The sequence below is a fragment of the Cupressus sempervirens genome, chromosome 3, assembly GCF_028749045.1.
Source record: "Cupressus sempervirens isolate cs-2001-9-10 chromosome 3, ASM2874904v1, whole genome shotgun sequence".
NCBI classification, from domain to species: Eukaryota; Viridiplantae; Streptophyta; class Pinopsida; order Cupressales; family Cupressaceae; genus Cupressus; species Cupressus sempervirens.
The window spans coordinates 1,041,476,839-1,041,548,927 of NC_143120.1; the positions used below are offsets into that span (position 1 = coordinate 1,041,476,839).

Below are 72,089 nucleotides of genomic sequence, written 5' to 3' on the forward strand. Positions count from 1 at the left end.
CTCGATGAGTCCTCAAGATCCAACCATATTTACACACCATGAAGATAACCAAGTGCACCATGCAAATGTCAAAGATGCTTATGCAACAATAGGATCTAAGACAAACCTCCAACATCTGCAAACTCTCAATAAATATATCAATGCCAAAAAAATCTCACTCAACTGTGGTACTGAGTCACCCATGGCATCATAACATCCATCTCCTACATGAAGATCCTCCAGGTCTATACACACAACCAAAGTGTCAGTACTAAATGAAACAAAGATCTCCAAACCAAGAAGATACAAACCAAACTAGGAACTAATCCTGCATTGTCACCTCATCATTGTCACAAAATCCCACTAAACTGTGTATCCAAGCTATCCATGACATCATGATGAAAAAACCATCCTCTAATCTTGAGAATCAACCAAGACATCAAACCATCAAAGAACTCAAAGTGCACATCATGAGCTCCTCAAAAGAAACCAAATAACCATGATCCTCAACCAAGAAGACATACCACCATAACCAAATTAGGAATCCAAGCCAATGAACATGAAGGATGTACTTGTATATTCAACCATGTAGTGCCAAAATCCATGGCACCATGATCACATCCATGAACTGAGCATCTGACTCTCAATATGTACAACCTATTAGGACAAAATAGTCAACCACAATCCTTCAGTATGACTATACCTAGTAACAACATCTCATCCCTTTTACACGAAGAAAAAATCAGCAAATCATGTGACTTAGTGCATAGACAACCCAAATCTAAGTCACCAATCTGAATATGGATCAATAATGAAAAATCAATGGGCAAAGACAACCCATAACCAAGCCATAAATGCAAACTATAAGTATAGACCAACAACACTACTTGTAGACCCAACAAGTCATCATACATATCCAAGCCAAACACTGATAACCATATCATCATGAGACCAATCTGAAATATGAACTGAGTATACAATGACATCAAATCTTAAATCTTCAAACATACAATGTCATAAACTCACAATGCTACCATGGTCAATATATACCATAAATTGTTCAGATTAATATATCACTAAATAAGCCATGCCAAACCTACTCTAAATATGAACCAATGTGTAGAGCTCTCCAAGAGCTTTTCGTTGACTACTCAAAGTCCAAAATCTAACTTGATATGCCTAAGTTATGCTCTAATCTGTGTTCAAAATAAACAACATCTAACTTTCAAGCTCTTAAAACCTGACAAAATGTCAAAATCATAGAACCAAACCTACACCAAGTTGTAGTGCTCTGAATTAGCTTTTCAACACCTATAAGAAGTCTGAAATCCGATATCTCGAGAGAAAGTTATGGTTGTTTTACTAAGACAATTTTTTTACCATTTTCATTGCCATTTCTTTTTTTTGACAGGATTAAATTTGACAACCATCATGGGTTGGAACTTAAAAACTCTTTTATTTCCTCTAAACATGGCCAAACTAGAGCATACTATATATCAAAATTTATGAAAATATTGACCCGGATCCAGTGGTGAGGTCTATTTTTACCCAAGAGGTCATTACTGCAAGCCACCCCCTAAAAACCCTCATTTAAATGAAACATCTAAAAAACTCTTTTGTCCAACAATTTCACATGCCCAAAATCTATCAATATCCCATCATAATAACAAACCCAAAACCTTTAGATCTACAATAAAAACTCATATATCTTACCCTTTTCTTTTATCGTCTCATGCATTCCCATGGATTCAATCTAGGGTTACAATAATAAAACCATGACTTTGATACCACTTGTAAGAAAACTTGCAACAAAGAATATAACTATTTCCACATAACCCATAATCGATTTGAAATAAATATGTAATTAAAATCCGCATGCAAGAGAATAGACAACATACCCACAAAAATGTGACACAAGATATACCCTGGGAAACCCTCATTAAGGGAAAAACCCATCCTCCAAAAGCATCCATTACCATTTATTATTTAGCAAAAAAATACCATTACAGTACAACCATGGAAGCCTTCAAATCCATAGCCACAACCAAGCAATCCATGTGAAAAAGCATGAATCCACACATCCCACGCCATGCTTCCAACCTTCACAAACACTCCCTTGGCTAACCTGTCAAGCCTTGTCCCGCTTGACTCTTGCCTTTTTGCCTTTTTTCTTCTCCACACAACAACTACCCTTGTGACTACTTATATTGTAGCAAGTCCCACAAAGCCACTAAGTGGCATTACATAAGCCATGTGCTACCTGACCCATTGAGCTTACATTTAATATTGGAAATTTAATTCATTTTCCCTAATATTAAATAATTACATGAAATATTATCACAATGTTACAATACAACTCATCAAGTATATCCCATGGGAATCTTTACATGTTGTACATCCATCTATGTGCATGCAACATTACATAATAGAATAAAATAATACAATATAACAATACTATGCAATGTGTGCAACACCCATTATCTTAACAACATTTACACTGAGTGTACCAATGCCTTTATTTTCAACATCTCTAACTTAGAGATTGGCATTTTTGCCTCTCAGGTATAAGACACTATTGTTAGAGGAGTTTTTATGGATTGACATCTATGTATTGATCAACATTCATGTTCTTCAACATCTTTTCCTGCTTTGGCATTTGCACCTTGTCTAGGTTTCTACTCGGGTTTATAAACTAAGTATTTTGTGCATCTTTTCTTCACGATTATTAGATGGTTTTATAGTTTGATAAATGGACATTGTATTGTTAATCATTGTAGGAACACTTTCCTTTAGTATTGAAATGAATATTTGTTACATGGTTTCAAAGGATTGGTTTAGTATCCTATATGTATAGTTCATTAGACATTGTTAGACCTCTGGTCAAGCAATAATTAGAAAGTGTGTATTCCATTCTAAGCATATTGTTGGGTTGTTATGGAACCCTTCAGAGTGCTTGTAAGACTTCCATTGTGTACAATTGTTTGATAATGATTGTAAAATTCCCTTTTTTCTTATACAATGTATATATTGCACTTATATTCTTGATGTTTCATGCATATTTTGTCTATGTAGCATTGTATTTAATGTTGTGTAATTAAAAATACAAAAAAAATTAATGCATATTTCTCCCTATGTTCCAAGGGTTTCTTGGGCATTTCAACGCCTTTCAAGAAACTTGCGATGTATCCTTTTCTCGTGTTGCATTTGCCTCTATTGATGTCCACTACTATATTATGAGATCAATTTCTTTTTTTTGTTAACATATCCAAACTTGCTAGATATCTATGATCCGTATTCAAATCAACCTATATTTTGACAACTTCCAATTTTATAAAGAAGAATTCTTCTTTGAAATCAATGAGGGTTCCCAGGGTTTCTCTAAATTTTCACAAATTTCTTCATTTTAATACTTAATGGGTAGATTAGCTAGTTTGATCCAATGTAGAACTCTTTTGGGCTTATGTAGGTGAGGATTAAAATTTGGTTTTCGATTTTGGTTTTGTAAAAGCAAAATCCTTTAAAAAGTTCAAGGTTCCCCTCATATAATTCTCTTCACAATGCTATGATCTATATATTCTAAGAGAAAAATACTTTATAGAACTTTATCACTTGTTCAACTTCTATATGAATTTGTGAGCCAATCTATGATCTTTCGTTTAGGCACCTCTTTACCCATCCCATCCATTTGATAAACATACAATAATCTCAATGAAATGTTCCCATCTTGGTTGCATGTAAATAGATGAGACCGTCACCACCATGCTTCTTCTATTATGGGGTGAAATAGGCTTTACTACTTGAAAACTTGATTTATGTGTCCATATCTTATTAGTTTGGAATTTACTACCATTTCTTTTACTCCCACAAAATTCATCCCTATTCCCTTCCTTCCATAGATCTTTCTCAGTTTGAAAATGGGTAGTAGCTTAATCCCATGTCCATCCATTCCCCTGTTTCTTCTGAAGCAATTATTTTGATGTAATCCATGGTCTACTTCCGATTGGAACTAACTTTCCCCTATGATAGGACAATGTTTTTGCTTATCTATGTTTGCTTGGTGTTTATTGAAAGAGTTATTATTCCTTCTTTAGGTTTTCTTTGTGTGTATCAAAAGAGCGATTATTCGTGTTTAGCTTTTGGCACGACATTGCACATTTGTCTCCTTTGCCTTTATATAAAATTAATACAATGTTAAATTATTGATGAATAAGTATTTTTTATTATTAATATAATTATATCAAATTTAAATTTAAATAATTTTATATATATTTTTAAAATGTGTAGTTCCACTATAATATTTATATATTCTGTTATAATTATTAGTAATATTTTGTTGAAATCATCAATGTTACATAATATAATTAAAAATAATAATATTAAAAAAATAATAATTTAAAATTAAACTAAATTGACAACTGTAACAAATACTTTCATTCTTTTCAAATGTATATATTTTAAGTACTTTATTGTAAATATATATTAATATCTTAACTATACAATAACACCATGATTATGATTCATGTCATTCACCAAAAAGATAAGTCTATTGTTTTCTTCCTTGTCAAATGACAAGTGACAACTTCCATTTTGTTATTATACGAATTTCATTTGTAAGATATTGGTATGCAAATTGTACATAAAATATTTAGTGCACATCAAATTATTAATTTTCTATTCCACCTTTTATTTTGTACTATCTAAAGCATATTCTTCAACATTAAATTATCTAATTGACGTTTAGTAGATTTATAAGTAGACTCTTAGACTTCCATTATGGTTTATACTGTACACATTTAATCTATAATTTAGTGTTAACAACAAAATTAATTGTAGTGGTGTGTGATATCAAAGCTAAATTATAGCTTAGATATCAAAATTAATTCTAGTGGCATGTGATTTCTAAGTTATAACATTGATATCAAAATTAACTCTAGCGGTGTGTGACATCTAAGTTACGTTCTAATATCAAGTATATGTTTGGTTGTCTCAGTGTATGAGATAAGAAAGTGAATTTCCAAGTAGTGATTCGTGGACTTCCATTATAACTTACTATGTGTACATCTAAGATACATTTAATGCTAATAGTAAAATTAAATTTTCTGGTGTGTGGTATAGAAGTTACTTTTGAATACGACTACTTATCAACATTAACTTAGTTGCGTGGGATATCAAAGTTATGTTCTAATGTTTAAGTAAATGTTTGGTTGCCTTGGTATAATTGTTACCTCTTAGGATGCAGTTGGTTGTGTAAGTGCAATGATGATCTTAGTTCATGGTTGGTTGTGCAAGTATAGTCATGATCTTAAAATGTGGTATTCATCTTGAAGTATATGGTTGGCTGCTCAAATATTGGAATCACTTCAAATCGTATGGTTGGTAGCTCGAGTGTGATAGCCACCTCAAATTGTATGCTTATCAAAATATCTAACTAGTTATCTAGGTGTGGTTACCATCTTATAGTGTAATTGACCACTTAAAACGAAATCACAATCAATTATCATATACTTAACTACCCATTTAAAATAGATTCCCCTTTTAACTTAACTTACAAATTCATTTTCTATGAATATAATTGTTACACTTTTAAAAATAAAATACAATACCTACTCCATTCAACATAACAACAATTTAGTAGAAATCACTTATATATCTAGGTAAGTAACATAAATATCAAAATTTGGAGATGGGGCAAGTAACATAAATATCAAAATTTGGAGATGGGCTCCGCAATCCTATCCATGAAAGAATTGCAACTACCTACAAAGTACACAAGCTTACAAAGGTCAAAAGCTAGAAAATATATTAAAAGGAGTCTTTAACAACTGCAAAAAGCTAAGCTCTATGGCAGAAATAGTGAGGTAGAAAAATGACACTTAAGCTGTGAAACAAGGAACCTCGGCCAGTGTAATACACAAAACTACAAAATCCGGTGATATCACCCATCACAATGATGATAATGATAACGATGATCATCGATTGATGCCGCTATAATTAATTATTATGCTAAAAACTTGGGTGATTTTAAAAAATGGGCAAATAAAGAAAAAAAAGTCGAGTGCGCATCTACAAAACCAAAAACATGCAAACAAATATCGCCATTCAACACTCCATTTTCGTTTCCAATTTGGTTTGTGTTGCAGAGCGCTCAAATGCTGTGAGGCATAATAATAAGGGTCCTCTATGACCCATAGCACAGAGCTTTCTGTAAAATTAATCCATACTTGAAGATATACTATTTAACCATTTTTTTTTGTTTTGATTTGGGTCTTCCCTCATCTTTTCGAAATGGCTTTGGTGGAAAGCAATAGTGGCGGAGCAAATTATATGCAGCACGGGAATGGAACCTCTGACGTATCGAGTGGGGAGAAAGAAGGCGGATTTAACAGTGAGATGAGGGAGCTGGTTGATTTGCTGTCAAAGTTGAACCCTGCAGCTGAGGAATTCATCCCCACGTCTTACAGATCCTCGCCCCTTAGCGACGGTGGCAATAATAACGGCAGTAATGGCAACAGGCGGGTATGATTTTTGTAATTGATGTCGTTGCTTTTTAATTTTGTAAGATCTGTTCGGTTTGTACTCTTGATCCGTACCGTTTTGGATTTTCTTGAACAATTTTCTTTTGTTTGTTCCTCTTCCTCATTTTCAGCAACATATCCTTGCATTGGAGTTAGCGTTTTGAGCTGGATTTCTTTTTCATTGGCTGAAAGATTTTATCCACATTTTCTGCCAAGGATCACAGTTTTCTGCTAAAGTTGCTGGCTTTTTAATTTCTGTTTTCTATATTGAGATATTTATGAAATTTTATGTTTATATTTTTACCATTTTAATAAATCCCTCTTGAGGAGTTGAGCTATATTTTATTCAAATTCACGAGGGTTTGTGCCAGGCCTTGAACCTGGCCTGGTGTCTAATGTGGTAATCTATCCAATTAACATTTGACTTACACCTGGTTAGCCGTACTTGCACCTGGTCACGTTCCTGGTGAGATAGCTGACCCGATAAATCATTTGGGTTTTGGTCATCAAACGCCCCTGGGATTTGTATCTGGCCTTGTATGCGGTGCGTCAGTTTATCATATTAAACACTCAACATTCTGTGAACATATAAACCATCTCTCCTGGGGATATGTACATAGGTTATTTTATTACGGTAACCCCGATTACTTATTGCTTCAGCTCATCTCTTTCAAAAAAGAAATCAAATGATTCTGCCTATGCATTTTCTTCCTCCACCCGAAAGGAAATATCAAATATATGATCTTTGGTGCAATCAAATTTTGCCTTTTTGCCCTTTGTTTCTTTTTGTTATTTATATGTTTTTAAAACTGAATCCTTTTTGCTTTCTTTTGCTTTTCGCCGATTCTATACATGTGTAGGTTTTTAATAGCTTTTGTTCATTTTCATGTGACATAATTTTATTTTCTTTGAACTTCTCTAACTTTTCCTTAAAAATTGCATTTTTTACACTTGCATTTGTTTTCTTACCTTCTGCAAAATACTTCTACTTATGCATTTATATGTAGTTCTTTTTGCTTTTAAAAAATTTCTCCAAGTTTCTTGCTTGTTTTATTTCTTCTAATTTTTTTTCAAATAAAATTATAACATAATATAAATGACTTATAGTAGTATGTTCACTTGCTTATCGACTGTATTATTGACATATTGACATTTTCTGTCACCACATGACATGTTAGAAGAAAAACAAATATAACCAGGGCAAACGAAGAGTTAATGGGAGGACTTTAAGAGCTCAGCGTGAAGACAGTGTCAAGAGAACTGTTTACGTATCTGACATAGATCAACAGGTGCATTGCCACTTTTTAAAGAAAAATTATTAGAAATTGGCAAAGAAGCAATTCCCAATCCTAGCTTGAAGAGAAATTTCAGTGCTAGCATGGTTATCATCAAGATGCTTAGTACAATGCTTGTTTTGGTAAGATTGATTTTTACAAAAGTGTGGCAGTTACCCTGAAGTAAATGTTACTGATAAAAAATTGGGTGACTATAGTCCCAATGACTATAGAGGATTTATTTGGCCCATATTTAAGATGTAGATGCGGGCATATATTGCTCTGTTTGATAATTGCAAGAATTCGGAAAGCTATTGTTATGTTCACCATTGCAAATTTAGGAAGTTTTCTATCATTTGCTTTAGCTTGATTGGAGGTTGATGTTAACGATCATTTATTGCCACGTCAAAACAGGTGACAGAAGAGCAGCTTGCAGGTCTTTTCTTAAATTGCGGGCAGGTACTTTTATTCATCTTCACTCCTTGTGTTTGTTGTTGTTAAGTTGTACAGTGGAGTAATAACAAGTAGTATAGATTAGTGACAATGGCAAGTGGTAAAGAGGAGTGATAATCATTTTTAATTTTTATTTGCAGAGATATAATGTGCTAGAAATAAAAAAAAATTATTGACTATCTAGCTATGCAGAATGTACTTTTTATTTTCATAAGATCATTGTGCTATTTTTTGGATTTAGATTTGTGACGGGTCTTTATATCTCCCTAAAAGCAAGAAGCAGCATGAGTCTATCAAGCAAAGGCATGAATACATCTTGGTCAAATGGTGAATTGTGCTTAAAAGTTGTATGAGCCATGTTAATCTTAAATGTAGGTCAATGAGTATGTGACATTGTTTGTTGTTTCCGAGTTTAATGGATTTTGCACATTTTAGGTTAGATGAAGAATATAATGGACTCCAAATTTGTTGTGGTACTGACAATATTTAAAATTTTAAAGTAGAATTTCAATTATATAGTTATGAAGTTCAGGATGCATAATACAGCTCCCAGGTAACATCCGGTCAATGAGCATGTGATATAGTTTGTTGCTTTTGAATTTTGTATATTTTTCACATTTTGAGGTTAGATGATGGTTAAAATGGTTTCAAGGTTTGTTGGTACCAACAATGCTTAAACACTATAATAAGCACGGGTTTAAATAGTATAGTTGTAATTTGTACTGTAGAAAAGTGAAATTTAAATCATACACTTATGAATGTCAGGATGCATAATACAAATTATGGCTGACATCTGTCCTATATGATTAGGTAATCTATTTAAATCTAATTTACCGAATTGGCCTGAAACCTCAACAATACCAGTTATGAAGTACGACTTTACTGGAATTGGAACTGGGAATGATTTGTCTACAGATTGGTCAAGGCATGATATTTTTAAAACATAATGTTTTGGTATCGTGCCCAGGCAATTCTGGGACATTTCCAGGCCATGGATATTGCTTTGAATCTGAATTTACCAATTTTCTTTGACTTTTAGCCTTCATAAGGTTTCCCTAAACCCTATATTGATGTTCATAACTTACACAAACATCTAATATCAGTGATGATCATGATGTTGGTCTTTTTGAAGATCCATTTGGCGTTAATTAATTCCTGTATTATGTCAATATTGAAGATTGAACATCTATCATGGCATTTGAGTTTGACAAACTGATATTGAACTTGTATACTCTTATTGTAAAATTAATGGTGGTTTTGTTTAGCATGTGCTTGATATGTGGTATACTGAACTTAATTCCTGTTTTTAGGATATATATATATATATATAATATGTTTTGTGTGCAGATGTACACAGAATATGCATGGCCCAATTTTTGCTTTACTACTGTACTGTACCTTAATTTGGTTCTTCAACCTAGATTTAAATAGTTTTTATGATCTGACATTATAAAGGTGATGCAATGGATGAGGGCCAAATTAATTATTAATTTTTTTGATTGGGAAGTGCCCTTGTATATTAAAATACAAATAGAGGGCAACAGTATTCATACGCAGAACAAGTGGACACAAAAAACAAGTGGACAAAATTATAGTCCCGTGACATCAAGTTACATTGGGAATGATTGACCATTATACAGTAAGTGATTAAATGAACTTAAAAATTCATTATCATACGTGGTAGCAATTAAAGCAAAGTCTCAACAATGATACAATCAATATACACTATGACAATTAGTCCTAAAAGCCCAGAGAGCAAGTGAACCTAAGCAAAGATATCAATAAGCACCACAAGCCCACAACTTGGTGGAGAATGATTTTGTGGTTTATCGTCAACCACATATGATTGGTTGTTACTGTTAATGGTTACCAACACATTTGAATTTCATATTCTTGTCTTTCTTCCTCCTTTTGGCTGGCTGGTGAAATGGCCTGGGCCAGCCTAGGAAACTTATCTCGTCGTCAAGCATCTCAACTATTAGGTTTACTGCTATTTATACCATTGACACCATGCTGGGTTAAGGCATTCTGGAATGTGTTGAAAAATCATAATGGGTGCAGGAATGGCTTCTCTGCCACCAATTATTATTAGCTTCTCTGCCTTCACTTGCCATGGCTTGACACGTGGATGAAAACACCAATGAGAGAAATGTGGAGGCACATGTGAACTGCATGTGACATTCTCTTGGTTTCCAGTAAGAGGTTAGAGGTGTTCAACCTCCACGCATACTGTTTTGGCCTGTACTTGTATATGTAGCATGGCTTTGGAAACACCTTTGTTTTGCCAGCTACAGAAAAATGACAATCAATTGCATTACTACTGAGTATGGTATTACTGTCTTTCCATAGCTGAAAAATAATTTCTATGTGAAAATATTCCAAATTTATTTGTACTTTGTAGCTAACATGGTTGAATCCCCTGTTAAGATAATTTTCAAAGTGAAAAAAATCAGTGTGAAATTTTCTAATGAATCCAGTTTCAAGTGCTCTAGGCTCAAGCTCAAAACCATAAAAGGTTCTTAATACTCTTAGACTTGTGGCATGCCAGGGACTGAGGATGGGCAATTTCCATGTAAAGAAGCCAAGTACCAACTAGTGAACCTAGGTATAAAAGACTTCCAAGTTGTCCTAAGTATTGGCTCAAAACGTAGGCAAGTGAACTCATATTTCAGCAGTTTTTGAGAGCCTAAAGCGTGACTTTGGAGAAATAAGATGGTAACCAAGCCAATGTGTGTACCAGCAAAGAGACATGTTTGTATGCCATTTCATGCTTTCTATTTGAGGGCACTTGAATGCTGATTTCCTGATTGGATTCATCAGGAATGGTCATATGAATCTCATTAGTGGACACAGAATGTGGACTTCTGTTTTCGATTTTGACCGTGAGAGCCTTTTCCTTGTCTTCTTGTCAAAGATGTTGGAGATAACTCTTTTGCCTATTCTGAATTTTTTAAAGCTTTTAGTCCAATGCAACTTAGCAAGGGGAAAGCCAATGAAATTTTTGAATGTGAGTCCACCAGAAAGAATGCATATTGATTGTAGAGCTATATGGTAGACTGAAATCTATCTAATTCCAAGTTAACCCAAGTGATTCCAAATGCTTTTAGCAACAAAAGTTTCTATAATCTTAATAGGCACCAGAGCATTTAAGAGGGAACGAAACTCAAGATGATACTAGGCTCTCTCGCCATTGGGAGTTTCTTGGGATATGCAATGTCTAAGAAGCTCTTTCTAGTTGAATTTTTGACTAATTATGTAGAGAAATACTCCTTCTTAGAGAAGTACTTGCAATCTTAAAAGACCCAACCTCTACCTTTTGAAGTACTCCCATCCTTAATAATGTCGTTGATTTCATTGAAGAATATGTTAACATGGTCTCTTTGAGCATTCATGTTTAAGCATCACATCTTGAACCCAATGCTGTCTATCTTTCTCACCTATGTTCAAGATATTTCTCTTGCTAGATGCACTTTCTTTACAATATAATGAATCCCTTGGAGACGAATACCATTCAGTCCCATGAAACTTTATGAAACCCTTTGATGTCTTTTGAATTAGCACAAAGAAAGTCCAACAGTTTATTTTGCTTAAAATAGATAGCTTTTGAACACATCCAACAAGATAGTAGTAAAATTGGGTGGTAGCAAGAATTTAAGAGCACGACTAGAACTTCCCTATCAGCTATCAAGTAAAAAGGCTTTTTTAACGTGATCATAGTGTTAGTTGGATAAACTCTAAGTAGAAATGTGAATGATATATAATAAAGAATAATCCTGATGCAGTGCAAGGTAGGAGAATCCCAAAAGGAGATGTCCTAGCCCCCAACAAATAACCACACAGTGGAGACACAACATAAGAAATAAGATTTGATATCAAACACAACTCTTTATTCATAAAATAATTGATTACATGCAATGTGCCGGGTTGAAAGGCCTTTCCAGCTATGGCCAAATACAAAGAAAGTAATAGTTTTGCAAGATCCCTCAAGATCCAATCCAAACCCTAGCTAGTCCAATCAACACTCTAGTAGAAACCTCCAAGGAAGATCTAAACTTGTGCTCGCAAGCCACCAAGCAATCTCTATGTTTCCCAAGCCACAACTATTAGCTCTTCTCAAACTTCGCTCCTCTGCTTCGTCCTTCTCTCCAAGCTTCTATACAAGAAGAGATCACACCTTGAGAGCTTGATTACAAATGCTCATATGCCTTGCTTAAATAGGCACTTACCACCCAAGATGTTACAAACACAACCAATGTGGGATAAAAGGTAAATACAAATACCTCACAACAAATATTTAATTCCCACTTAAATACAACTAAGCACCACCATGTGGCCAATTAGAAAATTACATTGCCTTTGTAGATTACAACAAATATTAAATGCATGATTTAAGGAACTTTCCACAAAATTCTAAGATGTCACCTAGACACCTCGATAAATGAAATAACAACTATTTTTATTTATTTTCTCTTTATGCCACCTATGCACCTTGGTAGACAAAGAAGCCTTTTTGCTCCATTTTTCTATTTTAAAAATTTTAAAAATTATTTTTCCTTCTATTTTCGTCACTTTCTCTCTCCTCCAGTTTTTGTTTATATTTTTTTAATCACACCCCCTTTTATTTCGTGATGCAAGATGCTCCTGCATCAAATCCTTTGTTATGTATATATGTGTGTGTGTATATATATATATCATTGCATATAAATGGTGTTCAAATTCACCTTTAATTACAACTGATTGTATAATAATAAACCTCTTGATTGCTTTGTTAGTTGTTACTGCTGACCATTCAAATTGAGTTTGGTTAAATCAGAGTGACTATAAACTAAATCACTGACAGTTGTTTTTATCATCCTCGATCACTTCTTGACTGGGTGTGACATGGAAGTCACATACCCAATGGTCGTGACTCCACGCGGGAGTCACTCCTGTTGGGGATGTGACTCCTGTCACCATAATTATAGGTGGTGACTGCAGAACAAAATGATCATGGAACATTTTAATTGCTTCAGTCTTCCTTCAATCATTACAGAGTACGGTGAGACCAGTACATACCTTGCAGACGTAGTGTATACATAGACCAGTACAAGTGTATAGATAGACCAGTACAAGTGTATAGAATGGGATTTTTGAATTATTTGAAACAGCAAATCATATATATATATATATATTAGAAGATATGCATACCAAATATATATATAAGTTGAACTGACTTTTAATTTTAAAGGCTTTTTGATTGAATAGAGAAATTCAGAGCTAATTAAATGACAGTGGACACCCTGAATGTTTTCATTTATATTCATATCTCTGAATACGTAGTGTTGCACAATGCATTCTGCATAGCGCATAAATGATAACTACATACTAGCAGTGTCATTTTTCAATCAAAGTGAAAGGCTCTAATTGAAACTGTAACCACCAAATTTTTTTTCTTCCTAGGATTACCGTTGAGTATTTTTTGATAAAAAAGGCAAACTATATAACCCATACGCTGAATGCTGGAAAGAAAGTGGTGTTTAGGGTTGGGGGATAGGGTCTTTCATGCAAAAGAAAAGGCAATATGTTTAAAACTTTGTTTCAATAAATAATAAGGAAGAGTTTCATAAGATTTCTGAACCTGAAAGAACATGAAATATTGAAATTTTTTTCTGAAAATTATCAAATGTTGATTCAAAATCAAGTTGAAACACTACAGTTTGCATCCTACAGCCCCCAGAAGCCCCAAACCCAGGCTGAAAATTTTCTGGTCTCTCCAAAAATCCCATGTAAATGTAAAAAGAGATTGCTGAGTATTGTAAATCTTCAAATCTAGCTAGGAAATGCGCTGATTCCTTAAAAAAACTGTGTGCAGAAAAGAAAAGATTTTTATGTCCAAAAAAGTGCCCTGACTTGTCAAAAATATGTTTAACTTGCAATATTTGACATTGTTTAGATCATGATGTTCTCCCAAAATATCAGCAAGATTGCCAGTTTGTGATTACCTGTGGCTTCTGCCCATTTTTTTGCATTTTTTACTTCTATAAGGTAGACATTTGAGGTATGGGAGTTATAGCTTATCTGCAACATTGCGTTTTCTCCACCAAATATTAGATTTAGAAGTTAGCTCTTAAATATCCAAGCTATAGTGTTTGGACTTGGCAGGCCGAAAATTTCTGCTTCAGCATTAACTTGACAACTTAAAAAGTATTGAATTTATTAAAAAATACTTGTTATTTGCAAATTATTGATACAAAATGAATCAAATGAAAACCACAGGGAAGTATTTTGTATTAGATTTAAATACAAATAGGGTACAAAATCACATCTCATGTGGACACAAGAGCTAATTGAGAACTATTATGAATTCTTGATGATTGTCTTTGAAAATTATAGTTGTAAATTGTATATCTAGCCGGGTAATTTTTTTTTTCTTTTTTAAGCTTTTTACATTTTCCTTTTCCTTGCTCTAGTGAAAAATTAGGGGTTAGGGGGTCTATTCCTTGACCTATTGTAAGCATTTATTCAACAACTATGAGACATTAGGCTAGAATGTTTTGCTAGGCTAGGTTTGGAGATTACCATGTGAATAAAACTTTGTGAAGAGAATCAAATGCATGTAAAATGGTAGGAGGGTATATGAGGAAATAATTTACTTCCCTTCAAGATCAAGTATGGTTAAATGATGTTTATGAAATCTCACCCCCAATTTTCTTTAATGCATAGGGGTTTTGAGTTGAGCCGCCCTTATTGTGTAGGTTTTTGCCAATCTAAGCTTATGGTGTAGTGAGAGGGATTGGAGTTGCATATTCTCATCAAATGAGAATTGTTTAAGCCACTATAAAACACTTGACAAATCTTTAGTGTTGGTTGCTGTCATGTCCCCTTTTCAAATAATTAAAAAATAATAATCTTTGCTAAGGCAGGCAGGCCCAAGAAAGTGAAGTTTCGGAAAAAGGGGGTTAATCTTTGGAAACCGTTGGACTAATAAATGAAAATTATTATTAAAATATGTTTCATTAACCTCTCTTGGACGTGAGTTACAGTTATGCCCTCTTTTAAGGGGTTTGGAGGCATTTTGGGCAGAGGCCAGAACTTGATTTTTGCTCATTCTTTGTTATTCTTCAGAGGCTGCCAAACCTGTGGAGAAGGAGACCCAAGAACGGGAGTTTGCAGGTTTCCAGGGAGACCCAAGAACGGGAGTTTGCAGGTTTCCAGGAAGGCTAAGGACGGGAGTTTGAAGCCATTCCATGTGCATGCTCATACAGAGTTTGCCTTTGTGCTGAACAGTGCAGATTTGTGGGTTTTCGGGTGTGTTTTTTGTATGAGTTTGGTGTTTTCAGTTGAGTATTTCATATCAGTTTGGGTTGCTGCTGTATTTTAGAATTTAAGGTTTTAAAATAGAGCTGAATATATGTATTGGGACGTGATTAAACTTCTGAGATAGATTATTAGTGTTTTTGTGGTGTTTTCGGGCATTTTTGTGTTAATTTCGGGAGCCTGATGAGCATAGTTTTTGTCCTACATTTGAGAACTGTTGTGTAAAGGCTATACGGATCTGGAAATATCATTTTGTAGGCTGTTATGCTGCTGAAATTTCTGTAAAAATGTCCACTTCCAGATTTATTAATAATAGGTGAAGCTGTGAAGCTTTTGGCACAATTTTTGGCATACCCAATTTGGGGTTTCTTGAGAAATTTGGTGGATCTTTGTGATATTAGTTGTTTGATCTTGAAAATCTGATTAGAGGTTGGAAATATCATACAAAAATCAGAAAAGGGACATTTCAGTTGCATGATTGTATTTTTGAAAGATTGTGATTGGCTTGCGATGAAATGAAGGAAGGTTATAGCCTTGGGATCTAGTCAATCCTTCCTATCTTTTTCTATTCAAGTAATTAAGTTCCAAATGCTCTTAATCTAAGCAGTAGTCCTTTCATGGCAAAGGTGAGCAATATTCCGCAAAAATTCGGTCTTCTTGATTCCATCTATAGTTTGGTCCAATAGGTGGAAAACATAACTGGGAAGCATTTTGAGAGAATAAGTGTAGACACTACATTGTCTAGCCAGACAAAGCAAGCTAAGATTCTTCCAAAATGGCTTGCTCATTATCTTGAGAGGTATTGGACCAACTAGGCAATGGGCAAGGATGGTTGATGGTCATGATTGTGGTTGACTAGTCCAAGCTTATTAATAATATAGAACCAAGCCTCTAAATGGTTGATACACTAACACATAAGAAGCTGTACACGTGAAAATCTAATTTGTTGGGAGGACGTGTAAACAAGAAAACGTTAGTAGGATATGCATATATCAAGAGTCAAATGAAAGCAGAGAACTACTAACTATTTTGAGTTTCACCATACTAATGCAACCAAGAGAAATAATCCCCATGCAACCTCGGAGCAACTCAACAAGAGCACCCCAAATGGACCTTGTTGGTGTGCATAAGATGGAGGGATGTGGATGTGCTCTCCCCAAACACAACTATGAATCCCAAGATTGAATAAAGATGAATATGAACATGAAACTAACTAAATGAGCAAGAATGCTTCAAGGGATGGCTATGGAAGCAACCATTCTTGAGAGTGTTCTAGAATGTGAAGATGGATGCAAGAAAATAAACTAAGTTACCAATGCAATGAAATGAATCTAAATCAACTACCAAAGGTTAGCACAATGCATGAAAATCTCTAAAAGCTCTAGCACTAAACTAGCACGTTAACAATGCAAATGAGGAGATGAGAAATGCTTGAGACAAGGGCTCTATTTATAGGCTTGAGAGAGACCTTGAGTAGGTGGCATCTAGGTGGCCATCCACATAGGTGCCACAAGGGAGACACATGGGCTAAAGGACAAGCCATGCAAAAGTCAAAACAAGCCTTTAAGGTTTGAGTGGCTCAAGGTGTGCTCACACGTGTGAGCAACCTTGAGGAAAGGAGTGGGGGACAAAGGTGTAAGGGTACCTTTTGGAGGAGTTAATGAAAGGGGCTCCCAGGGATTGAGTTGCTCGCACTTAGGGGATAAAAAGGGATTAAAAGGGGTACTTAGGCTAAGCAAGTGGGATTAACTAGTGGGTAGGCTTAGAAGGATCAGAGCGATGGGCGTAGACTAGGCTTTAGGTAGGATTTAGGATTAAATTAAATGGCGGGTTTAGAAATTTTAATCATGTGGAGTGATTTAAATAAATAGAATTTATTTAAAAAGGGGATTTATGGAGCTCTTTGTATTAAATAATTTAATACATTAGAGGGATGTATTTGAATAAAATTCGAATACTTTTAGAAAAATGGATCTATTTAATTAAATAGGTAGAAGAATATGACAATAATAATTAATTAATAAATAATCAATTATAGTGTTACAAGAAATATTAAATAAATTAGAATAGTGCTTGGGACGATTTTAAGCACCTACAGAAGCAAACCTTCCTTTCTCCCATGGTTCAACCATGTTGAAATTCAAAGAGTTTACATTGCTGCCCTCTAAATGCTATTTGCTCAACAATCTTTAGAAATATTGATGATTCCGAGAGAAGTTAGAAACACTATTAATATCGAAGTTCTTGAATGTTTTGGTTGGTGGCATTAGAATTCCAACTAATAACATGAGAGGTTAAGTTTGAATAAAATATCGTGACCATTCTCCCTTTTTTGGTTCATGGTTGGACATTTGGTATAAAACATTTTACTGGATGGTACCAAAGTGGTATTTGAAGTTTATAATCAATCTTAATGTTTTTTCATAGAATTGTTTTTTTTGAAGTTTGATAATTGGCCATATCTAGACATTTGTGGCTAAGATTTGTTAGGACATGAACATTCCATCCGTAAAGAATCTTGCGATGATGTCAAAGTGCATGTTAACTTTCCATAACTTGTCAAGGTAAGCACAATAGCTTCCTTGAATAAACTCTCATTCCTTTGGTTGTGGCAAAAGGCAGTGGGAACAATGAGGAAGTGTTATAGGACCCTACCCTAGTTGCGTTAAACAAAATTTGTAATATCTGAAGAGTTGTTGATTATATTAGTTGAGGAATGCTAGATGAGAAAAGTTGTGTTAAAAAGTTTGAATTACAAGGGTTAGATGATGCCTTCGTTGTGATGTTTATTCTTGTGGGCTTGACTACCAAATAGATGGCATAATGGACCTCAGTTTTGCCTAGTTGACCTTATTATTGGCAAGTACATTCCAATAGTGTTGGGCAAGAGAAACAGTCACATTTTTTATGCTTAAAAAATTGACAACAAAGCAAGTGTTGGGAATTTGTATATACAATACATTGCTTGAGACACTAATCCCATAGTTGTATGTTAATGATTTCCTTAAGGCTTTGAGAAAGATCCACTTGAACCTATATGTGCTTTTGTGGGTGGGTGAAACGAAACCTATGATTGACATATTACCAAGTAATGCTAGACAGCAAGGGTTGAGCTGAAAATTGTTAATTATAAGAGTGAAACAATGCTTCCACTGTGGGTGTCATTCTTGAGGGCATTCGGGTCCCCATGCTTTGTTAGTTGACCTTATTGGCAATTATGGTCTAACAACAGTGTTAGTTTTGCTAGCTTTTTTCATAGGCTTGGTCTAACAAGCAGTGTTGGTGAGGAGAACCAATCACAAATCTCATGCTTAACAAATTGACAGAAAAGCAAGTGTTGGACATTGATGTATAAACCATGTTGCCTTGAACACTTATCACGTACTTGCATATCAATGCTTTCTTGAAGGTCTGGGTAAAGGTCCACTTCAACGCAAAGATATTTTTGTGGGCAGGCAGAACATAATGTATCATGTTTGTAATGTCCCCTACCAAAATTAATCCCAGATCAAAGACCTCCAAATCAATTTGTTAATTCCATTCAATTTGAAGATCAATATTCGATAATATTTTAATATTAATGGGGTAAAATGCACATTGAAATCAACAATTAAAAATCATGAACATGGTTAACTCCACTACTGACAGATACTTAAATAGATGCATGTGATGTGGAAATGGCCATTCTAAGGATGGGATTGTTGAAAGGAAAAGTAAAACAATTCCTAGTTAATACAAATAGGAGAGCAGTGCAAGTAGACCAGATCTAATAAAATATCTGTAGAGTAATGGCACTAGATACATAACAAGAAAGCAAGAAGAGAAGAAGAGGAACAAGATAGATAATACATAGGAAACCATGCAAAGGAAAAAAACTATCTAGCTTCCAAATCACACATCTAATGTATTGGTCAGTAACAAGTGTTACAATACAATAGCAGAGTCTTTGTGCTTCAATAAGCTCAACTTGCTAACCTAAAGGAATTCTTGTAGACCTTGGTAAAATTGAACATGCAACACCCATCCAAAACCTCAATATGTAGTCAAGGATGCCTAAGAAACCATGAATTGTTTTCAAAACCATGGGCTCAAAACCATGAGCCTAAACCAAGTCAAGGTGGCCCACAGTCAACCCATGTGGCCCCTTCCAAGTGTCCTGCGAACATAGTAAGTAATGTCTATGTTGATTGGCTGGCCTCTATGACCAAGTGGATGCAATAAATAATGTCTTCGCACACCTCTTACTCATGGGCTATTAATAGCTGTTCAAAGATATGCTAGTCATATTCCACTTGATAACCCCCTATTCAGTAACATATTACATTCATTATAAGACCTATTGGCAATAGCACATGGCAGAGATTGACAAGAACAGAATCTCAAGATTCTATCTAAGTGAGTGCTCTTTCCCTATAGGCACATTATTTTACAACATTACAATATGATACAATTCAACTAAATATAGGATTTGAAGGTTTACAGTTCCTCGTCCCCAAATCCTAACAAACCCACTTTCATTGCAAAAGCGCTCTTGTTGCAAGGGATGCAATCAATCTTGTGTAAATTGACAAGACACAAGCAGAAATGTCCTAAAGCATTAAACCCTAGCAGAGCTCAAACACATATTTTCAAGTCTCACACTGATCAAATTGCTGGTTAGGTATATACAAGAAAAACTGGAATATAATGTATGTGTATTCAAATTGCCTGCCAACTCAGGGTTAAGCTTATCAGCTTGATTGCCATTTACTTCTGCTGTAAGAAGTATTTTGGTCACAAGTCATTTACATGCAGTGCACACTATTTTATGTGAAATGGGGATGTTCAGGCTGCATTAAAACATAATTGTCTTTAATAAATAAATGAATAAATATATTATCTTGGAAGCATTTCTTGGCTTTCCCAAAATACTTGTTGCCCGTTTTGTGTTGTTTCTGGTGTTCCTTGTTGGTTCAATTTTGTTTTGTGCATTGTCTTGGTATGTATGGTCTGTTCATGCAAAGGTGTTTCACACCATAATTCACAGCTCAAGGGACTATTTGCTCATGCACAGAAACATAAAAGGTTAATGTGAGTTAAACAGTGCCACACGCCAGTGAAAGGTTGATGTATATTTAGTTCAACCGTTTCTTTGCGCCTAACATATATATATATATATATTTAACCTCTTTCTATTCCTTTTCAACTCACCTTTTAGTATGTACCTGTGGTCTTTGGTTATAAATATCATTGCCTGTCAAGGATGTAGCCTCTGTCGGATTGATCAGTAAATCATAATTCTGTTAATATGTATATGTACTTGTGTGAATCTCACACACACACATATACTCAAATTGATGAGATGAACAATCATCATGAATTCTGATTTCTGTGTTATCAATTCCTTCATCACCGTGAGTCCCTGTAATATACTCAGCGGTGGTTTCATGGCTGTGTGTTAATATGTTATGGTTCCTCCATCGTATGTGTTCTGCGTTTGTCTGCTGTCATGACAATGCTTCCCATATTGTGTTGAATTAAACTTTGCCATCAGCTTACTATCATGCATTTGTTCTGCACTGGGCACGTACTATCGTACTTATGTTCTAAGATTGGCATAAGCCATGTAGAGTCATACCCCTACGTGGGTGTAGGGGTATGACTCTTCATATCAATATACAAAATGAGTTTGTATCACTGCTTGGAAAACCATCAAACACACATGTTATTACCTGCAGTGGTACAAAAGAGAAGTTCAAGCAAATCAAAAGATAAATTGCTCTCTATCTCAGTTTCATAGTCCTTTGCATGGTATCCGGGCCTAACTGATAGAGATCAAATAAAGACGGTGAAATTACAATTAAAATTTTCAGACTTACATCCACTCAAAAGTGCAATCATGGTGAACACTGCGAGACTCGAGGACAGACTTGAAGGCGCTTCAAATTTCGTATCATGGAGAATTTGGATAATGATAATTCTTTGAGAACTTGAACTAGAAGGATATGTAGAATTAAACAAATTAATGCCTGATAATGAACCAGATAAATCAATATGGAAAAGACATAATAATAAGGCCATGAAAGTTATTATTGATGCTGTCAAGGACCATATCATTCCAACTATATCGAAATTAACAACTGCTTATGATATGTTCATGACTATTCAAAATACATATGAGATCAATAATATGAGCATATTGCTTACCTTGAAACAACAACTTCTGCACATCAAGATGAATAAAGGAGAAACAACTACATCCTATTTTATGAGAATTTCATAATTGAAAGATCAACTTTCTACTATTGGAAATAATGTAGATGATCTAGAATTATCCCTCATAGTTAAAGGGTTACCAACTACTTGGAATCCTTTATTCAAGGTGTTAGTGTACGTCCTACTCTACCAAAATTTGATCAACATAAGAATGACTGCACACAGGAAGAATCAAAACTAATTACAAGAGGGATCAGTCCAAATAAAGAGGGAGAAATACAAGCCCTTCATGCTAACACAAACAATAAAGGGAAGAAAATAAATTTCAAACAAAAGAGGGAAGAATAATCAAACTTACAAAAATAGAAACTTGTCTAAAACACAATGTTACAAATGTGATAAGTTTGGACACACTCACAGGTCTTGCCTTGAAAGGAGGAAAGCTCAAGCCTCTATAGCTGAAGTCAAGGAAGCAAAAAATTCTCTATTCTTCTTAGCCTTATCAAGTGAACTAAACTCAAACAAGAATACTTGGATAATTGATGGCAGAGCGTCTTGACACATAATTGGATTTAGAGACCAGTTTGAAACTTTTGAAGGACATTCAACTGAAGAGGTCACAACAGGGGGGATAATTCCACCTATCCAGTGAAAGGAATTGGACCTTCTCAATTCAATTGAAAATCTGAGTTACCCAACAATTGAAAAATGTTCTATTTGTACCAGTTATCAAAAGAAATCTGGTCTCCATTTCTAGCCTAGCAGATCAAGGATATCGTGTCACCTTTTAGGAAGATAAAGTTCTATCCTGGCCTAAAAATTTTATCATAAAAAATGCAATCTCCATAGGATTTAGAGATGGAAGTTTATATAAACTCTGTAATGCTCAAAATCATGCACTAAATCATCAAGGTTCCAAAACTAATGAAATTTGGCATAGAAGGTTAGGACACCTCCATTTTTTGTGCCTTACCCTTTATAGAAAAAGTTGTGACATGATTACCACATCTAAACTCTAAACATATTGGAACTTGCAAAGGATGTGCATTAGGAAAGAACTCCAATGGATCTTTTTCACACAGTGAATATAAATCAAAAGTTGTACTAGAACTTATACACATTGATTTGTGTGTTCCAATGTCAATACCCTCATTAGGGGGATTTTTGTTAATGACTATTCTAGGAAAACTTGGATTTACTTCCTAAAACTTAAAGAATCAAATGAAGTATCATTGAAATTCAAAGAATTTAAGGCTTTAGTGGAAAATCAAACTGGAAAGAAAAATAAGACTCTAAGTTTAGACAATGAGGGTGAATACATTTCTAAGAACTTTAAAGAATTTTGCACTTTTGTTGGGATTAAGAGGGAGTATATAGTACTTTATAATCCACAACAGAATGGAGTGGTAGAAAGGAAAAACAAAATCATCATTGAAGTTGCTAAAGCCATGATGCGTGATCAAAATCTTCACATGTCATTCTAGGCTGAAGCCTCAAATATGATAGGTTACATCCAAAACAGATGACCTTATTCAATCTTAGAAAATATAACACCTGAAGAACTCTTTATAGGGAACAAACCAGATTTAAGTTGCTTGAGAATTTTTGGCTATCCTGTGTATATTCATGTTCCTAAAGAAAAGAGGACCAAACTAAAACTCTCTAGGAAGAAAGGCATATTTGTTGGTTATAGTGAATCCTTGAAAGGCTACATAGTTTATGTTCGAGGACAAGGAACTATTGAAATCAACATAAATGCTAAATTTGAAGAAGATTATGTTCTAGGACAAGGAACTATTGAAATCAACATAAATGTTAAATTTGAAGAAGATGGTGCATATAAACTCTCTAAAAATATTGAAGAATCAAATGATGAACCAACTACAGATTTAGATGAATACCCAATAGTTGAGACTCAGAGGGAGAATTGATTAGAAGATCATGAACCATTATCATCTAATAGACTAATACTGAAAATGCTAAAATCCCTAACAACCAGAACAAGCCACTATGGGCAAGGAAGATGATTGAAGAAAATAATGTGGCACCTGATGAAATCTTTAGAGAAAGTAAAAAAAACTAGAAGTCACTCATGTTATGTTGCTCTTATAATTGAGCTCATCAAATTTGAACCTTTGAGTGTTGAAGAGGCCTTAACATGTCAAGCTTGGAAAGATGCTATGATGAGGAATACTAATCTATATTGAAAAATGATTTTTGGGATATTGTACCTAGACTTAAGGACAAATCAGTTGTCTCCTCAGAATGGTTGTTCAAAGTCAAACTTGCACCAGATGGTAGTATTGAGAAACACAAAGCCAAATTTGTTGCTAGGGGCTTTTCTCAAAAGGTTCAAATTGACTATGAAGAAACATTTGCTCTTGTTGCTCGATATACCTCTGTAAGAAGCATTCTTGCCATTGCAGAATCCAAAGGATGAAAGATACCTCAAATAGACATAAAGACTACCTTTCTAAATGGTGTTGTTGATGAAGAAGTATATCTAGAACAACCAAAAAGCTTTGTCACTCATGAAAAAAACTCTTATGTGTAAACTGAAGAAAGCTATGGACACCTTAAACAAGCCCCTAGGGCATGGTATGAAAGGATAGATAGTTACCTTATCAAATTAGGATACTCTAAAAATGAAGCGAATCCTAACATATACTTCAAAGTATCAAATGGTGACATGCTAATACTTGTTCTCTATGTTGATGACTTACTGATAACAGTGGAAGATCATCTCATTATAAAATGCAAACAGGATGTTGCGTCTGAATTTGATATGAATGATCAAGGTCTTCTACACTATTTTTTGGGCCTGGTATGGCAAAAGGACAACTACATTTTCCTAACTCAATTGAAATATACTATTGACATCTTGACCAAATTTGGGATGATGGACTGTAAACCATTATCCACACTGGTGGAGACAAACCTTCATAAGCTTAAAGTGATGGATTTGAATTTGAACCTACAGATCCCACATACTACAGACAGATAATTGGATCACTTATGTATTTGATGAAGCTCACCTTGATATTTGTTATGCAATAAATGCATTGAGTCAATTCATGTGTGAACCTAAGAAAATTCATCTTATGACAGCCAAACACATTCTGAGATACTTACATGGAACCATTGGGCTTGCTTTAAAATATGACAATGTTGAAATTCAACTTCAAGGGTATTCAAATTCAGAGTGGGCATGCACTTCCATCAACCGTAAAAGTACTACATGATGTTGTTTCAGCCTTGGATCTGCTATGATATCTTGGTTTAGTAGGAAACAATCAATAATTGCTCAGAGTTCCACCGAAGCTGAGTACTAAGCTGCCTCTATAGGAGCTCGAGAAGTAGTATGGTTAAGGATGTTACTAGTTGGTCTATTGGAAAGTCCTTGAACCCCACAGTTATACATTATGATAACCAAAGCTGCATTAAACTAGTAGTAAATCTAGTTTTCCATAATAGACCCAAGCACGTAGAAATTCCTTACCACTACATCAGAGATATGGTAGATAGAAATGTCATCAAGTTGGTAAATATCAGCATTGAAGAACAAATTGCCGACATATTTACTAAACCTCTTTCAAAGTTGAAAGTGGAGTACTTTAGACGTAAACTTGGTATGATTAAAATGTAATTGTAATTTCTGAGATTGAGTCTCGGTCATTTATATTTTAAATGTTAAAAGTGTTGCAATGTTGCATATGTGGGTTATCTCATGAAAGATGACGATCTTTCATTTGATGTATTTATAAGGTCTCTATTGTAAGGTGACAATTTTAACAATAGTTTGACCTGTTATCATGATAGACTACATTATGTTGTCTTGAAATGTGCCAGAGATCATGATAACAAACCTATCTACATTAAGTTCTTGCCCCAGAATGTGCCCGAGACCATGATACTATATTTGTTGTTCTTGGGTTTTTGATCTATTTTGATGATAGACTACATTAAGTTGTCTTAGAATGTGCTGGAGATCATGATAACAAACGTATCATGGTAGACTACATTAAGTTGCTGTCTCGGAATACACCGGGGACCATGACACTATATTGTTGTTCTTGGGTTCTTGATCTGTTATCATGGTAGACTACATAAAATTGTTGTCCCAGAGCTAGAGATCAAATAACTCATATCTTTCTAGGATATAACATATTCTATTGGTAGGCATCCAAGAATTGATGCTAGTGCACATACCAAGAGAATATCACTGTGATGAGAAAACTGCGATGATCAATCCTCCCTCGCTAAGAGGGAGTGTTAAGGATGTAACTTCTGTTGGATTGATCAGTAAATCACATTTCACACACACACATATGTACTTGTGTCCATCTCATGCGCGCACACACACACACACATACACACACGCACACACGCATACACACACACACACACACACACGTGTGTGTGTGTGTGTGTGTCTATATATATACATACTCAAATTGATGAGATGAACTATTATCACGTGTGTGTGTGTGTGTGTGTGTCTATATATATACATACTCAAATTGATGAGATGAACTATTATCACGAATTCTGATTTCTATGTTATCAATTTCTTCATCACCGTGAGTCCCTGTAATATACTCAGCCGTGGTTTCAGGGCTGTGTGTGTTATTATGTTATGGTTCCTCCATCGTACGTGTTCTGTGTTTGTCTGCTGTCATGACAACGCTTCCCATATTGTGCGGTTGAATTAAACTTTACCTCCACCTTACTATCATGCATTTGTTCTGCACAGGGCACATACTATCACACTTATGTTCGAAGCTGGGCAAATATTATTGTGCGTTCATTTTGAGTTTATAGGTTTGGTTATGAAAGGTCACAACCACGTAGGGTTATGACCCTATGTGGCATAAGCCATGTCGAGTCATTCCCCTACGTGGGTGTGAGTTCATATCAATATGCATAAGAGTTTGTATCACTGCGTGGAAAACCATCAAACACACGTTATTACCTGCAGTGATACAAAAGAGAAGTTAAATCAGAAAATTTTATACAGATAAAATATATATTTAAATCGGAGCATAGTATACAATTGCAGAACTGTATAGACGTAAATTTACATATACATATATATATATATATATATATACAGATAAAATATATATTTAAATCAGAGCATAGTATACAGTTGCAGACAGATTCAAGCAAATCAAAAGGTAAATTGCTCTGTCCCAGATTCATATTCCTTTACATCATTGCCATGTTTTAAACTTAGCTACCGATTTGTGAAACGAATCCGATTCGGGTACGTGAATCGGATCCATGGATTCAATTTTTTTTCCCAATTACGATTCGTGTATATTTATATATATATTTATGCATTATATATACTAAAAAATGAGAGAAATATACATAATTCTAAAACTATATCATTTTAAAGTATGAAACTATGATTCTAAATCATTTCATAGTATGAATCTATAGATCAAATCCATTATAATTATAAGAAAATAATCGGAATTTTTTTTTTAAAATTCAAAAAAAAAAAAAAAAGATTTGGAAGAATCCAGAAGAAACAAGCCACGGATCCGGATCTGGATCAGATCCGAATCTGGATCTGGGCCACTAGGGCACGAATCTGGTAACTAAGGTTTTAAATGATATATTATTTATTACTGTGATCTACAACTATATCACTTCACCATGTTGATTAATAATGCCAAATTTAACAAATAGTACACATGTGCATGGTAACACAGACCTTAAATCACGATTTACAATTTATTATATAAAAAAATGTTTTAGGTAGGATGCTGTAAAGAGAACAGCAATCTTGTTTTGGTGTGTTAGGACAAACATAGATAACCAAATAAAATGTTCAATAAAAGATATAATTTAGTATGAGAGAAAAATACAAAAGTCGTAGCTCTAGCCTCAAGCTCCAGAGAGGTAAGGACCTTATCCATGAGCTTCAACTGCTTTGGAGAAAAAGTTAGGCATGTACTCCTGGTTTTCAATATGTTGCAAAGAACACATACCAATGTGTTGCAAAGAACACATACTTAAAATGGTAGAATTTCAAAAGAAATGTAAAGATTGACATCTTTGGCTGATAGGTTGATTATGGACAACATTACTGTCCACTACATAAAAGGTTTGAAATTGGTATTAAAATACCTATATGGCTTCCTCCAATTTCTTGAGACTGGCAATCTATGGTGAAGGGTTTGACAATAGTATTAAAATTGTGATTTCCTCCAGGTCCTGAAGAATGACAATCTATGATCACTACTTTCAAGGAATCCTTGTCAAGGGATGACAATTGTCATTCAATGTCTACACTGTTGGGGAGTAGGGCATATGTGCCATACTCATGTAACATTCACTTTACAAGGGACAACTTATTTGACATTGAATTATAAACATGTCAAAATATCAGTCTTGTGGTATTACAAGCTATGATCACTACTTTTAGGGCCCGTTAGGTTGCTGGAATTTGCTATTCCTGATTTTTTATTCTGGATTTGATATTCCGGATTTGTTATTCTGGACCTGTTTGGTTCACTCGGAGGACTTTTTCTAAAAGTCTAAAAATTTCAATGGAGATTCTCTTTCAAGATTGGCGTCCACAGATTTGCTCTGTTCTTGCTCTGAAGAACGAACTGCTGTATATGAACATGCTCTGACTGTGCTTGTGGTGAAGAAAATTCTCAGAGTTTTAGACTTGGCAACAGAGTTTGCAATTTCTATTCTTTGGAAGATTTTGGTGGTCATTCACAGTGTTCATCACTGATGACATGGAAAGAGCAATTGACTGCTGCCAATCTGCCATTCTCTATCTTGTTTTCTCTGCCATGCTTTGTTGAAAGTAAGTTTAGATTCAGTCTGTATTGGATTTTTTCTAATCCAGTGTTCTAGTAGTGCGAATAGGAAACCCAGCACCTCAGCAAGACTCATTTTGTGAAGCTGCAGTTCTAAATGAAGATCATGGGCAAGATCTGGAAACCCAGCCTCAAGTGAATGATGAAGCCCCTCAGTAGGTTGAAATAATAGAGTTTAATTACTGTTATCTGTATATTGATTATGCCGCAAATTGATATTGTCCTTGAGCGCATCCAGTAGAGAATTAGATCTATCGTATCCATACTTTGTAAAGTGATCGTTTTGTTCTTTGCATTGAATTGACTTATTTGAATTGAACAGATGAAGTAGTTGCTGAATTGAGTTTCTTAGTTACCCCGTTGTTGTTTCTTATGCAAACTACCACTGTAAACCTTAATTATAATCCCAACGACTTGTACCAAGTAAAGTGTTTTAAGTCCAACTTGAAATACAGGTAACAAAAATTTTAAAGAAAATTTCTTCAGAAAAGAAACGATATGATAAATCTGAGATTATGTTGAAATAGACACACGGGAGGCTGTATGGACGGGTAACATATGGATTTTATGCTGTAAAGATAACTTGGGGAGAAAATGTTCATAAAATTCAAGATAATGATGCCAATTACAGCCAGGTAGATTTGATTTAGTTACAAGGCATCATGAAATGGTTTCTTTTCATTGGCATAATTAATAATAATAATTTAATTTAATTGCAAAACATCATAGATTCGAATCTCCAAAGATTTGGCAAAAATGAAAATAAAAAAGATGAAATAGTAAGGCGGACTTCAAAAATACTTACATTTCATTTTATTGTCCAATGCTCATTTTTTTTGAAATTGGAATTAGAATGGGAATTTGTTCAATAACACCTATTTAGATGGACGATTGAATTCCAATATTTGGGGTAAATAGGGATACCAAGTTCAAATTTGATCCAAATTCCAATTCCGGTTTGGTGCATCCAAACTGCTGATTATAAATTTATCAGAATTAGTGATGCCAATTCCTGTCCAATTCCGGCAACCAAACGGGCCCTTAGGGAATCCTTGTCAAGGAATAACAACTTTCATTTCAATGTCTATACTTATGGGCAGTAGGGTATATGTGCCATAGTGATATACACTTTATGCAGATCAACTTATTTGATGTTGAATTATAAACATGTCAAAATATCAGTCTTGTGGTATTGGATCTATTGATAGCTAGACATTATAACTAAAACATATGTTATATTCAGTCAAAGTATGTAGGAATGTGCTTGATGAAGCTAGAGTATTTTAGAGAACAAATATTACGATAAACACTACGTGGTTAGGGTCAAGTCGTCAAATGTAGGCTTTGTGTTATGGTACATATTGACTTACTGGTTAGTAATCTTGCAACACGGATCTTGGATGAAACATGTTTTTCTAAAAAGGGTACTTTCTTTTTGATGTAAAGGTTATTGATTGCCGCATATGTGGTGACCCCAATTCAGTTCTTCGGTTTGCTTTTGTAGAGTTTCATAATGAAGGTGAGTCCCACATTTGTTTTTTAGTGCAATTCAATTTAATTGGTTGTGTGCATGGACAAGTTTACATTCATTGGGACTGTAATTTGAATGCAATATTGCTCTGCTTGTTTGTGTTTGTAGAGGGTGCAAGAAGAGCTTTGAGCCTTGCAGGAACCATGCTGGGATATTATCCTGTCAGGATCCTTCCTTCAAAGACTGCAATTCTTCCAGTTAACCCAACATATCTTCCAAAAGTGAGCGATGTGATCAATCCTTTTTATTTTTATTTATAGAGAGCATGGGATTATGTGGCAGGAGTCAGGGTGGAAATAATTTTAATTTTCTGGTTGGTACATATATCTATAATATTTTTGTGATGCAAATGAATCTAAATGACTGCGAGGGTGCATTGTAGCTGTAGTTTGGTGGATTTCATTTGTTTTAATTTCTATCTGCAGTCTGAAGATGAGCGGGAGATGTGTGCTCGCACAATATACTGTACAAACATTGACAAAAAGGTGAAGTTTAGTGATTCAGTTGCATTTAGTGTGTGATGTCTAAGTCAAAGTTGCATTGAGTTGTGACATTTTGGCTACTGGTATAATAGTTGTGTGGATCACTAGTTAATGGTAGGTTCTCAATTGCTTTCTTTGCAGGTTTCTCAAGCAGATGTACGGATGTTTTTTGAATCACTTTGTGGTGAGGTGGGTGCCAGGACAACATCCTTCTCTTGTTTATTTGACACTTTTGAGAAAACTTTCAACTTGGCTGATGATTGTTTTTTAAGCCTGCATTCAGGTTTCTCGTTTAAGACTGCTTGGGGATTCTGTTCATTCAACCCGTATTGCATTTGTTGAATTTGTAATGGTAAGTAATCCCCGAGTATTTTAAATTTCTGTATGCTCTGCACTAGGAAAAAATATGTGTGATTGTTACCTGCTTCCAATGTTAAGGTTAAATTATTGAAATTTATAGGCATTTGGATTATAAGTTCATCAATGCATGGGTTGCTTTCCAAGTGTCACCTATTTGATAATATTTAATTATTGTTTAGTTTAAATATGTACATGCCAATTACATAACAGTGATAACACATTAATGTTGGAATCACCCTTTTCAAATTTGGGACAAATTCAATATAAACTAGCTTATATATCTTTTAAAAATCTCTATCAAATGTCTACATATGTAAGAAATTGATAAAATAAGTATACATATGTAATATCAATTATTAATCATAATACCAACTAGTAACCTTAATTAAAAAATAATATTTACAATTAAAAATATTATTTGAACTAAAAATAATTAAATTGATATAAATAATTCTTTTATAAAATTTGTGGCTTTGGCTCTAATCAAATTTTATTTTCAAGGTAGTAAATAGCTCCCTTCAATCTGCCTTTGGTCACTTAGGCCTGTCAGGTGGTGGGCACATATGCATGCCTTCCTTGAACCAAGCAGCGCAGGAAAAAGTGACGGGGTTGCTTTGTTTATGGATGGATGCTTATTGCTACCTCTTGCATGAACCCCAAGCTATTTTGGGGAGGAAATGACAACTGTTGAGCTCTGGGTTTTAACAGATTTAAGGCATAATATTGCAGAAACTGTTAAATGTTATTATTTGTATGCTGTTATTATCTAGAACATTACCTTATGTGCTACTGTAGCATGATATAGAGGGTGAACAAAATCTGTAGACTCTATAACATCACAAGGAGAACCATAGTGAGAAAGGACACGATGCTATATTATCAGAAAGCCTTGCATACAGTATCCCCAAATATGCGTGGACTAGTGCTGTTATAAAATGTTTGGTAAGAGTAATGCTTGAATACTATCTTAGAGACAAGCTATTGAGATTATACAGCGCACAGCTCCTGTTTGAGTTAAAATGAACCACTTGACAAAATTAGACGTCATTTATAGAGTTAAATAAACACGAGTTGTAACAGTGAGATAAACACTAGCTAGATTAGTGTTTGTGTAACCAATACAATTTTTATAATGAAATTGAAAGGTGAACTTCTATAATAGTCTTGGAGATGACGGAATTTCTGCAAAAAGGATGCTGTGATAGAGGAGTAACACCAAATTCTGCAAACGTTTAGGTACAACAATGATTGTGATAATGTAGTTTTTTGAGTCAATTTCATTGATCCATGTTTCATGAGTAGTTTTTTTGACAAATATCCTTCTTAATCTTCTTCGAATTCTCCATCAACTGCTCTCTCAAGATTTCACAAACATCTATTTGCGCATTCTCCTTCAACATCCTAAGGCACTGTATAATGGTAGTAGAAATAGAATTTATCCTGCTGCTCTTGTAAACTTTGTAGCCAAGTACCATGGATGCAAATTTTACATCTTCCTGCTTAATATCTTCTACTGTTATAGTTGTTCAATCCCATTTCAATTTTGTCAACTGTGTAACCAAATCTTTCTTAGTAATCCTTAGAGCAGATACATCACCTCATGCATTGAAGCTTGTGACTGCTTCTAAAACCTTCTTAGTAATCTTGCCTGGTTTGTCTCTAAGCCAGAAAAATTGATCATGAATTCTGCTCAATACGATTCATATCCATTCAGGTTTATTGAAAATGTGAAAATCAACATACTATGCTAGTTTTATCTCTCCTACTTTCCTGTACTCATCTTTCAAAGTTCCTTTTACACATGATGACTCATATTGCCTGTGAATATCTGCATCTCCTGATTTCTAGTTTATAGTGATTGTATGCCCTTCTATCCTCAACATGTAAAACTTTACGTGTAACAATACAAAATGCTCGATTAGGATCATCTTTGGTGGATTTGTATGGATGTTTCTTAAATTCACATCGATTTCTCCCTTAATATCAATTACCATTGATGTAGCCATCTCTATCAGTCAATTCACGAAGATATGAAGTGATAAATACCTTTTTCAACAGTAACTAGGTTTTCTGGATAATCTCCTTTTCATACTTCGATTCTTGCTCAAATGGCTTCCAAGCTTATTTTTCAGGTAACAAGGTGCCAAAAGATAGTCAAATATGCCCTTTTATCCTTCCAATTGACTCAAAAGCAAGTTTGCAATAAATGCTGTTCGTACCCTAATTTGTAAAGTTGCGTTCACCAGTAATATGAAATTTGCCTGCGATCCTCAAGACTACCATCCTATCCAATGATATTGATAACATAGATTCCCGTATTAATTCTTCTCCTTTGTAAGGATTGCTCATATTGATTATGCAAGTACAAGGGTGCATTTAGAATTTTCTGTAAAAATTTCCCTAGGCTTTAGACTTAATCAATTAGATGGTGCAATCTGACCTGTAGCATTAATTTGTTCTTTTCTTCCGATGCCTTATTCCATTTCCTTCCTAACTCTATCAGTATCAATTGTTTTTTCTTTTCAACCAATCCATTCCTTCTTATTACAGCATTGTTATATCCACAATTTCTAGATTCATGTCCAGAATTATTGCATTTTTAACATATTTTAATTCCCATACCTCTGATTAGCTAGATGTTCTTCAATCTGCATTCCTTCGCTTTGTGACCAAAATTGTTGCATTTGAAACAAGTGGTATTTTCATGACTAATAGGTTTGTTCTTCATTCTGCATTCTTTTGCTTTATGACCATAATTCCAATTCATAAAGAAATAACTAGAAAAAGGTGGTGCTGTGGTGGTATTGTTTCTGCATTGATTTGCCCTGTGACCAACTTTGTTGCAAGTAAAACATCTTCCTGTGAATCACTGTCCAGTACACTGCATTCTAATTGTCTCTTTATGTTGCTCATTCTGATTAACATTCTCCTCTGCAGATTTGGAACATCCTCCCTTTTCATAACCTAATCTATGTGTATCTCCAACTGGTCTTTGTCTTTCCATTTGCTCATGAAGCTTTATTGAATTGGTTTTGAATCTTTCTTTGAATTCATTAGCTGCAATGAGATCACTTCTTAAAATCTCAATTCACTCTTTCTACTTCTTGCTCACTATGCTTGGTTTAATCCAAATCAAGTCACATTTGACTGATCTGAAATTTTATGACATTCATCAGATTTCTCCAGTAATGATCTTTCAGCATTTTCTTCATTGTTTTTCCTGTCTTCAATTTCCTTGGATAGCCTTAGAACCATGATCTCCATCTCATGCTTCAAACTGTCTCTTTCCTTCACAAGTTGCCCATACTGATCATATTTTTTATTCGATGAATCATTGGTGCTTCCTTTCACTTGTATTTGATCAATTAAGTCCCTTTCTCTTGGATCTGGATTTGTTCAGCTGATCTTTGAGAGTCTGAATAAAGCATTAACTTCCTTAAGCTTTTCTTTCGACTCCATGTTCTCTGCATTTGACTTATCAGCATCCTCAAGAGCACTCAGGAGTTGTTTTTGAACACTACTGCCTAGTTCACCCATTAGAACCTTCTTCAAATGGTCATGCTTTCTCCGAGGCTCAAGGCTCTGATACTAATTGTTATGTTCTGCACTTTTTATGTACTTTAAACTGATTGCATAACCATAAAACAATAGCAATAAGAAATGAACTGCCAAACCACAAAGTAAACATCTAAGAATTCATGACACCATGATTTTGGCTTGGAAACTCAGTTAAGGGAACAACAAGGGTGGGGACGGAATCCACAAATATTACTCTGCAAAAGTAATTAACCCTGTTGAAGGTTTTAGGACAAAAGGTGTGAATGCATAAGCATTGAGGCTTACAGCCTAGAGCACACTGCTCAAATACAAAATGAGTGGGCTACAACTCAATTGATTAAAAAAATAGGGCTATAACCCTAGATGGACAATCCAAAATCTGAAATAGAAGCACTTTATGCTTGAACAATTCCCTGTAATTGCAATCTGATCAACCGGACCATAGAAATCTGCCTTTTGCATAAGCAACATATTACAAACACATCAGCAAGTTCGCTCATCACATTGCTTATTATTAAAAAACTTGATCTTATATACTTGATCATAAGCCCAAAATATCACCCAGCTGGCTCCAACAGGTAGAGAGTAAAATTTAAATCACATAATGGCTAATTCTCCAGGCTAACCTTTCCTAGAGATGTATATGATCATATACCGTGGGCTTTACCAAACACAACCATCAAACCAACCGGATCATTGATCTGATAGGATTGCTGATCAATCCAATAAAATTATAAACCTACATAGAGTATCAAAATCCCATTATACTGTATCACAAAAACCTATGGTCATTGGGTAACAGTCTCCATAGCCTGTAGAATCATATCATATAGGCAATACTTAATTCTTAAACATGTGCCCATACTGATCCAAAAACTGTACATGTAACTCTCTTGTTCTTCCATACTTAGCTGTTTTCTCAAGTGTACAATTGGTAACTCAAAATCTTGTTAGGTAGCCAAGAGAATGATGTGTAGTTGCCATCAATGATGACATACAATGTGTCTCAACAGTGTCTCTTGCTAACAATATCTACATGTCTGTATGATGTGACAGAATTAATGAAGATTTTTTAATGACGTCCATGAGATCATCAGTCTAAGGGACAATGAATCACAGCACCATCAGTCTAAGGGACAACATCACAGCCTTATACAAACTCCAAACTTATACAGTGATTGGCCATTAAGCCAATTTTTAACTGTACTTGTTTTAAGTAGGTTCTAGGGTATCAAGTGATGAATGTTAAGCATTATAATATGAAATATCTTTTGAGGGGTATTTCTTACTCATCAGATTTGCTGGAATGACTATAACAAGGTTTGATTAGTGTATAGAGGGCATTCTAAAGCATTGCAAGCACTCTTGTAATGATCTATTTTGTTGAATGTGGGGTATTGTTTATCTCTACATGTTTGTAAGGTGTGAAAGTGGTTGGTCATTGAGCCAATCTCGGACTGTAATTATTTCAAGCAGGTTCCAGGGAATCAAGTGATGAATGCCTGGCTCTGTAATGTGAGATAGCTCACGAGGGATATTTTTGTCACTTGTCAATTTTGCTTGCATGACTATAACAAGGTTTGATTAGTATATAATGGGCATTTTAAAGTATTGCAAACTCTTTTCTAATTGTCTTCTTTTGTTGCATGTGGGGATTGCTAATCTCTAGGAATAAGTATGCATGTTTATTTGCATATTTGTTTATCTTTTGTGGTCGGGTATATACAACCTTGATCTCTTTCTGATTTGCAAACACGTTACCATCCCTTTTACAAATTCTGTATGGTCTTATTTTGGGATTGTGTATATACAATCGTTTGCATTGGTCTTATCTCGTTGCAGGCAAAAGTGTGATATTTTGATAGAACATAATTTAATCAGTAAAATTCTTTAAGTTGATGGTTCAGAGTCTACAGTAATAGTTTAACATAGGATATTGGCCTGAAATGCATTTGAGCTCATTCATTAAAACAAGTTCCCATGTTTTGGCTTTGCCCTAATGAATATTCATTACATAAGTTTTGGGATTTAATTTTTAAAGCTAAATTTGAAGTATGTCCAAGCTTTAATAGGCACCACAGATCACTGTGACTTTTTTCTGATACTTAGTTTTTTTTGTTTGGTGACCTACCCATCTGTGTGCTCAATGACCCTACCAATCTGTGTGCTCAACTAGTTTATTGCCTATCAAGTTTTATTTTTCATTCTCCTTTCAGCTGGATGAACCATGTTTCAACCTTTAATGTCAAACCATCTCTAGAATTACTGCTGTGTGATTGACATCCTCAGGTTGACATCCTCAAGCTTCATTTGTGAAATTGGTTGGTAAAGGCTGCTTTGTGTTTTGTTTCAACTAAGTGCTTTGATGGCCATGTAGATTTAGTGAAGAGGTTAAGTCAAGGTTGTTTTTACAACAGACATTCTTTTTAACTGTAGAAATTTTTTATTGGGTGGTAATATATCCTAGTAATTGACATGGAACTTGGGCTAGAGATGGACTGATTTACTAAGAAGATTTGAATGTGTTAAAAAAGGGTCAGCTTCCTAAAAAGACTCAGCTTCTTACTGGGAAAAGACTCAGCTTCTTAAAAAGAGTCCTATTCAAGCCATTTTTTGGTTGACTCCCTTGTTCGAGTTTACCTGGAGTTGGAGAGTTTAGCCGAAGTTGGAGGTATGCCATCAGAACCTGGAAAGGCAGTCCATTCCAAGTCATTTTGTTTCACTTTCCACTTAGTCTTTATGGTTTGCTTAGAGAGAGTCTAATTACTATAGTTCTACTATAGTTGTCCTCATTAAAAGACAATGTTTATCAATGCCAATCTATGCTAATTTTTCTCTTTGATTTCAAGATTTTCATACTTAGAATGAAGTATTTTCTCTAGTGGACAGTGGACTAGCCACAATGTGGAGCCACATGACCCCCATGCCATGGCCTTTTCAACCAAATTAGACTTCTGTCATCAAGAAAAATTAACTATTTCAAAAGAAACATTATAGGTAAATGTTAGTCCAATTTGAAAAGCATTTAGTTTGCTGCTATTAATGATTAAATGAGGCATGCTTGTCGTATGAGGTAAATTTTCTGTTCTGAAACATGCACATCCATCAATAGGATGTTTATCATGCCCGTGCTCAAAATCAGAGATGTTAAGAAATAGATTGGAGGTTGTTTCTAATATCCAACAAATAGCTTGAATACATGTCAAGATATTGCTTTAGGAAGATATTAAATGTGTGATTTGATTCAACTCTTGGCTACCTAAGTCATGGATGTTGTGTTTTCCTATAGAATGCCTTTGTATATTAGTTGGCATGTTTGTCATAAACCAAGTTAAATGTTTTTATTATCTGCGGGGAAGACATCACTTAAATCCATTAAATCATACTCTCTGCTGATGCAGGCAGAGAGTGCCATACTTGCATTGAATTGTAGCGGTGCAATTTTGGGATCTCTGCCAATAAGGTACAGTTTTTGATTGAGTATAGAAAATTAATGTTACAGTTAAGCGATGATATTATGTACATTTACATATTGTTTATTCTGATGAAATAATATTTTCCTTCGGATGTAGGGTGAGTCCATCGAAGACACCAGTGAGACCTCGCATGCCTCGTTCTAGTATGCACTGAAGTGGCTATTTGAAACTGGGCTGTAATGCTTGCTTGCTGAATTCATTCACTCATCGATCTAAATTCGGGTTCACCAAAGGATGGTTTCCTTAGCTATATTGCATTTTGATAGACATCTATCTATTAGAGTAAAACTTGGTTGTATGAGGAACAATTAAGGTCTATTAAGATAGAAATTTGCAATGAGGTTCAAGCATTGGCTGCTTCTGAATTACTAGACTGGGTGAGGATCATATTTATAAGCCTCTGGAGTTCTACTGGACATTACTATTTTCTGCTGCTTACAAGCATTCCAACACTTTTCAAGATGATACCTTTGAGGTGTTTCAAGAGCGTGTATTTATTTAGTCAGGAATGTGCAATTGATGTTCCTTATTATATCCTGTTTGAGGGCAAAATTAGCAGCATTTTTTGTAGCTGGGCATAATATGGAGATTGGCCACTGCAACCAATAATGAGATCAGCATCATAGTTTCCAGAAAGCGAAGAAATAGCTTTGCAAAGCAATAAGGGAATTTTGTCCTAGAAGCTTCAAGGCTGTTCTGTTTATCCAATCATTATTGAAAAATCACTTCATGAAATGTAGGATTGCTTGACATTTTTTCATGTTTTTAGTGTCCACTCACTGCTTCCATCATTTTTAAAGCTTTATCAGTGTGGACATGTCAGATAAATATTTGACTGGTGCTTAGCATGGCGTGAAGCTTCATAGATGTGTGTCATAATTTTTTTATGATTTATTCATAAGAAACTTTTGCACTGTCTGCTTAATTTTTATGTGCCTGTGGAATTACATTTTCTTGGTCACATTTTAAAAGAACACATTGTAGGTATAAACATTAGAATTTCTCATTCGATTTCTCCCATTGATTTGGCCCCACGGTCGCTTTCTTTTCACCCCCTTGCAAAATCCAAGATAACATTATCTTCATTTTGGCACCTGCTATTGGGCCATCTACATTAAGGGGCCATAGTTTATGATATCTTTGTTCTTTCTAGAGAAGTTTTGCCTTTTTCGTAGAGATTTATGTGCAGTTGCATCGTTAACTGCTAACATAAAAAAGGTATAACCAAATTGAAATTGTTTAGGAGTTTTTCTGTTTGGTGGAGTTTTCTTCCGGTGTTGAGATATGATGTTTTGGACCACTTATTGCAGTTTTCTTGCCGGGCGTGTTATGCATCTGCTAATGAGAAACATAGTACTAAATATTGGTCAGTTTCAAGACCTTAACTAATTTCATGCAAAAGAATGCTAAGTTCCACTGCAAAGTATAGCACGTATCCAAATACATGACCCTCAAAAACAATTTAAAGAGAATTCGGTAGCATATGAAAAAATGCAAAAACTGATAATTCTATAAGATTATAAATAGGGGTATGTAACGTGGTGAAAAAGGGCTTCATTTGTAGAATGACATCGTTAGGGATTCTCACCTGCAAAGACGTTCAAGGATGTAACCGAGGCATTTATTGTTTGAAAGACGATCGTTATTCAATTACGTGTTATCTATGGGCCGAAGGTTGGGTTATTGTTTTAGTAACCAGCTAGGATTCTATGTTGGTATTTATACTATTTTAAGTCAATCTAGGTTGGGAATTATGGGAGTTCGTCATTTAGAGTAGTGTAACAGTGGCCAATATTCGTCAATTGGCTAATTTTAGAAATTTTTGGCTAATAATTTAGGTCATAAAAATATTTAAAATTGTCACATTTTTATAATTAGTTTTAAAAATATTTAAGTAATGTAAAATTTGCCAATTAAATAATAGAAATTATTTTATTTTTCAAAAAAGTGCAAGATTCGTCAATATTTTTATATTTTTTTGTGGAGGGAGGTTGCTTAAAGTTTAGTAAGTTCTCAGCAGTTGCCATCAAGTAACATTTTTTGGTGGAGAAAAAAAGATTTGCCTAATTTGAAAAAAACATTTTAATAAATGAAATAAACGAAAACAAGTTCAATATTTCATAAATGTTAGGAGCTGGAATATTTATGTTTAGTTATCACAATTCGTACTTAGAAAGTGTAATAAGATAAACAAAATATTACAAGCGATTTTCCTAAAAATTCCATTGCGTTCCTAAAAGCTCATGATAATGGAGCTTCCCTTCAAAAAGTTTTACGGGTTATGTCAAGCAATGCAACATGGATAGGGATATCATTTGAATCGTTAAAAGCCAGGATAGGGGTATCATTTGAATTGTTAAAAGCCATACATATAGGTAATTTCACAACCGATCGTATAATGTGGTTTCAAATGATCAAATATTATTTATTCATGTGTTTTAAGGAGTATTGTTTAGTCTCATAAAGCTTCTAAATCTTTGTTTTGAAAGATTATGAAAAATAAATGAAATTTAGAGGTAATTCTTCACTTATGATTGGTGACAATTTTTTTCAACATGAAGAAAACAAAAAGCATGATAGATTGTACATTAAATTCTTCAAGGAGAAATCGGAAGAATACATGAAATTTTTTGAATAAAATGTTGAAATTAGCCAATGAGATCATCGAATCTGCAACATTAGTAAGAGGTATATCTACCAAACAAAAATCTAAGAGTAAATATACAAGCATGAATATAGTTTTGACATAGGATTATGAGAAATGTTACAATCAAATGATATATGACATAAGAGGATAAGTATCTTGTATGCTTAAAAACAATTATTAGCGTGAGTAGTTTTTAAGACACCAATTCATAAATAACCTTTTTTATACAATGCCCTTTCTTAAGTGCAACTTGGAGAGGAACAAACCAATGCAAAGATGAGTCTTGACTACTAGGCTTGGCTAGGTACTTATGTACATATAACCTCTTACGAATAAAGAAAATGAAGAAACCTTGTCTAGAAACAAATCTTCCCCCAAAGAGGAAAAAATGTCAAAAAGGAAAAGGGGAAGGAAGGACTTTACACAAGAACATCTCTTGCTAAGCATTGATTGCAATTGAAGGCGAACAATTGATAGGAAACGATCAATGAAGATGTTTATAGCTTGCTATTTAGTATGCATGTATTCAATGTTGAGAATACAATCTGGGATAAAGTCGTAGATGTAGTGCTTGTGGATCTCGATATGCTTGGTATGTTGATGCTAGATTGAGTTGTGTGAGATTTGAATGATAATTTGATTACCATATAGAGGAGTAGTGGGTTGGTCAAGATGAAACTCAAACCTATTCATCAATTATCAAAGCCAATAAATCTTTTTACCTTGATACGTAGCCTTTGTTGGTGATAATGCAATAGTTGTTTTGCTTCTTACATACTTGCAATGTGACTATAAAGGCAAAACATAAAGTTACAAGTAGACTTTACCCATCAACATTGCTAGCCCATTTTGAGTTAGTGGAACCTACAATTTATTAAGTTTGTGCCTTCAATTTGTACTTCAAGATACTTTTTTTCTCTCCAATGACTTTCATGTGGCTCTCGAGGGAGAAAAAACAAGTCTACTTGCAATGGAAATATCGAGATGATTGTGTCAAATACAAAATATTGCCAACCAATTGTTGATATAAGGTAACATTGATTGTAGTAGGCAACTAATAGGCAATACAATGATTCACTGAAAAGATGTGGGGGACAAACATGCAATTAGTCATGCTGAGTCTTCAAAGCAAATCTAATGCATAGTTTAGCAAAAAAACACTAGATCCCTTTCAAGGCCTTGTAAATTTGAAGTCCAAGGATTAGATGTAGAAGACCAAGATTACCCATATAAAAAAGCTTCGTTAATGCTTATTGAATATTTTTGAATCCTCCCCATGTCTTCAAATATAAATTGTAGGATTAGAATGATGTGTGGAACCAAAAATAAGCAAGGTGCTATCCTTCTTTTCTTACCAAGCTTGAGGAATGAAACCTACAAGAAGAGTGTTGTACAAAACTAGGGGATTCTTTGTGTAGATATCTCATGAAGGTTAGCACACAACAAAACACTCTTTCAATATAGATGTCAATTGGACCATCCTTGACATGTGACTAAGGATAATACAAGATGCATATAATCCGTCTCGGTCCTTAAAACAAGGGTCTTGGTGTATATGCTACTTTAGTATGTTAGAAACACTAAATTAAAACAATCAAAAAGCATTTGCATACTAATTTAACATAACTTCATGAGAGACAAAGTGAAGTCCTCAAATGAGAATATGAGCCATGGATAGGCTCTCTCAATGAGGATGATCACTTGATGTAGAGGTGTGTCTAATAGCTAAGATGGCTTGATTATGTATGTATGCTCAAATGCTCAAATGGGCTTCAATGGAGGATTTTTGATAGATTTTGGTGAATGGATTTGATGTAAAAATGGCTTCTCAAAATGGCATTATGGCTTTACTTTTTAGATTGTGTTAAAATGGCTTGGGAGAGGATTCCTTAAATAGGCAAAGGGCTTGAGGGTTCAAGGGCTAGGATGCAAGGATGAGAGAAAGCTTATGGAAGGTTTAGATTGAATGAGAGGAGAGCACATGGATTGTGCTTCCTTACAACCAATCAGGGAATGACACATGTCACAAGGTCATTGGTTAGAGCAAGAGGGGTCAAGGGGTCAACAAAGGAGGCTCAAAGCTCATAAAGACTCTCATAATAACTTGTAAGAGCAATGAATGAGCTTGTAAGAGTCATTTATGGCTTTGTGGGCTTCATAAAGTTTTATGGTTGGAATATTTGTGAGAGAGTTGAGATATTTGACTTGGGTTGGATTAAGAAAGTCTTAAGCTTGACTTAGGAATGTGCAAATGATTAAGGCTTGGATTAGGCTTGGGTTAAGATTAGATTAGGCTTGTTAGAGATGGGCAAGTGGATGACATTTAATGAGGGTGGGTGAAGGAGGAGATATTTGTTGGCTTTGGCTTGGGTTAGCAAGTCTTAACCCATGTTTAGGGAATGTGACAAGGTTAGGGGGGGATTAGGATTAGGGTCAAAGATAAGGATTGACATCTTCTAGAAGAGTCTAGGCTTTGGATGAGGATGAAGACTTTTTAGAAGAGTCTAGAACTTCCTAGGATGAGGATAAATAAGGTTTTTAGGAAATAAATAAAGTTTTATTTATTTCAAGGGTTTGGGTTGAGGAGATATTTATTAAAATATTTTTAATAAACATGAGGATTAATATTTAATCTTAATTAAATATTTTGAGTTGGGATTAGGGGTAGGAAATGATGGGATCAGCCTTTAATCGAAATTAAAGAAGGATTAGAAGATTTTGGAAGAGGTTAGTGGTCTTAAGGAAATTGGCCAAGTTTTGGGCAAAAAATAAATAAATTATTTATTTTGGGATTTTTGATCAATTTATTAATTAAATAATTAATAAATAAGGAAATAATCTTTAAATAAGATTTAAACATTTTTGGGAGGGATTCCTTAATTAAATATTTTTAATTAAGATAAGGAGATTTAATGGCATAAAATAAATAAATAAATAAATAAATAAATAATAAATGATGATGTCATCAGGGACTTTTTTAGAAAATAAAAATACTTTATTTTCTAAAGGATTTTTAGGTGTCTACACTTGGAATAGTCAAAAACCTCAATTTATGAAAATACCTTTTTAACAAATCATGCCTTGTTAATAGAATGATTTATTGCATATTTGGTAAGATACAAATATTTTTAGTTAATTGACACTTTTACTTGTTGGAATGAAGAACACGATGCTAGTTATTGTTTGTGAACTTTGTGCCAATGTGAACAACTTATATAGCTAAATTGAGCAACACAAAAACAAGAAAATAATCAATTTAGGCTTAAGGAATATAAACGAACATAAGATTTAGCATGATAAACCTTTTATTATATTCCTTGTTGCAACCACACGTGGATATTTTGAAGCAATTGCATTTGATATGTGTGCTTACAAAAGTAGCGTAGCATAATATTGCATTCTACACTATGATATAAAAATGGCCAAGGTAAAGAGATTTTATTGATTTAGAGAAAATGGATGTAGGGCTAAGCTTAAGGACATGATCAATGGCAAAGCTCATTTGAGATGTGTCAATCATTGAGATAGTGCCAAGTGACACGTTGAGATAGCATGAGAGGACACGAGGTATTTAAGAGGTAACTTGGGAGGGTCCTTCACATAGATAGGTTTTAGCACCATCTTACTTATGAGGTTCCATAGAAGAGAAGTGGGCAAGTTTAAATTCCTATTTAAGAATTTGAGAAGAATGTGTTCGTACCTCCTAAGTACATGGGAGGTGTCCCTAAGAAGGACATTTAAGATTAAGTGGACAAGATAGTTTTATGGGGACATAGTCCTAGTTAATTATGGATTAAGCATGCACACAACATCAAGAATACTATTATAGGGCTAGTGGTAAATTAGGAAAAAAGTGATAAATGATTCAACAAGGGTAAACTAAATCAATAAAATTCTTGATTATATTTTTGGAAGAAGTGGGTCAAAGACGGGCAAATAGCAAGAAACACTTGTTTACCTTAGGTTAGACTCAAGAGGGAATAAAATAAATGATTTAGGATGATAATGAAAATAAAGTGTATATTAATTAAATTTAATATAGAAGATAGAAACTGAGAAAAGTAAGGCATATTCATCAAATGTAACGACCAATTTTAGGTGCATATATGTATGCTTTCTCATCAAAGATCAATACTTTCCAACCATGGACACTATCCCATTCACTCAAGAGTACTTGAAGCATTTGAAATCTTCTTAGAATTTGTTGGAATCACATAGCTCAAAATATTGTTTCTTGAAATCTATGAATGAATATGGTGATTATCTAAGCCATTACCAACTAGAGGTGTAAGCTACTCAAGAGTGTGATCCTAATATTGTCAAGTCTATGGTGTCGATGAAGATTATCATTTATATAATCCTTGAGAAGAAAAATATACTCACTAGATGAACAAGGTTGAGTGGATAGTGATGAATAAGTGAAGGTTGAAGTATCTATCTATGTGGAATTGTCATCAAACTTAACATTTCAACAATAGTAGACATCTCAAAACAACCTATATTTTTCCACATCATAATAATAACCATTAAAAAACAAAGATCAAATCTTCTCCTTTTTTTTTTTACATGGAACATTAAAAATGAATTTCTAGGCCTTTGTTGATCCAATCGGTCATATTAGCACTGCAAAGGATAATTGGCATAAGTGTGTTGTCATTGATTGGCAACCGGTTGAGGATTATATACCTCTTGAATACCGATATATATCTTGACTGGTATGCAAGGTAGAATATAACAAGGCCTAGACTATCCAGTCAGCACTAGGAGTCATCACAGTGACATGACAAAATAGGTATGGGAAAAATTCAAAGTAAGCTTATACTCCGATAAGAATGAAAGGATGTAGAGAGGGTGAATGAATTGAGACGTAATCCAAGGTAGATTGACAACACTACCAGTCTAGACCCCATAACATAGGTGTCACGGGTCACTCGTGATAGACTCAACAACTTGAATTCAAATTTTGAATTCCCAGGTTTGAGTGGGATATTTCCCTAGGGTTTCGACACCCACAAAAAAAGGGATGACTCCACACATTTTTAAGGAAGTGATGATGAGAAGTGCAAAAAAAGTAGTGGAGAGTGTGAACAAGAACATACACAGGAAGGATGTTTTGATGTAGAACAAAGACCCACACCTAACCAGAGACAATTGAGTATATTGCGAGGGAAAGGAGAGGAGTGAAAGGAAGAGTGATATGAAGGAAATCACTGAATATGCCTATCTAACAAAGGGAGATCATGACATCACGAAGGTATTCATTGGCTATCTACTAAGCATAAAATTCTTATAAGTTTAGATCATATTTGATTGCTCTTTAACCATTGTAATCAAGTTGTTAGCTCCTAATAGAGCATGCTTTAGTTGGAAGCATATGTTAAATCCTTTAACCAAGCGCCTCTCAAAAGAGTACTAAAATCCTTTAACAAGGTAACCTTGGTAGGTTAATTATAAATCTAACAGTTAATTGTAAATCTAACATTCCTAACATGACATGTTCTCAAAAGGAACAAGTTGTATCTCTTAACTGGACAACCATTTATTTGCAATAAAAGGCTACTGGTCATGTTATCCTCACCATGCTTTCCTTCCTCTCATCGAGGGTTTCCACATATAAAAATTTGTGTATACATTGATGAATACTTGTGTGTGTGAGTTCATATGCTTTTATCTTACATCATTATCCTATTTCTAAGTGCAAAGTAGTTTACATTAAGCATAGTTAGATAAATCAAAAGAAAAACCAGTTTAGCAAGCGATAAGGATTCAACCACTTGTCAGTACCTGTTGGGACCAACAACCTCACTACCAATAAATCAGAAGAAGGAAACATGAAGCTTGATCTGGGACCGCGACTTATAAGGAGTCACATTTCATTGCCTTGTGAGAAACACATTAATGAATACAACTGACACTATTGATAGCTTCAACCCAAAATGTTAGAGATATGGATTTAGGAAAGTCAATACATCCTTAAGACATGTAAGGATACTCGTAAGAGAAAGTAAAATATATGTACAAGGAGGTCCAAATTTGAGTTCTATTTTACTTTTTACTTTTTTCTTTTCTGAGGTGGGTAATTTGATTTACTTGCATCTTTAGCCTTATAGGTAGTATTCTTTGAAGAGGAGTGATGCATAATAATTGAAACTTGTCTTCTATGAGCCTTACATGATTGTTCTAAGGGTGAGAGAAGTAGCTTACATGCTTGAGTGGTTAGGGAATCAAAAGATTCATAATGTATTTCACGTTTCATGCCTTAAAAGGCATTAGGAAAACATATCATATAGCTTCAACCATTGGATAAGGAGGGAAGATTAGTTTTGGTTCTTGATGAGATTATTGATGTTAGAGAAAGGGGATTGAGAAGTAAGGTAATTAGGAAGTATCTCATTAGATGCAAATATTTGTCTATTGAGGATACCACTTGGGAGGGTGAATATATTCTTTAGCATCCTAATCCATAGTTGAGTGAGGGGAAGCAAATTTTAGAAGGGAGGATTAAATTGTCCCTTTCTAAGGCATAATTGATTAGATCACTTAACCTATTTCAATCTTGTAGGTTAAAGTCTAGTAGTGAGAGATGAGTTAAATTAATCTTTTTTGTGCTTCCAATAAATTAAATTTGAAGGGTAATGCTATTTAGTTTATTTGATAATGTGAGTTAAAATAACTAAAATGTAAATAAAAATATATTAAAAGGGTCAATTTATTATTTGACCTTGACCAAATATTAAAAGGCGAGAATTTTAAGTCTTTTTGGGGTTATCATAAAAGAGTCTTTTGAAGCTCATTTGGGTATGTTTGGATTATTTTCTTTTTGTAGATTTTATAGAGCCATACAACATGAAATATATCACAAAAGTCTAGATAGACGCATGCAAGAAATTTATGTGCAATAAAGAGATAGAAATGCAAGATTAGAAAACTAAACACAATAAAATGTAAGCAAACACTCAAGATAAGAATGTTAAAAAAAGCTAATATAAATAATGGATAAGCAAGAAAATGCAAACTCTAGACTCTTTTGATGAAGATTGTCCTTCGATTGGATCTAATTTGACGTGTGCTCAATTTGTTGCTTCAAGGATGCTTATTGTTGGCAATATGATCATTTGGATTTCTAGCGTGTTGTCATTTATGGCAACATGTATTCAATATTTCATTTATGTATTTATAATTAGAAAATTGCCAAAGTGTTGGACAATTTTCAATAGTATAGAGACAGATGTGATGTGTATGAACGACACACTTTGAGTCAACTCATGCACAATTAAGGATAGCTATATGACAATGTCATGATAACGTAGTTCAGTGCGCAAATGTGTGCAAATAGTATGAGGTAAGTTATAGTTGATTTACTAGTTCAAGTATTTAAAAGGACTGAAAATAGCATATCAGAAATAAGAGTTGTACGACTTAAGGAATTATTTTGGTGACAAAATAATTACTAATTCATGATGGGTCGACATTATAGATATTAATCCCCAATTGATTTTATAATAAGTCAAATGTGTGAAGATATGAAGGCCGACAGAGTAGAGATTTATTAATTTGCGAGATATAAGTAAAGATCTTATCTTGTGCAAATAAGAGGTAAGATGTGTGACATGCGAACTATTGTGAAGATAGCCTAAAAGATATGCAAGCCTTATGTGATACAAAATTTGATGTATGATCAGATCAAGTACAAGTTTCAACAATGAGAAAGTATTTTATGTATACCTATACTTGTGAAGAACTTTAGTGCTTATTGCATGTTAGGGCAGTGGGCTCTTCTTGCATAGATTGTATTTGATCTACTAATTCCTAACAGAGTTGAAGCAACTCCTAACAAGGTTGAGGCTTTTAATAGTGCCTAGTCGTCTAACAAGGACTCAAGACACTATATGTACTTCATAGAATCCTAACAGGGTCAATATCCTTAACCTGATTCTTTTGTTTAGTGAATCATCTAGTGGGTATCATCCCCATCGGGGTTTTCCCTTGGCCAGGGTTTCCCTAGTTAACAAATAATAGTGTTATGAGTTCTCTTTTTGTATGATTATATTTACTATTCAACATTTTTGGCTTACTTTCATATGAAAGTCATAAAGTAATTAACAATATTCAGTTGTGGGAAAATGTTTGTAGAATACTGATTCACCCCCTCTCAGCATTATCTATTTCTAAGAATTGGTATTAGAGCATAGTTACTCTAAAGAGGCTTAACAACTTGAGTAAGATCCCTATGGATATGGAACAATTAAAGATAAACCTTGAAGAAGCTCTTGAGTAGATTGACCTTCTTATAGAAGAAAGAGATAACCTAAAAGATAGATACCAAGATGCAAAATTTTACATTGGCAACTGAAAGACAAGATTGATGATTTGAAATCTGGCAATGACTCAAATGTGTAGACTAGTGACAATGATGAAGTAGGAAATCTCAAGAAAGAAAATGAGATCTTGAAGCATAAGTTGAAAATTGTTGAACTTAAATTGAGCCTTAAGAAAAATGACAGTAAGAATGAACTTGATTTGAAATATGAGATTGCAAACCTTAGATCTCAATTGAGTCAAGCAACATCTAAATTAGATTCTATCAAGATAGAACATGTTGAGTTAGAAAAATACAACACTATTGTGAAAAGAGTTTTGACACTTGCTAAATAATAGTTAGAGAAACTTTATACTAGTGAGAAAATTGATGAGCAGACATTTTTTCAAAGACCCTCTTATGTCAAAACAGGTCTTGGATTTCTTATTGGAGAAAAGTTAGCCAAGAAAGTTGATATTAGAAAAGAACCAGATCCAGTTGTAGAAACCCCTAAAGAAATAGATTAGAATAAGATCGAGTCATCTAAAGGAGTTGAACTAGTTGATTTGTCTGAGAAATTTGATGAACCTAAAATAACAAAGCAATTTGATCAACCTAAGCAAGTTGAATCACCCAAGGAAGTTAGACATGAATTAAGAGGTAAATGTTTCATATGAAATGAAGTTGTTCATATGAAAAGGGATTGCACATATAAGTCTTCAAAACTATTACTAATTTATATTGTTATAATTGTCATGGTTATGGACATACAATAATAGATTTTAAGAAACCTAAGTTTGATAGTAATAATGCAAATAGTAGAGTGTTTAGGAATACTAACTCTGCAAGTAATGAAAGAGGAAGATCACACGACAGATTGAAGGATGGTGAAAGATCTAATGGTGAAAGAAAACATATTGTATGCTACAAATGTAACAATCCTAGACACATTGCAAGGAATCATAGAGCATCTGATAGTCAGAATGGAACCAATCAGAGGAGAAATACACCTGTATGTCAGTTATGCAATAACTTTGGACACACAACAAGATTTTGCAGAATGGACAAAAAGAAATTCAACAGGAATCCTAATCATAGAAGGAACAATAACAAAAATGACAGAATAAATGATAATGGTAGTGACAATAGTTAGAAGGAAGCAATCAAGGAACATGTTGATGAAATCAAAGAAGCATTTGTGAAAGCCTATAATCTAGAGAGTTCTTATACAATGTTGGAAGAATAGTATTTTGATACACTTGAAGGGAAATTGAAGTCAGAAGTTGTTTGTGACTCATATTATTTGAATTAAGCAGGTTTAGCAGAGACAAAGCATCAATTAATCAGAATTGATGTTAAAGAGCAAATTAGAAGTTGCACAGAAGTTGCACAATTAACAACAGGTAGAAGACATAGGGAGGAATCTATGGTTGAGTGCACAAGCCTAGATATGATCACAAGAAGTTGTAAGATAGAAAACAAGTTTACTCGTGATCAATGACATTTTTTGAATTTTTGGTAGATGCGCATTTAATGTAGAGTCCAATTTGAATTGATTTAAAGATTTTGAACAAGATTGTGAGTACCATTTGATAATGCACAGAGTTTAGAGTGATTTAAGAGCATTTTGATAGTGATTTAAGAGCATTTTGATAATGATTTCAAGTGAAAAGAAATGCATTTGAAGAGCGAAGTTATAGAAGGACTAAACACAACATCTTAAGGTATTTCACGAAGCTTGAATTAAATTTCTAGTGTATACAATTAAGAATTATGGAAAGTCAGGAAATATATGATGTAAGTGATAGGCTGAGGTATAAGTTCAAGAAAAACCCATTTGTTTCTTTAGTGAATGATCCGTTAGGAGCATTTTCACAAATCCCTTCAAATGTGCTTCACATAGAGGATGTTCAAAGTTACATTTATTGCAAGTTCAAAAGCATTGGATATGAGAACATACATAAGGATTAAGGATTCATGTGTAACAGTGACCTAACCCTTAAATCTGAGTATGTACACCTAGTTGAGTTGAATTTGATCAAGTATATATTCTACACAGAATTTGACAATCATGAATGGACCAGAATCATTCTAAGTAGAGTTCATAATGAGATGTTTTGGATAGGTGATGGACCATAATAATTCTGAGTAGAGTTCATGATGAGATGTTTTGGATAGGTGATGTACCTGTAAAACTAATTGACAAGGTCACAGGTTTGAGCAATGAAGGCTGCAACCCAGTGAATGATAGAAATGTGAGAAAGATAGTTGAGACAAACTTGTACATCAAATTTGATGAAAGAATCACGAAAGTTGACATGATTCAGGATAAAGCAGTTAAAGTATTGAGCAAAATTCTTGGATATAAACTAAATCATAGTTCTAGAGTGAACTCAGTGCCAACAAGATTTATGCATGCAACATATGTGATGGCTGTAGAGAAAATAGAGGTAAACATGTGCATGTTGAAAACAATTGGTTAATTGTGTATTGTCTTTGATGTTACACAAAATGTCATATCGTTACCAGTCAGTGTATGCCGAGCTCACTCGGGCGATGAAGATAGTTTCCCGTGTCTTTTGAGCATTCTAGTGTTTTCCAAGTTTAGAAGACAATGTCTACCACTTGTTGATTTGGGTGTCAAGGAGAAGTTCGTAGAAGTTGAGTGTTGACCGAGGTCATTTTGGTAACAAAGGAAATGTTGGATGAAACCAGTGTTAACCGAGCTCACTTAGTTACCAAGGGAACTTTGTGAAGATGTAGTGTTAACTAAGTTCACCTAGTTAACACAGGAAAATCATTATTGAGTTAGTGTCTACCCAGCAGGGTCGACTAATAAAGGATTTTCTTGTGAGTTCAATGGATTTGTTTGTTGGTTCTAGCCGACTAAGGAGATGAATATTAAATATTTTAAGTTGTATTCAAGTTGACTTGACAATGCATAAGGTATAAATATAAGGTCAACTTGAGGATTGAATGTATGGAAGTGGATGGAAGAATAGAAGATCCTTAGAGGAAGCAAATTAGAAGGATAAGAAGAATATCCTCGAGGAGCTACAAAGATACATTCGATCAGGAAGGATCAAGTATTCAAGCCAGAATTGAGATCTGTAATTAGAAATTCAGTTGCATCAGAAATCAAGTCATCTCATTTTTACTCTCTAACCATTGTAGCAATGATATAAATCTCTTAATAGAGTTGGCTTAACAACTATTTGTAAATCCTCTAACAAGGTGGCATTTCTAGATTTAAGTGTCTAAAGACCTCTAAGAAGGCCACTCCTAATAGGGTGATTAAATCCTCTAATAGGGTCACACTTAAAAGTGTGTTTTGTAACCTTTAATAGGGTTGGCTCCTAACAGGGCTCACTTCAGAAGAGTGAAAATTAGTAACTAGTTACAAGTGGTGGTTTTTACCAAATTGGGTTTCCACGTTAAATCTTAGTGTCACTTGTGTTCATGCTATTTATTTCATGTGTATGCAACTAAGTTAATTAAGGTTAATCATAGAAAATATCTTAAGATTTGCATGTTAAGAATTTTCTAAGTTATAGTTGTTGTCTTAGTGGTTACCGAGTTATAACTTATTATCAGTATTAACAGAGTGACTATGTGTTTTCTGAGCATCAATATTTTTAGTAGTGTTTATGTTTTGTGCTAACATCTAAGGGTTATGGGATTTCTTTTAGTGATAACTGATTCACCCCTCCCCTCTCAGTTACTCCTCTTATATTTTCAACAATTGGTATTAGAGTGTTTGGTACTTGTAGAGAAGGTTTCAAGGACCGAAGCTAAATATTAGGATGTATTATAGAAGGGAGATCCCCAAACTGAACATAGGTATCTTCAAGGCATGGTAGGAACTCATGAGATTGCATTTGGAAATAATTGGAGATTCAGGCCTAAAGTACCTTGACACAAAATATGTCACCTGCTAGAACTATGACTGTAGAAGAAATTGCAGAGAAGAAAAGTCAGAACATTATGATGATTGATATTGCTTCATCTCTCAAGTATGCCGAATTTGATGAAGTCAAAGACTGTGGAACTGCTTATGAGATGTGGATCAAGCTGAAAGCCATCTATGAGGAGATGATAATGTAATAAGAGCTAAAGATGAAAGCCTTAGAGGACAATTTGATGAAATAAAGATGAGAGAAGATGAGAAAATTACAAAGTATAGTGACAGAATCAAATCTAGTGTTTGTGCAATCAAAGCTTCAAGAGGAAGCTGAAGTGTTTGAGACCAGATAGAGGTGGTGAATTCATTTCCAATGAATTCAATGAATGCTACACTAAAGAAGGAATTAAAGGACAAGTATCAGCCCCTGGCACACCACAAAAAAATGGTATAGATGAAAGAAGGAACAAATCCATCATGGATTGTGCAAGAACTTTGATTATAAAAAAGAATGTTGCAATCAAATACTGGAAGGAAGCAATTAGTACTGCAGTGCATACCTTGAACAAAGTATAGCTAAAGAAAGACTCAAATCAAACTCCTTATGAACTATGATATGGCTACAAACCTAATGTAAGTTACTTGAAAGTATTTGGTAGAAAATGTTATATCTTGAAGGAATCTAGGAAAGCTAAATTTGATGTCAAAGGTGATGAAGGCATATTCCTACAGAAGAAAAGCATATAAATGTTTGAATTTATCCACTCATAAGATCATAGAAAGTGCACATGCGAGAATTAATGAGTTTGCAAAAAAGAGTGAAGAAGAAAGCAACAAAGAACCTAAGTATTACATAAGTTTTATCTACTATGAACCTAATACATTGCCAAATCCAATTGGAAGTCAACAAACTTCACCTCCCAAGTCCCAAAAATCTCTAGAAGCTACTAAGTTGCATCTAGTGGAAACCAAGTCACAGTCTAAAGGACCCGAGTCACAGTCATAAGCTACTGAGCTATTGCTAGAGCAAATCAAGTCTGATGGACCCGAGTCACATATAATGGGACCCAAGCTTGATGTAGAAGAACATGGTGAGGCAAGTGGAACAAGTTCTAGATTCAAAGTATGTGTGTTGGAAAGATATGTCAGAAGGCACCATGCACCTGATCAGATTATTGGAGACAAGTTAGATGGAACAATGTCAAGAAATAAATTGAAAGGTACATGTTTTCTTACTAAATTTGAACCTAGACTTGTTAAAGATGCTTTAGATAATGAAATTTGGACTGAAGCAATGAATGAAGAGATAAAATAGATAGAAAGGAATAAGATCTAGACTCTTGTTCCTAGACCCAAGGATAAAAATGTAAATAGCACAAAGTGGATTTTTAGAAATAAGCTAAATGAAGATGGAAAAGTTTTCAGAAAAAAGCAAGGTTAGTATGAAAAGGCTATTCTCAAGAAGAAGGTATTGATTATGGAGAAACTTTTTCTCCTATTGCAAGATTAGGTGTTAGGACCTTACTTGCTTATGCTACACATAAAGGATTTAAAGTTTATCAAATGGATGTGAAATTTGCATTTTTGAATGAAATTCTTGAAGAAGAAGTTTACATAGAGAAACCAAAAGGTTTTGTAGGTTCGAGCAAAATGGATATGGTTTGTAAATTGCACAAAGCATTATATGGACTCACGAAAGCTCCCAGAGCTTGGTATGAAAAACTTCATAACTACTTGATAAAGATTTGTTTTCAAAGATCAAATGATAACAACAACCTATATATCAAAGAATGACCGGACAAGAAGATTGTGTTGACAGAAATCTTTGTGGATGACACATTATTTACTGGAAATTGTTGCAGGAGCATCCAGAGGTATAAGGGCAATCTTGTGTCACCCAAAAATATGTACCTAGACATAGTTTCTGTTTCATGTGTTTTCATTTTTGGATACCCATTTGGGTCAAATAAAGGTTCCAACTCTCACAGTTCCACTATCAGTGTTCTGGGTTAGAGTATTTAAGCAACTTGGGATACGTGTAAATGCCAAAAAAATAGGACTATGTAATTGAGCCATAATTACGGTGAATCAGATTGTGTAAATTTGAGGGAGGATTAAAATTATAATTTAGAACATTCCAGAAAAAGAATTAGGTCAAAAGGCTGCACGATTTGAAAGTTATCACAGTTTTTTAGTTTTTGGAGACCTCCTAAGAATGCTTCAAAGTTAGGTTCGAGGCATTAAATGACCTTGTATAGGGCAAAAAAATGGGGGGCAAGAAAATCTTGTCCATAGTGCTATAGAGCACTCCGAGAGATTTTTAGAAATGTAAATGGTTCATCGATCGGAGCTACGGTTCAAAAGTTTTGCCTCCTAGAAGTTTGGCTACCATTTCTGGATTCTTCTAATTTTGTACCGACTTCTAAAGTGACTTTTGGAGCCTTCCATTTTGGCGGTGAATGCCAAGTAGCACTTTCTAGAATGTATTCCTAATCCTTAACCCTTTGGGGTCTATTTAAGGACATTTCTGGCATTGTAAAAGGTAGTTCGGAGTGGAGTTTGAGAGAAGGTACTGGGAGAAGAAATTATCTCCAGATTTATGCTATTGTAAGCCCATAGGGCATGTTTTGGAGTCTATTTTCTTTGCACTAAGTGTACTAGCATATTTTCATAGTTAATAAAGTTTTCCCTTTCCTGTTGTGTCCATTCCGTGCTTGGGTTGTGTCCCCATCAGAAATGATGACTTGTGTAAAGAATTTTTAGAAGAGATGAGTAAAGAATTTGAGATGTCCATGTTTGAAGAGATAAAATTCTTTGTTGGATTACAGATTCAACAAAAGAAAGATGGTATCTACATTACTCAATCCAAATATATGAAGGAGATACCAAATAAATTTGGAATGAAGGATTCAAGACCAGTTGGAAGACCTATGTCTACTGGACATTGATGCCAAGGAAGTAAATTAGACTACATACATATCAATGATTGGAAAGTTGCAATATGTAGTGCATACTAGGCCTGATATTGCATTAGCAGTTGGTAGTAAGATTCTCAATAAAGCCTAAAAAAATTCATATGAAGGTATCTAAAGGGTGTAGACACCTAAATCTAATTACATCACTAGGTAATTATATTTAGTTATCTCCTAGGATATTATTGATTAAATATTTACTATTTAATTAGTTAATCGTCATCCCCTAGTTAATTAATTAATTTAATTAACTATAGTCCAATTGATAAAATCAAATGATAACCCAAAATCAAACTTATCAATTAAAACCCTATTCCTCTATTAAATTAAATAAATTCTCAAATCTATTTAATTTAATTCCATACTCTCATTTTATTAAATAAATCATTTAATAAAATATATAAACCCCTAAAACATCCCCAAGACCAAACTTTACTCCTATTCCAACCCATTCACCCATACTAACGTCACTTAGCCACCTAACTAACCCATCCCACCAAAGCTAAACCACTTAAAACCTAACCCCTTTTCTAAGCTAATCCTAATCCCCCTCCTAAACATGTGCACAACTTTAAGCAAGGGTTAAGACTTGCTAACCCAAGCTAAAGTCAACAAACTCATCCTCACCCTCACCCTCCAACATTTATGACTCTTACATCCCCCTTTATGACTCTTACATCCCTCTTACATAGTCAACCTCCCTCATTACTCCCTTGATCAACCCTTATCCTATCCTCTCACACTCATCCTCCTTGTGACAAGTGTCACTTCCCTATTGGCTCTAAACAAGCACAATCCATGTGCTCCCCTTTGAGTGCATCTTGACCCTCCCTCACTATTTTGTCATCCCTGCATCTTGACCATCCATCTCTCTACCCTTTGGCCTATAAATGAAACCCTATCCCTTTGCAAATATCATCCACCTTTCATATAAACTTATAATGCTATTTTGAGAGCCTAAAAGCTACCAAAATACTATCATAATGTTGAAATCCCTCCATACCTCCATTGTTTGAAACCCTCATCCATACAAACACTCAGTGAAAATCCCCATCCTTTGGAAGCTTGAGCATCTGAGCATACATCATCTCCCATTAGAGACACATCCACTTCGTCATGGGTTATACCATAAGGAGCCTACCATTCTTGGTTTGATTCCTTTTGTGGTGATAACCTTCGTCCTATCTTAAGTGTTAACTTGTTTAGTTGTGTGAATGCTCTTATTAAGTTAGTATTCATTTTACACTACTAGATTAGGTGATACAAAGGGTACTGAAGACTATGGATTATTGTACACGAAAGGAGGCAATTTGGATTTAAAGTCCTTCGTAGATGCTGATTGGGTAGGAAGTGTTGATGACAGGAAGATCACCACTAGTGGATGTTCTTTCTTGGTAAAAGACTAGTGTCTTGGAAAAGCAAGAGGCAGAAATATATTTCTTAGTCTATAGTAGAGACATAGTATGTTGCAGCAGTAGTTAATTGTTCCAATATTATTTGGTTCAAGCAACTATTGGCAAGTATGAAGATAAAAATCAAGGATCTAGTACTTATCTTTTGTGATAACACCAGTGCAATTAATATATCAAAGAATCCTGTGATGCATACCAAGACCAAGCACATTCTAATAAAATATCATTTTCTGAGAGAATTGGTGCAAGATAAAGAGGTAAGATTGGAATATGTGAATACTAAAGAACAAATTGTAGACATATTCACTAAGCCATTATCTAAGGATGCATTTTTGTATCTAAGTGGTAAGTTAGGTCATTCCCCTATCTGAAGCTCACTAAATGAAGTTTAGTGATGCATCAATCAATGCATGTTGAAGATCATTCAATTGATGAAAAATTGAAAAGAGTAGACTACATATGAATCAGTACATGAGGTACATTGATATTCACTAAATATTGTCTTTGGCATAAGATTTCAAAGAGGGAGAGTTTGGCTTCATATCGAAGAAATTTTCTAAAGACAGAGAGCTTGCATATCATCAGAAATTTTGGCATAAGATGTCAAAAAGGAAGAACTTGGTTTGATATCAAAGAGGGAGTGTTTTCTATTAGAAGAAGATGTTGAAGACAGATTTTGCTGACAGAGGGAGAAACTATAGGCAGAGGGAATTCACATTGATAGAGGGAGTTCTCATGGATGAAAAACAAAATGAAACTAAGGATATTTTCCTTATTTTATTTTGCTCTGAAATTTCATTTTGTATTATGACATTTTGTGTTGCCATCAATGCCAAAGAGAGAGATTATTGAAAAAAATTGTTTAATTGTGTATTGTCTTTGATTTTACACAAAATGTCATATCTTTACCAATTAGTGTATGCCGAGCTCATTCAGGCGATGAAGACAATTTCTTGTGTCTGCTGAGCATTCTAGTGTTTGCCAAGTTTAGAAGATAGTGTCTACCGAGTTCACTCAGGTGTCAAAGAGAAGTTTGTAGAAGTTGAGTGTTAATTGAGCTCACTCAGGTAACAAAGGAAATGTTGGATGGAACTAGTGTTAATTGAGTTCACTTGGTTACCAAAAGAACTTTGTGAAAAGCAAGGTCGACTAACAAAGGATTTTCTTGTTTTGGCATATTGACTTCAATATTTTTCTTTCTGGTTCTAGCCAATTGAGGAGATGAATAGTAATTATCTAAGTTGTATTCAAGATGACTTGACAATACATAAGGTATAAATATAAGGTTAAGTTGAGGATCGAATGTATGCAAGTGAATGGAAGAATACAAGATGCTTAGAGGAAGTGAATTAGAAGGATAAACAGAATATCCTTGAGGAGCTGCAAAGATACATTCGATCAAGAAGGATCAAATATTCAAGCCAAAATTGAGATTTTTAATCAACAATTTAGTTGCATAATAAATCAGGTCATCTCATTGTTACTCTCTAACCATTGTAGTAGTGCTCTAAATCTCTTACTATAATTGGCTTAATAACTATTTGTAAATCCTCTAACAAGGTATCATTTCTAGATTGAAGTGTCTAAAGACCTCTAAGAAGGCCACTCCTAACAGGGTGATTAAATCCTCTAATAGGGTCACACCTAGCAATGTGTTTTTTAAATTTTAATAGGGTTGGCTCCTAATAGGGCTCACTTTAGAAGTGTGAAAATCAATAACTAGTTGCAATAGGTGTTTTTTCCCAAATTGTTTTTCCACGTTAAATCTTGGTGTCACTTGTGTTCATGCTATTTCTTTCATGTGTATGAAACTAAGTTAATTAAGATTAATCACAAAAAAATCTTTATATTTACATGTTAAGAATTTTCTGAGTTATAGTTGTTGTTTCAGTGGTTACCAAGTTACAACTTATTATCAGTATTAACCGAATGTCTGTGTGTTTGCCAAGCATCAATATTTTTAGAAATGTTTATGTTTTGTGCAGACATCTAAGGGATATGGGATTTATTTTAGTGGTAACTGATTCACCCCTCCACTCTTAGTTACTCCTCTTATATTTCCAATAGTGCGAGATTGTCAGAACACAATTGTTGGACAACATTACAAAGATAAAGAAGAACAAGAATGTAGTCTTTAATTTTGAGTCTTTGTTGACACATCTGTTCTTCTATGAAACCAAGAAATTCCATGGAATGACAAATTGACATAGTGGTGGATGTACTATGAAGAGAGTAACACAATATTACAAGGCAAGATTGGAAAATGTTAGAGATAGTGATATTGATAGAATGATGAAGAAATTCCAATCTGAGATGAAACATAAATATATAATCCCTTCCTCCATGGTGGAAAAGTATAAAAATGAGATATGATTCATGGTAGAAACTAATAATACTTGTATGGAAGTAGTAGAACCAAGGGTAAAATTCATTAAACCTATGGAATATGAGATGAGTGAAGAACTCATAGAAGGGTATGCATAGATCATACTATAGTTAGAGAAGGATACTAAATGCCCTAGATAGGGTACCTATGAGGAGAAGGTAAGGGAAGCTCATTTTGAACTTCACAACAAGGAAATTAAAAAAGAAAGTGGAGAAGAAGATAGATTCCATCCTCAAGGAATCAAGTATGACTTCAGAGGAATTTAATGAGATCAAAGGTATTGCACTAGAAATGAAAACTAGTGGACAAACTAAGGTGATAGCAACAACTTTGATTGCTATTGCAACACCATCTAAAGGGGTAACAATTGCAAAACCCAATGCGCAAACACTTGTACCTTATACAGTAGTTGTGCAAGTGCAACCAATCAGAGTTTAGCATGATCAATCAAGGAGGAAATTAGAGGATGACACACCTATTGTGTAGAGAAAATATGAGATATTGGTGAAGACAAATCAGGAACCTACACCATCCTCCAAGAAAAGGGTTAACAAAATGACAAGTGGACTCGTGAAAAGAAGAAAGACACTAAAAATCAGTGATTATGAGGAATCTAATGATGAAACCAAGGATAAACCAGTTGAGCAAGCATTAGAAGAAGGAAGAACACCAACAAATAAGATGACATGGAAACCTAAGGTAGAAAATTTGAACATGCAAATTATTAATGATGATAATTTTGTACAATTGAATAAGCATTATAGCTTATATAATAATATGGATAGAAGACAATTAGAGAATTCCATAGTAAGGGATATGATCTTGAGGAACAAAAGATTTGATAGTATACAAGGAAAGGTCCCAGAAGATCTCTATAACAGGTTACTAAATAGAAAAAGGAGAGTAGTCGAAGAAGACACCAAGCTAGAGAGAACATGGTTAACAAATTATGTGAAGTAAACAACAACGAATAATTGGACCAAATTTTGAAAGGCATTGAACCCCTACTAAGGAATAAAAGAAGAGCTATTCTTCTTATGGGAGGAAACTATGAGGAAGTAAGGAAAGAAACAGATGAAGCCATTGTGAAACACATGATTATGTAAACATGAAGGAGAGTCTGCATCCACAATCAAATAGTCTAGTCCATGTGGAAGCTAGTACTCCCATTCATGGTGAAGAAGATGCTGAAGAGATACAACAAGCACCATCATCTCCTCACATAGTTATGGGTACTAAATCCATGCAAGTGGATAGTACACACATAATAGTAAATGAAAAAAAACCCTTTTGTAGCTTATGGAACAACAATTGTTGGCAATATTATTGCCTATTCTAGTTCTGATGAAGAAGATAAAGAAGAAGAAAGAAAGAGGAATTACAGAGAGAAAAAAATTAGAAGAAGAAGAAAGAAAGAAAATTGTAGAAAATGAAATATTGGAAGAAGAAAGGAAGAAACAGGTAGAAGAAGAGAAGAGGAAAGAAGAAGAAAATAGAAAAGAAGAGAAGAGGAAAGAAGAGGAAAAGAAGAAACAAGGAAAGAAAGAAGAAGAAGAAAAGAGAAAAGAAGAAGAAAAGAAAAATAAAGAAGAAGAAGAATCAAAGAAAGAAGAGGAGAAACAAAAAGAAGCCTAGAAAGAAAGAATAGAAGAAGAGAGGAAGAAGGCCGAGGAAGAGAAAAAGAGTACAGAATTGAAAGTAGTTATACTTATTCCTATAACAACTCTAGTAGTAATAGCAGCAACAATATTATCTGATGATGATGATGACCAGAGAGAACTGATGAGTTCTTTGATAAAATTTCTCCAAAAGAATGAATTAGTAAGTCTTTGGAGAAGACATTATCAGAAGTCTTGGAGAGAATGTAGAAGACAGTTTATGCAACTTCCACAAAACTAGACTTGTAGACTAATGCTAAAGAATTGGTGAATTCTTTTGATGAAGAATTCACAACCTTGTTTGAAATTTCTTTAGCACAAGCACCGGCCAAGCATGATGCATCACTGTTTGATATAGTATGTAGAAATGTGAGAAATGACATAAAGTCATTATATGTATGCATTAATGGATCGAGGAAGAACATTGATCAAGGCAAGAAGTTGTATGGACAGTGTGTAGTGTCATATAATTACCTGTCATATTTTGAGAATTAGATCAAGGGTCAAATGAGTGAGCTTCATACACTCACCACCAGGTTCCAGTTACCAAAGGCCAACATTGAAGGTTTTGGAATTGAAGTAGAGAAGATTCATAATGAAATCAAAGGCATAGAGACTGATAAGGAAAAGGTAATCAAAAGGTTCTCTACTCTTAGAGAAATTTTGTCACCTAAGATCAACATTTTACAGAAGCAATTGGAGGAGTGTCTTGGAGCCAAGGCCTCCTATGAAATTTTTTCTTATACTAACTTGAGCATGGTAGAAGTGACATCCTATGCACTTTGTGCACTCATCTGTATCTCTAAAATAGTTAAGGAGAACTAGAAGAAAGAGTTGAGAGATTGAAACTTGTTTATGTAGACTATTTTTCCAAAATAACAAGTTGAATAGAAAAAGGCCACACAGTTTTTGTATATAGTTTTTGACACGTTTTCCATTGATGTCAAAGGGGGAGAAGTATACGCAAGGAAAATTGTATATGTTTATGATGTTTAAGGGAGAAGTATACGTAACGGAATTATATATGTATATATAAGGGGGAGTACACCTATATACCATTGTAAGGAGTGATAAGGAGTGTAATGATCCACCAAAACGTGAATAAAATATTTTCTATTTTGAAGGCAATTTTTGTGTAGTTACTTTTTGTATGACATAATTTTGGGACTTAGCCAATTTTCCCAAATGTATCCATCAATGCCAAAGAGGGAGGTTGTTGGCAATATGGTTAGCTAGATGTGTAGCATGTTTTCATTTATGGAAAAATGTATTCAGTATTTTATTTATATATTTAGAGTTAGAAAATTGTCTATGGATGTCTAGAGTGTTTTCATTTATGGAAAAATGTATTCAGTATTTTATTTATGTATTTAGAGTTAGAAAATTGTCTAAGTATTGGACAATTTGTAACAGTATAGAGACTTATGTGATGTGTACAGACAATACACTTCAAGTTATCTCATGTGCAATTGATGATAGCTATATGAAAATGTCACAATGACGTAGGTCAGTGCACATATGTGTACAAACAGTACGATACAAGTTATTGTTAATTTACCAGTTCAAGTATTTAACATGATAGAATAGAGCATATCAGAAACATGAGTTGTACAACTTAAGAAATTACTTTGGTGACAAAATAATTACTAAGTCATGATGGGCTAACATTATAGATATTTTTTGGAATTACAATAGGAAAGGTAAACTTTTGAGGTTGGGGGGGGGGGGTGAATCAGTAGTTTAAACTTTGACCCTTAAAAAATTCACCATACATCCAACTCATACATTCAATAAGTAAATTGAAATACCATGTAAAGCATTTACATCTAAAATATGTAAACAAGTAAACATTCACACATATATGGCACCATATATGATTACCCAAAAACCCTCCAATGAGAAGGTAAAACAGGGGTGGGGATGACACCCACAAATCTTCATGACTGCAGTAGTAAAGTGTATCCAATGAAGGTTACAATTTTTGATCATGAGACATGATCTACCCTATGAAAGGTTTGCCCTATTAAAGGCTTACAAAGACTGTTAGGTCTCACTATGTTAAAGGATTTCAACACCCTGTTAAAAGTGTGCCTTGTTAAAGGATTTTAACTCACAATTAAGTGAGCACCCTACTAAAGAATTTCAATATAACCTATTAGGACTACTCTATTAAAATATTTAATTGATTCACCTGCTAGAATGACTCAGCATTGATCTTACAATTAGCACTTGGTTGCTTGATGATAGATCACCTCTAAACTGATGTATTCTCGATCCTTCTTGATCATTGGTCTTTCTGCTGTATGCTATTTCCTTCCAAGCTCTTCTCCTTTAATTGATTCTGCAATGTAATCTCAGATCATAACTCCTTAGCCACCATGAATACTCTATTTTTTGCATGCAAACTTCTCTCTTCACTCCTTCATACTTAGAAAGTTTAGGGTTTTCCTCCTTAAGAAGACTTAGGTGACTTAGGGTTAGGTATGAATCAATGACTATGATTCATCCATTTTTTTGCTTAATCCTTCCTTTTACCTGATTGGCCACACGTAATGCATTGAGAATCCAACTTAAGATTCATTCTTATCTCCATAAGATCATAATTCAATCTTTAAGTCAACTCAAAAATGATTTATATAGTTGTTTGCGCCATTAGAAACAACTATGACAAAACTGTCTTACTTGGTATTTGAAGTCTCTGATGCTCGACATATACTGGTCTCTATACTGTGACACAACATTTGTATCACTCAGCATGTTTTGCTTACTTGGCTCCTGAATCACTCGACATACATTGTCTGCTCAACACTTGAGTGATTCAGTAAATGAGTGGCTCAACACTCATTGTGGAATTGGTATGCGCTATTATATACATGTTGTGCTCGGCATGTACTAGTTTGACATGAACTAAGTAAATGACTTAAGTGTGTAGACACTCATTAGTCAAAACAATTCTGAGATAAAAAATCTCCCCCTTTGACATGAGTGTCAAAAACACTTGGTCATGCATTGATGTCCTTATTCTTACAATCATAACATATCTCTTATTTGGCTTTTGTACAAAACTTCAAAATTTCAAAATTTTGTAACAACTTATACCTCAAAATATGATAACTCCCCCTGAGTTGATAGGTTTGTTCTATATTTAAAATTTTGTACTCTTGCTGAGTAGATATGCTTCAACTGATACTCTTTGACTTGCTTGGTATTCTTTGCTAACTGATACTCTTTCATTTTATCTCCCCCTTTGCTCTTATTCTCCTCCTTTGCTCTCTTTCTCCCCCAAATTCTATATCTCCCCCTTTTGACACTTATGTCAAATGGCCTATACATTAATAGTGTGTTTGTCCAAAAAGGATTTATGGACCTTTAGTATGATCTTGAGAGTTGCATCCCAATTTTCACATGCCACATCCAAAGACTTAATTTGGATGGACAACTCATAGCAAGGTGGAGTAGGCCATCTAATGTTGAAAGATTGGGGTCTTTCTTCATAAGTGTTTCAGCGTAGCCTGACTCCTTGTGCAAAATTTCCATGTGGGGGGTCAATGTTGTTTGGATGCTAATTAGTTTTTCCCTTATATTGGCTTCATCTGTTGATAATGCAACTAATTGACTCTAGGTTTGTAGCAAAGTTCTGAAGTGCTTCTTAGCAGGTTTGCATTTGATGCATTAATCTGACTTTCCAAACTCAAAATGTGACATCTTATCTCTTGTGTGAAGAGTGTTGGATTGCACAATTTTGTGTATAGTGAGAAAATGTTCTCAAGTACCTTCTTCACACTCTTAACCTTAGTTTTCAATGCAACTTGTGTAAGTGCTATATCACCTGATATTTTCTCATTCATTTTGCTTTGAAATTTCTTTTCAGACCATTCTAGAATTTTAGCATTTGTATCAAGGTTTGCATCACTAACCTTTTCCACTATATTTGCCAGTTTTTCAATGAGTGGTTTGGTTTCGTTTGGAGTAGGTAGACTAAATGCATCCAAAAAGACGTCTTTGATTTCCAGCAATGCTTGCTTTTGCCTATGCTCCTTTCTGAGCAGTCCTTATCTTTTCTTTCTTGCTACGGCTTCTTGCAATATGTACATCTACTCAATTGTTATTGTGTCATAATCATATTTTGGTAAAATAATCTCTTCATCAAGGCTTACATCTCCATATTGTATCAATTCTCCAGCCTTTGATGAACTCAAACTTGGAACTAAGATTTGTAATGGTGTTGCATCTATGCTCGGCTTCTGAAGAGTGTGACTGGAAGGAGTGCTAGATTCTAGTAAAGTTACTAGGGTTTGAATTGCTACTTGCTCCTTCACCTTTGGTGTCAACTCAGTCTCTTTGGGCTTGTCCTTCACTTCCACAATGCCATGTGATACCCCTTGTACTTGTGCTATAGATGCAAATAAGTCTATCTGACCCTGTAGTGGCTTGGGTTTCCATTGTGTCCTTTCCAATTGTATCAACCTTTTTTGATGTAGCTTCAAGTACTTTATCTAAAGGTTATACATTAGTGACTTGAGGGGTGATAGTAGGTGGTTCTTGTGTATTCACCTCTTCCCTTGTAGCATCAATCACTATTTTCTACATCTCATCTACACTTACCAATACAGGATTATCACATAATTTGGCCTATAGTGTAGACTAATCAAGTATCTTTCTCAGATCTTCCTTTGTAAGGGGATTGATGTTTTGAGCAATGTGATTAGAAGCATCCTTCATTGTTATTGTTTCAATATTTACACTTGTTACATGTTGAGGGCTGACATCTACTAGTTGTGTATCTTGTACACTCTATTCTTCTTGTTGCTCTGCCTTAGCTATTGCCTAGTTATCTACTTTCATTTTTGTATCTCCCTCAATAGTATCTTTATTATAATCATATTCTTCATCATCTTTTTCCTCAATGGGTTCTTGTTCTACTTCCTTTACTATTGCTAGTCCATATGTCACTTTCCAAATTTGTGTGGAATTCTTCACAACATCTTCAATATTGTTTTGTAGTATGCTGAATGTTCTATATTTTGGAACAAATCTAACTGCATATTTCTTCATAGCCTTAGCAATTTGTGCCTTTGTGAGTTTAGGCATAACTTGTGCAAGTGATGTTTCCCTTATTTGTCTTTCTAGGTTTAAACAATAATGCCATTTTTGCTCAACTGTTTCATATAAAATTTTGGCATAGAGTTAGCAATTTCTAGTGGGGCTTTCTTAAAATTTTCCATCATGGAATATATAGCCTCCTCTACTTGATTCTTTTCAACTTTACCAAGGTTATCAAAATCAACATGTGAAATTTTTGATAAATCTGCAATATTCTTAACATTTTCACATAGGTTTTCTAAATCAGATAATGGGTTGTGACTCACCACTTTGAATTGGGTATTGTCATCTAATTCAGCGTGTGCAATGTACTTCCTCCTAGGTCTTTTCTGCACTTCTCCTTCTTGCTCTACTAGTTTGGCTTTCTTTTTTGCCTTTTGTGTAGTGACACATGCACTAGCCTTTGTAGTAGGTGCAATTGGTTTGGGCTAGCTTGGTTTTGTAATTTTATTGTCTTTTTTCATGGGCTGGGCCTTAGCCTTTCTCTTCTTTTGATCTGTGGGAGTAGGTGCTTCCTTGGCTTCTTCTCCCTCGGCATCTTTAGCAATTTCTATCTCTTTCTCTAGCCGATCTTCTCCCATTTCTTGTATTAGTGCAAGTGGTGCTTATGTCTGGATGTCTTCTTCCTCTTCATCCTCTTCTTGCTTAGAACCTTCACCAACTTTAGCTTTTAGTTTCTTCATCAACTTCTTCTTCTTGTTTATAATAGAGGCAGTCTTGAGTTCCATTGTAGTTTTAGATTTTTCCATGTCATAGTTTCCAAATGCAGTAGCATTTTTACCTATTTCTTTTGCAAATAAGGCTGTAATAGTTGCAGAGGCCTCATCTACATTGACTTTATATCCTAATGGCCTCAACCATCTTACCCTTGGAGTTGCTGCTTCAACAAAAGCGTAATCAACATCCACTAAGAAACAAACATAATCATAATGCTTTTCCACTAGTGATACTGGAATTCTCAATATTTTCTTCATTGATTGCTTAAAGTCTTCGAAGTAGCTTGTCATTACAGACTCAAAGTTCTCACCCAATTGTTCAATGAACTCACCAATTTGTACTACCACTGACCTGTTTTTCTTCCATGTAACTATGCCAAATGTAGGAAAAGTGTTTTGAACATAAAAGAAAATAGATATCAAAATAGAACCAAATTTACACTAAGCACTCTTTGTCTTTCTTATTGCTCGTAGGTTTTCAACCAATTATTGTAATTGTAGCTCTGCAAGATCATATGTGTGATCTTTCTTTACAATCTTATAACCAACATCTACTACAATACAGGGCTCACTGTTTAATCTACTGGATTGGTAGAATTTGTGTGTAATAACCCCTACTACAAAATCTATCAATGGATTTGTGATGGTATCCATAGTCATTCCTTTCTTATTCCACATGGCTTGTGTATTCTTCTCAATAACCTCTTTTGAATCACTCCTTAGAATCTTAGGCCGATCTAGGGTTGGATACCCTGTTACCCTATGTATTATTCTTTTGGTTATTTTGATAGGTCCATTGTCTAACCATAGAGACCTATTATGAATTCTGTTTAGCACAATCCTAATCCATTTAATTTTGAACACATTTGAGAAATCTAGGGCACAAGTTAACCCTTTCTTTTCTACAATTTTATATTCTTCCCTTAACACACCATTCTCACAAAGTCTATCATATGTTTTCCTAATCTCCATATCTCCAATACTTCCAATCTTGTAGTTGTAACATTTTCTAACATCTTGCACCATTAAAACTTTCGGTGGTATCATGGATAACACACTGGCGGGGTCTTGTTTGTATGCAATATCCGGTATGGCCTTGAATATTGATTATTTAACCTCATTACTAACTAGTTGAACATTTAAAACATCCTTTCTCTCAACATTATTTGAACTAGATGCCATTGTGTGAAACTAGGGTTTACAAAAATAGAAACATTGTAACTCAACACTTGATAAATACCTTGCAAGATTGGATGAAATGGTGTTGAATTGTTGCTTAAATCTTCTGCAATCAATTTGGATGAATTTTATGATCACTTCTTTCTCTCCTTGCTCTTTCTCAATTTTGAAATGATGTAAAATGAGCCAAAAATCGATCAAATATCCTTTTAAAATCTTGCAATAAATGTTGAGTGTTTACACAACTCTAAGCTCAACATCAACCAATTTTAGGCTCACTTGGCACCCATTAGCATTTTATTCATTTGACAACCATTACGAGCTTAGTATCAACTAGCCAGTTTGTTAGCTTGACATCCTCTAATATTTCACTCGGCACTCATGGGAAACTTTTCATGCTTGACAGTAACATGAAAAACTTAAAGATTTTTCTTTGATTCCTAATAACATCTTGCATCTTTATTCATGTTTATGTAGACTTTTTAGTACTAAATTCTTATGGAACTGATGTATGATATAAATTATGAATATTAGTCCCACATACCTCTTGATTGCTTGGTTTGATGAGGTGTGATCACCTAACCCATTGGGTAAAGTGATCCCTTCTCCATTTGATGTGCTGTAATCACCCTTTTTCTTCCATGTCTTATTCATTTCATTTTTGACATTTTCAACATCTGCTTTGCCTTTGCCTTTATCAAACTCACAACTTGGTGCCTTTGAATTTGTTGGACAATATTGACTAATGCGATTGATCTTTAAACAACTAAAAGATGTGGTTTGAATCAATTACCTTTTGTAGTCACCTCTGAATTGTGTTATAATACAATTTTTAAGAACATGTCCATATTATTGACAATAATGACAACTATATCTTGTATTATAATCCCAGTTATAAGAGTTGCCATTGTTCCTTACCTTTGTTTGCCTATTTGATGACCACATGGGTTTGAATCTGCAGTCAAAAGCTCTATGTCCATACTTTTGACAGTTGTAACAATATCCTTCAAATCTTTGTGTGTGCATAGTCATAGTTCTATATTCATGTGCCTGATGACCTTATTTGTTGCGCTTATAGTAGCAAACCATTCTTTTATGCTTGACATTCTGATTTCTAGTCTTAGCAAACCATTCTTTTATGCTTGACATTCTGATTTCTAGTCTTGCTCCTGCACATATTAGCAGTATGTCTTTTGTTACCACAATTCTGAGAAGTAGGTTCAGAGTTCTTACCTTTGTTGCTCCTTTCTTCAACACTTTTGGATGCTTCTCCTTCTTCAATACTTGTGTATCCTAGTCCACATGTATCATTGTTGGATCTTGGGGATCTCAATAATTTCTCAAAGTATTTGATGGCTTCATTAGGTTTATCAAAACTTTCAACAAATTCCTTTTCCCTTTTCAGGCCACTCTTCAATTGCTCATTTTGTGGTTTTAATGTTGTTATCTCAATGTCCTTGACATTCAATTCATAGTTGGCATTCATCATTTGACTCAAAATATTCAATTGCATGTTGGAAATATTGGTCAGCTCTGTTGACTTCTCTTCTAGTATTTTGATCAAAACTCTTTTGTCATCTTCAATCATGGCTTTATCTTCCATAGATTTCTTCTTCTGTTCAGTTACTTCACATAGCAATATGGCTTGTGATTCTTGCTCTAACTTGAGATTCTTGATTTCTTTAGCTTGGACTCTATTCTTTTCCATTAGATTTGAAACTATTACATCAAATTCATTGGACTCTCCATTAGCAAATAGCTTAGTAGTGTCCATTTCTCTATATTATGTGTCATTTTCCTTAATAGCAATTTCCTTCCTTCTCTTCAAATAGTTCTTTATTTCTTCTCTTGCTTCATTCAATTGATGTAGAATGAGTTGTATTTCAATTCCTTGGTTCTTAATGATCTTTCTGAAATTGTAGACTTCCATTTTCAAGATCTTTCCTCAAAGTTGCAAAGCTTCTTTTTCAAAGAACTAGGCTCTGATACCAATTGTTGGAATTACAATAGGAAAGGTAAACTTCTAAGAGGGGGGTGGTGGTGGTGAATAAGTAGTTTAAACTTTGACCCTTAAAACATTCACCACACATCCATCTCATATATTTAATAAGTAAATTGATATATCATGTATGATATACCATGTAAAGCACGTACATCTAAAATATGTAAACAAGTAAACATTTGCACACATATATAACACCATATATGATTACCCAGAAAACATTCAATGAAAAGGTAAAATTGGGGTGGGGATGACACCCACAAATCTTCAATTCCGTAAAAATAAAGTGTATCCAATGAAGGTTATAATGTTTGATCATGAGATATGATCTACCCTGTGAAAGTTCTGCCTTGTTAAAGGCTTAAAAAGACTATTAGGTCTCACCCTGTTAAAGGATTTCAACCCCTTGTTAAAAGTGTGCCTTATTAAAGGACTTTAACTCACAATTAATTAAGCACCTTGCTAAAGGATTTCAATATAACCTGTTAAGACTACTCTATTAAGAGATTTAATTGATTCACCTACTAGAATGACTCAGCATTGATCCTATGATTAACACTTGGTTGCTTGATGATAGATCACCTCTAAACTGATGTATTCTCGATCCTTCTTGATCAAATGTCTTTCTACTATATTCTATTTCCTTCCTCTATTCTCCTTTAACTGATTCTGCAATGTAATCTCAGATCATAACTCCTTAGCCACCATGAATGCTTTTTTTTTTGCATGCAAACTTCTCCCTTTACTCCTTCATACTCCTTCGAAAGTTTAGGGTTTGTCCTCCTTAAGAAGACTTAGGTGACTTAGGGTTAGGTATGAATCAACAGTTGTGATTCATCCATTTTTCTACTTAATCCTTCCCTTTACCTAATTGGCTACATGTCCTACATTGGGAATCCAACTTAAGATTTGTCCTTATCTCCAAAATATCACAATTCAATCTTTAAGTCAGCTAAAAAATGGTTTACATAGTTGTCTGTGCAATTACAAACAACTATGACAAAGTTATCTTACTTAGCATCTAAAGTCTCTGATGCTCAACATATACTGGTCTCTATACTGTGACTCGACATCTGTATCACTCGACATGTTCTGCTTACTTGAATCCTGGATCACTTGGCATACATTGTCTTCTTGACACTTGAGTGACTCGGTACATGAGTAGCTCAACACTCACTATGGGCTCAACATGCACTATTATATACATGTTGTGCTCGACATGTACTACTTGTTCATCATGAACTAAGTAAATGAGTTAAGTGTGTAGACACTCATTGGTCAAAACCAATATGAGATCAATATATATTAATCCCTAAGTGATTTTATAATAAGTCAAACATGTGAAGATATGAAGGCCATCTGGGTAGAGATTTATTAATTTGTGATATATAAGTAAAGATATTATCTTGCATAAATAAGAGGTAAGATGTGTGACATGTGAACTATTATGAAGATAGCTTGAAAGATATGCGAGCCTTACGTGATATGAAATTTGATGTATGATCAAATCAAGTGCAAGTTTTAACAGTGAGAAAGTATTGTATGTATACCTATACTTGTGAAGAACTTTATTGCTTATTGCATGTTAGGGCAGTGGGCTCTTCTTGTGTACATTGTATTTGATCTACCAACTCCTAACAGGGTTGAGGCTTTTAATAGGGCCTAGTCCTCTAACAAGGAATTGAGACACTATATGTACTTCATAGAATCCTAACAAGGTTTCCCTAGTTAAAAAATAATGGTTCTATGAGTTCTCTTTATGTATGGTTATATTTACTGTTCAACATTGTTGGTTTACTTTCATATGCAAGTTATAAAATAATTAATAATATTCATTTGTGGGAAATTTTTTG

General features: G+C 34.3%; 1 protein-coding gene across 2 annotated transcripts; it reads left to right on the forward strand.

Annotated features, from left to right (window-relative positions):
* Positions 1 to 6,076: 6,076 nt before the first annotated feature.
* LOC149570286 (polyadenylate-binding protein-interacting protein 11-like) lies at positions 6,077 to 38,886 on the forward strand. 2 transcript variants are annotated; one of them, XM_089822919.1, is made up of 10 exons: positions 6,077 to 6,495; positions 7,676 to 7,783; positions 8,183 to 8,227; positions 30,001 to 30,073; positions 30,194 to 30,306; positions 30,511 to 30,570; positions 30,709 to 30,756; positions 30,851 to 30,919; positions 37,887 to 37,948; positions 38,058 to 38,886. In XM_089822919.1, exons 1-10 carry the CDS (start codon positions 6,265 to 6,267, stop codon positions 38,113 to 38,115), a joined length of 867 nt encoding a protein of 288 aa, XP_089679045.1. In that variant the 5' UTR covers positions 6,077 to 6,264; the 3' UTR covers positions 38,116 to 38,886. The 2 variants fall into 2 exon arrangements, with proteins under 2 accessions (XP_089679045.1, XP_089679046.1); XM_089822920.1 differs by lacking the exons at positions 37,887 to 37,948; positions 38,058 to 38,886 and adding an exon at positions 35,542 to 36,103.
* The last annotated feature ends 33,203 nt before the right edge of the window (positions 38,887 to 72,089 follow it).

Bases quoted from the DNA above. Each gene is read 5' to 3' on its own strand.
- LOC149570286 (XM_089822919.1), top strand. From the start codon at position 6,265: ATGGCTTTGGTGGAAAGCAATAGTGGCGGAGCAAATTATATGCAGCAC. The intron at 8,228-30,000 runs GTACTTTTATTC...TTTGATGTAAAG, and splicing joins TTTTCTTAAATTGCGGGCAG to GTTATTGATTGCCGCATATG. The intron at 30,757-30,850 runs GTGGGTGCCAGG...GCCTGCATTCAG, and splicing joins TTGAATCACTTTGTGGTGAG to GTTTCTCGTTTAAGACTGCT.